This window comes from Ranitomeya imitator, chromosome 3 (genome assembly GCF_032444005.1).
Source record: "Ranitomeya imitator isolate aRanImi1 chromosome 3, aRanImi1.pri, whole genome shotgun sequence".
NCBI classification, from domain to species: domain Eukaryota; kingdom Metazoa; phylum Chordata; class Amphibia; order Anura; family Dendrobatidae; genus Ranitomeya; species Ranitomeya imitator.
Genome location: NC_091284.1, coordinates 8,690,419 through 8,760,865, shown reverse-complemented (window position 1 = coordinate 8,760,865; position 70,447 = coordinate 8,690,419). Strand labels below are relative to the sequence as shown.

The 70,447-nt window shown below is 48.9% G+C and overlaps 1 protein-coding gene across 1 annotated transcript; it reads right to left on the bottom strand.

Annotated features, from left to right (window-relative positions):
• Positions 1 to 30,456: 30,456 nt before the first annotated feature.
• On the bottom strand, positions 30,457 to 46,210 carry MAN1A2 (mannosidase alpha class 1A member 2). Its single transcript, XM_069760446.1, has 13 exons — positions 45,371 to 46,210; positions 37,828 to 38,083; positions 37,529 to 37,625; positions 37,117 to 37,235; positions 36,211 to 36,291; positions 35,438 to 35,532; positions 35,227 to 35,350; positions 34,597 to 34,690; positions 34,389 to 34,504; positions 33,065 to 33,284; positions 32,821 to 32,993; positions 32,499 to 32,614; positions 30,457 to 31,220 (listed from the first exon to the last, which is right to left on the bottom strand). The coding sequence occupies exons 1-13, from the start codon at positions 45,676 to 45,678 to the stop codon at positions 31,088 to 31,090; spliced, it is 1,932 nt and encodes a 643-aa protein (XP_069616547.1). The 5' UTR covers positions 45,679 to 46,210; the 3' UTR covers positions 30,457 to 31,087.
• Positions 46,211 to 70,447: the final 24,237 nt, after the last annotated feature.

Here is a 70,447-nt window from a genome sequence, read left to right as displayed (position 1 = left end):
GTCGCCATTTACGGACTCAAAAGGTCGGCTCAGGAAGGAAAAGCAGAATACGGAGCAGATGTCAGACAATTCATAGAAAAGGACTTTTATGTCGACGACTGTCTAAAAGCCATGCCTTCAAATGAGACTGCCATCAGTCTTCTCAGGAGAGCTCAGGACATGCTTGCCTGCTCGAACCTTAGGCTTCATAAAATAGCCTCAAACAGCCAAGAACTCATGGAAGCGTTACCTTCTCAAGACCTATGTAATGGTCTCAGAGACCTGGACCTGGGGTCAGACCCCGCACCAATGCAACGCAGCCTCGGGCTTCTCTGGAATCTACAATCAGACACTTTCACCTTTCAGGTCAGCCAGGAAGAAAGGCCTTTCACACGTAGAGGCGTCCTGTCTACCATCAACAGTCTGTACGACCCCTTGGGTTTCGCAGCTCCTGTTACTATACAAGGCAAGGCCCTACTAAGAGACTTAACTAGGGAAACATCTGACTGGGATGCACCTCTGCCACCTGATAAGAGGATCCAATGGGAAGAGTGGAAGAACTCGTTATCGGCACTCTCCAACTTGCATATACCAAGACCATACACCCCTGTGCCATCTACTGAGATACAGAGCCAAAGACTGTACGTATTTGCAGATGCTTCTGTCAAAGCAATTGCCGCTGTTGCCTACCTCAAAACTGTAGACTCCAAATGTCAGTGCCACATTGGTTTCATTATGGGAAAGGCCAAACTCGCACGACAACCAGAGCACACTATACCCAGGTTAGAGCTTTGTGCCGCAGTCTTAGCCGTTGAGTTAGCGGAGTTCATCGCATCCGAAATGGATATCGACCTGACACAGGCCAAGTTCTACTCAGACAGCAAAGTAGTCCTGGGATATATCCACAACGAAACCAGGCGATTCTACGTTTATGTCAATAACAGAGTGCTACGAATCAGGAGATCAGTTCACCCACAGCAGTGGCATTACATACCCACAGACCAGAATCCCGCAGATCATGCAACTAGATCAGTTGACGCAAGTCGACTAGGAAGCACAACGTGGCTCTCTGGACCAAAACTATTGTACATTGAGGAATGTTTTCCAGACACCTTCGAACTTGTAGGAGAGGACTCAGATGCTGAAATCCGCCCTCAGGTGTCTACACTACATACAATGACCTCTGTTATCCAGCTTGGATCTTGCAGGTTCGACAGATTCTCAAGTTGGAAGTCACTTACTCGAGCCATTACCTGCCTGACTCATATAGCTCGCTCATTTGGGACCACCAGAACTCGTGACATGGAAAAATCTAAAGGAGCAGCGAGGCTTACCCACGAAAGCCTAATCACCTTCATGGCTGAAGCTGCAGCTATAATCAATGCAAGACCCCTGGTTCCAGTTCCTAACGACCCTGAGGAGCCCTTGTTATTGACTCCAGCTACTTTACTTACCCAGAAAACAGGACTGTCCAGTGCCCCTCCAGGAGGATTCGACGCGAAGGACCTCTACAAGCGCCAATGGAGACAGGTACAAAGTCTTGCAAATACTTTCTGGGACAGGTGGCGCAAACAATATTTGTCTACCCTGCAGCCACGGACGAAGTGGCAATCTACTAAACCTAATCTGAACATAGGTGACCTTGTTCTTGTGAAAGACTGTCAGATTCACCGAAACCAGTGGCCACTTGGTCTAGTTACCGCAACGTTCCCGAGCAAGGACGGCAACGTCCGCAAAGTTGAGCTAAGGATGACCAAAGGGAATGAACCTAAGACATTTTCCAGACCGGTATCTGAACTGGTCCTATTGTTGCCTTCGGAAGAAAGGAGTAGTGACATCCGTTGATGCCAGACGGGGAGTGTTCTGTCTCCGCCATCTAATATTGTTACCCTGATTATTTGCTTGCATAATTGCAGTTTCCTCAGTATACAGTATTGATATATTCATGCCTTTATTCATCTGTGATGCTTTGGCTCCCTCTAGCGGTCAGAGTTATGTTGGCAGTTCAATCTTGTTTTTGTATTATCCATGTCTGATTCTCCTCCTCCTTTGCAATGCATTATGGTAGCTCAGCCTCCATTTCCCTACATTTTTCCTTTCACTTTCTTCAGTTTGCCTTCAAGGAAAGACGCTTCACTTCATCCCCCTTGCGATTGCATTGCCGGTATGTCTTTATGCTTCCTATAGATATTCCTGTTCTATATTAGCTTAGTTTAACCAGTTGTACTCCCAGTTTAGTTACTAGCTTTCTAAATGTTATGCATAATGTATATCATGTGTATTATGTATCTGTTCTATGCCATGCACTGATTCTATGTATATCATTGTTCACAGTTTCACCGCATCAATATACCACTACGTTTAATAAAGCACAGACTCTACCACAGTCTCCTTATTGGACCCCGGTATAGCGGTTTAGCTGACTGTATAGCTACGTATGAGCCTGCCTCAGCTAGTGAGGACAGAACACAGATACAGAGGGCAGGCCAATAGAAAAGCGGCAGGCCAGACATACATTACAATAGCCGCAGGTGGCCGGAGCCTGCCAATATTTACTGTGGGAATTACAAAGGTGGGGGGTGGACAAAACGGGAATATCGTATCCCCTCTGCCCAGGGGCGCAGCCTGTGGGCTGATGCATTAGGGACATGCGTCTCACATGGAACCTATTATACATACATATAACTGCACAACATATCCTGGGTGCTGAGTGGTTCAGTAACATGTAACAAGAATTATGCACCTTTATTTGAAAATCACATATTTATTATATTGATGGGTGGAACTTACAGTACAAGCACTTTTTGTGCCTCCCCAGAAATCTTAGGGATTGGATGAAGTGTCTTAAATCATGATTTAGTTTAGTGTTGATTGTCTATTCAGTTTCAAACCTGGCCTTTTACTAAAACGCAGTTCACAAGATGGGGAATAGCATAGCAATAAATTAATTTTGCTGATCTTCTGGAACATGCTCTGGCCCCTACAACATTCTCAGGTTGGACAGAGATGCAAAAATAACGACTCCTCTCTATGAGACCGGATAGGAAGTCCTTTGCGAAGATGAGGGCAATCTAGTCATCAATATTTCCAATTAGGCCTCTTTCACATTTCCGTCGGTACGGGGCCTTCGCAAACCGTCGGCCCGACATACCGACGTACGTTGTGCAAATAGTGCACAACGTGGGCAAGTCTATGGAGAAAAAACGCATCCTGCGGGCAACTTTGCAAGATGCATTTTTTCTCCAAAACGACGCATTGCGACGTTGGCCAAACGACGGAAGTGTGAAAGAGGCCTAAGATGAAGCCTGGGATATATCTTCAGAGAGCGCACATGTCTATAAACCAACCACCTTCTCTGAGCATCATTGTATCATCAGGGGGGGCTCCAACCAACTTTCAGAAAAGATTATTATTATTATTATTATACATTTTTATAGCGCCATTTATTCCATGGCACTTTACATGTGAAAAAGGGGGCAAAGATAGACAAATACATTAAACATGAGCAAAAAACAAGGCACACAGCACGTGAGGGCTCACAGTCTGCAGGGAATGGGTGGGGATACAGTAGGTGAGGGTAAAGCTGGTCGTGCGGCGGTTCAGTAGGTTGAGGATCACTGAAGGTTGTAGGCTTGTCGGAAGAGGTAGGTCTTCAGGTTCTTTTTAAAGGTTTCAATGGTAGGCGAGAGTCTGATGTGTTGGGGTAGAGAGTTCCAGAGTAAGGGGGAAACACGGGAGAAGTCTTGGATGCAATTGTAGGAAGAAAAGATGAGAGGGGAGTAGAGAAGGAGATCTTGAGAGGATCGGAGGTTGCGTGTGGGTAAGTATCTGGAGACCATGTCACAGATGTATGGAGGAGACAGGTTGTGGATGGCTTTGTACGTCATTGTAATTAAAGCCATTCCATCCTACAATAAAATCCTTCCACAGAGGAAACTCCTGCTAATGAACACACACACATCTTATCTATCAAAAGATTACTTATTTTTCAGTTCTTTGGTGTAAGAACTGATGCCATCATGAACAATCTACCATCTGAAAAAAAGAAAGGAACACCCTCAAGCGCAACACTAATGTAATAAAGGCAGCCGGGGTCAGACGTAGGATGAATAAAGATCTACGAAAACGAAACTGTAGCCTAATTAAGGAGCTAAACTATCTACGTGTTCAATTCATCACGACTGTGGGAGAGAATCTGGACCTGAAACGACAGATCTGGGAAATAAAGGACAAGAGGGCTTCTCTGAGTCCTCCCATCCCTGACACCCAAGATGCAGTACTTAAAAATCCAAGAAAGCCACCAGGTAGACTAATTGTGTCTAGTACAAGGATGCCATTTTAACCACTGCCCAGATGCTTGATGGTCGATTATGACCGATTGTCCAAGCTGTAATGTCTGACCTTATCCACACTACCAACTGTCTAATTAGGATTTTGTGCACCTGAAAATCAGGGGTTTCTTAAAGTTTGCTGATTGTAGGAAGCCTCGTATCCCACCAACAAGGGTCTAGACTCAAGAGAACGCAGTTTCCCCAAACTGTTCTTACAAATCTGAAGTTACAATTGTCCACAATGTCTTGTGCTGATGATTTCCCATCACTGGAGCTGAGGGTCTGAGGCTGCCCACTGATTACAGCACATAGCATTATCCCCCCCCCACCATCTGTACAGGGGGCACAATGCAGTCAGGAGGTAACGTCCTCCTGGAATCACCAAACCCAGACTCCTCCATCAGAAGCAGAAATAGAACTGCGATCCATCACTGCACAGAACACGTCTCCTCCAGAGTCCAGTGATGTCACCTCTGATCTCTGGTGATGGATAGGAGACATTCTCAGTGATGTCACCTCTGATCTCTGGTGATGGATAGGAGACATTCTCAGTGATGTCACCGCTGATCTCTGGTGATGGATAGGAGACATTCTCAGTGATGTCACCTCTGATCTCTGGTGATGGATAGGAGGTATTCTCAGTGATGTCACCGCTGATCTCTGGTGATGGATAGGAGGCATTCTCAGTGATGTCACCGCTGATCTCTGGTGATGGATAGGAGACATTCTCAGTGATGTCACCGCTGATCTCTGGTGATGGATAGGAGACATTCTCAGTGATGTCACCTCTGATCTCTGGTGATGGATAGGAGACATTCTCAGTGATGTCACCGATGATCTCTGGTGATGGATAGGAGGCATTCTCAGTGATGTCACCTCTGATCTCTGGTGATGGATAGGAGACATTCTCAGTGATGTCACCTCTGATCTCTGGTGATGGATAGGAGGCATTCTCAGTGATGTCACCTCTGATCTCTGGTGATGGATAGGAGATATTCTCAGTGATGTCACCTCTGATCTCTGGTGATGGATAGGTGGCACTCTCAGTGATGTCACCGCTGATCTCTGGTGATGGATAGGAGACATTCTCAGTGATGTCACCTCTGATCTCTGGTGATGGATAGGAGACATTCTCAGTGATGTCACCGCTGATCTCTGGTGATGGATAGGAGACATTCTCAGTGATGTCACCTCTGATCTCTGGTGATGGATAGGAGGCATTCTCAGTGATATCACCTCTGATCTCTGGTGATGGATAGGAGGCATTCTCAGTGATGTCACCGCTGATCTCTGGTGATGGATAGGAGACATTCTCAGTGATGTCACCTCTGATCTCTGGTGATGGTTAGGAGACATTCTCAGTGAGGTCACCGCTGATCTCTGGTGATGGATAGGAGGCATTCTCAGTGAGGTCACCGCTGATCTCTGGTGATGGATAGGAGGCATTCTCAGTGATGTCACCGCTGATCTCTGGTGATGGATAGGAGACATTCTCAGTGATGTCACCTCTGATCTCTGGTGATGGATAGGAGACATTCTCAGTGATGTCACCTCTGATCTCTGGTGATGGATAGGAGGCATTCTCAGTGATGTCACCGCTGATCTCTGGTGATGGATAGGAGACATTCTCAGTGATGTCACCGCTGATCTCTGGTGATGGATAGGAGGCATTCTCAGTGATGTCACCTCTGATCTCTGGTGATGGATAGGTGGCACTCTCAGTGATGTCACCTCTGATCTCTGGTGATGGATAGGAGGCATTCTCAGTGATGTCACCTCTGATCTCTGGTGATGGATAGGAGGCATTCTCAGTGATGTCACCGCTGATCTCTGGTGATGGATAGGAGACATTCTCAGTGATGTCACCGCTGATCTCTGGTGATGGATAGGAGACATTCTCAGTGATGTCACCGCTGATCTCTGGTGATGGATAGGAGGCATTCTCAGTGATGTCACCGCTGATCTCTGGTGATGGATAGGAGACATTCTCAGTGATGTCACCGCTGATCTCTGGTGATGGATAGGAGGCATTCTCAGTGATGTCATCTCTGGTGATGGATAGGAGGCATTCTCAGTGATGTCACCTCTGATCTCTGGTGATGGATAGGAGGCATTCTCTGTGATGTCACCGCTGATCTCTGGTGATGGGTAGGAGGCATTCTCAGTGATGTCACCTCTGATCTCTGGTGATGGATAGGAGGCATTCTCAGTGATGTCACCTCTGATCTCTGGTGATGGATAGGAGACATTCTCAGTGATGTCACCGCTGATCTCTAGTGATGGATAGGAGGCATTCTCAGTGATGTCACCTCTGATCTCTGGTGATGGATAGGAGGCATTCTCAGTGATGTCACCGCTGATCTCTGGTGATGGATAGGAGGCATTCTCAGTGATGTCACCTCTGATCTCTGGTGATGGATAGGAGGCATTCTCAGTGATGTCACCTCTGATCTCTGGTGATGGATAGGAGGCATTCTCAGTGATGTCACCGCTGATCTCTGGTGATGGATAGGAGGCATTCTCAGTGATGTCACCACTGATCTCTAGTGATGGATAGTAGACATTCTCAGTGATGTCACCGCTGATCTCTGGTGATGGATAAGAGGCATTCTCAGTGATGCCACCGCTGATCTCTGGTGATGGATAGGAGGCATTCTCAGTGATGTCACCTCTGATCTCTGGTGATGGATAGGAGGCATTCTCAGTGATGTCACCGCTGATCTCTGGTGATGGATAGGAGACATTCTCAGTGATGTCACCGCTGACCTCTGGTGATGGATAGGAGACATTCTCAGTGATGTCACCTCTGATCTCTGGTGATGGATAGGAGACATTCTCAGTGATGTCACCTCTGATCTCTGGTGATGGGTAGGAGGCATTCTCAGTGATGTCACCGCTGATCTCTGGTGATGGATAGGAGGCATTCTCAGTGATGTCACCGCTGATCTCTGGTGATGGATAGGAGGCATTCTCAGTGATGTCACCTCTGATCTCTGGTGATGGATAGGAGACATTCTCAGTGATGTCACCTCTGATCTCTAGTGATGGATAGGAGGCATTCTCAGTGATGTCACCTCTGATCTCTGGTGATGGATAGGAGGCATTCTCAGTGATGTCACCTCTGATCTCTGGTGATGGATAGGAGGCATTCTCAGTGATGACACCTCTGATCTCTGGTGATGGATAGGAGGCATTCTCAGTGATGTCACCGCTGATCTCTGGTGATGGGTAGGAGGCATTCTCAGTGATGACACCTCTGATCTCTGGTGATGGATAGGAGACATTCTCAGTGATGTCACCTCTGATCTCCGGTGATGGATAGGAGACATTCTCAGTGATGTCACCTCTGATCTCCGGTGATGGATAGGAGACATTCTCAGTGATGTCACCTCTGATCTCTGGTGATGGATAAGAGGCATTCTCAGTGATGTCACCTCTGATCTCCGGTGATGGATAGGAGGCATTCTCAGTGATGTCACCGCTGATCTCTGGTGATGGATAGGAGGCATTCTCAGTGATGTCACCGCTGATCTCTGGTGATGGATAAGAGGCATTCTCAGTGATGTCACCGCTGATCTCTGGTGATGGATAGGAGGCTCTCAGTGATGCCACTGCTGATCTCTGGTGATGGATAGGAGGCATTCTCAGTGATGTCACCTCTGATCTCTGGTGATGGATAGGAGGCATTCTCAGTGATGTCACCGCTGATCTGTGGTGATGGATAGGAGGCATTCTCAGTGATGTCACCTCTGATCTCTAGTGATGGATAGGAGACATTCTCAGTGATGTCACCTCTGATCTCTGGTGATGGATAGGAGACATTCTCAGTGATGTCACCGCTGATCTCTGGTGATGGATAGGAGACATTCTCAGTGATGTCACCTCTGATCTCTGGTGATGGATAGGAGGTATTCTCAGTGATGTCACCGATGATCTCTGGTGATGGATAGGAGGCATTCTCAGTGATGTCACCTCTGATCTCTGGTGATGGATAGGAGACATTCTCAGTGATGTCACCGCTGATCTCTGGTGATGGATAGGAGACATTCTCAGTGATGTCACCGCTGATCTCTGGTGATGGATAGGAGGCATTCTCAGTGATGTCACCTCTGATCTCCGGTGATGGATAGGAGGCATTCTCAGTGATGTCACCGCTGATCTCTGGTGATGGATAGGAGATATTCTCAGTGATGTCACCGCTGATCTCTGATGATGGATAGGAGGCATTCTCAGTGATGTCACCGCTGATCTCTGGTGATGGATAGGAGACATTCTCAGTGATGTCACCGCTGATCTCTGGTGATGGATAGGAGACATTCTCAGTGATGTCACCGCTGATCTCTGGTGATGGATAGGAGACATTCTCAGTGATGTCACCTCTGATCTCTGGTGATAGATAGGAGGCATTCTCAGTGATGTCACCGCTGATCTCTGGTGATGGATAGGAGACATTCTCAGTCATGTTACCGCTGATCTCTAGTGATGGATAGGAGACATTCTTAGTGTCACTGCTAATCTCTGGTGATGGATAGCCGGCATTCTCAGCGATGTGACCGCTGATCTCTAGTGAGGTTTACCTATGATATCAGATCCTACAGTTTGTGTAAGGGTACCGTCACACAGTGGCATTTTGATCGCTACAACGGCACGATCCGTGACGCTCCAGCATCGTAACAATATCGCTCCAGCGTCGTAGACTGCTGTCACACTTTGCAATGTACGACGCTGGAGCGATAATTTCATGACGTATGTGCGATGTAGAATCTGTTGGTTACTATGCGCACATCGTATACAATATCGTGCACTCCTTTGTTACACCATGCGATCATGCCGCCACAGCGGGACACTAGACGACAAAAGAAAGTTTCAAACGATCTGCTACGACGTACAATTCTCAGCGGGGTCCCTGATCGCAGGAGCGTGTCAGACACAGCGAGATCGCTGGAACGTCACGGATATATCGCTGGAACGTCACAAATCGTGCCGTCGTAGCGATCAAAATGCCACTGTGTGACGGTACCCTTAGGGTACCGTCACACTATACGATTTACTTACGATCACGACCAGCGATATGACCTGGCCGTGATCGTAGGTAAATCGTAGTGTGGTCGCTGGGGAGCTGTCACACAGACAGCTCTCCAGCGACCAACGATGCCGAGGTCCCTGGGTAACCAGGGTAAACATCGGGTTACTAAGCGCAGGACCGCGCTTAGTTACCCGATGTTTACCCTGGTTACAAGCGTTAAACTAAAAAAAAACAAACAGCACATACTTACATCTGGTGTCCGTCAGGTCCCTTGCAGTCTGCTTCCCTCTGCTTCCCGCACTCACAGACTGCCGGCCGTCAAGTGAAAGTGAAAGCACAGCCGCTGTGCTCTGCTTTCACTTTACGGCCAGCAGTCACAGTGCGGGAAGCAGACGGCAAGGGACCTGACGGACACCAGAATGTAAGTATGTGCTGTTTTTTTTTTTTTAGTTTAACGCTTGTAACCAGGGTAAACATCGGGTAACTAAGCGCGGCCCTGCGCTTAGTTACCCGATGTTTACCCTGGTTACAAGCGAACGCATCGCTGGATCGCATCGCTAGATCGCTAGATCGGTGTCACACACACCGATCTAGCGATGACAGCGGGAGATCCAGCGATGAAAGAAAGTTCCATACGATCTGCTACGACTTACGATTCTCAGCAGGATCCCTGATCGCTGCTGCGTGTCAGACACAGCGATATCGTAACGATATCGCTGGAACGTCACGAATCGTACCGTCGTAGCGATCGAAATGTTATAGTGTGACGGTACCCTTACTATCTTTGGAGGACAGGGACGCAGGATTAATGAACAATCAGTGTTGGTTAATGTTTATTACCGATTATCTGTAAGTCCACGTAGCTTGTTGACCTGCAAACAGTGAAGGCCAAACTGTGCAGATTAATCAAATACTCAAACAATAAAAGTTAACCTAATCCCACCTTATCTCTGACCTGTGGATGATGGCCTGGAGCAGTATTCCCCAACTCTGGTCCTCAAGAGCCACCAACAGGTCATGTTTTCAGGATTTTCTTAGTATTGCACAGGAGATAATTGCATCACCTGGACAGGCAATAATTCCATCACCTGTGCAATACTAAGGAAATCCTGAAAACACCACCTGTTGGTGGCTCTTGAGGACCGGAATTAGGGAACACTGGCCTGGAGGATAGCTGTGGGTATAAAAATGCAGATCTGCTTCATTGACCATCACTGAACCCATGCAGACATTCGGAGAAGGCAGGTTCGTACCCTCCAGTGACCTGGCCCCATGGAGACATTCAGAGAAACCAGGTTGAGACCCTCAAGTCACCTGACCCCATGGAGATTTTCTTAGAAGCTTGGTTGGGACTTTTCTGTCATCTAGCCCCATGGAGACATTCTGAGAAGCCAGGTGTGGATACTTGGGGGGGTTACAGAGTGCGCCGGTCTGCTAGCTGAAACCGCTTGAACCAAGGATAATCCCACCGAACGTCTGCTCTCCTTTTACCATGGGCATAAAAGTACTCAGACAACCCAGGGTGAGGGTAAAACAGTTTGGCAATACTTAATTGAATCGCAAAAACAGTCAAATAGCACATAGAATAGTCCCAGAAAATACCCAAGATGGTGTAAATTACGGAGTCTCACTCTTCTACTGACTCGCTGGGATAAGAACAGCTGTGACTTCAAAGCTTCCAGGGCTGACTACCCCACCTGTGGCACTAAGAGAGGTGGTAATGACAAGCTTAGGAATATGACAGTCCATTGAGGTACAATGCCAGTTGACTGGAGGGTCACAACCTGGATTCTTCAAAGATTTCCATGGAGCCAGGCGACCGGTAGGTCCCATTCCTGACTACCCCAAATGTATCCATGGATTGGCGTTAGTCAGTGGAGCAAATCTGTATTTTTCCAACCGGGGCCATGGTCCCCGAAGCTGGCATCCTGTAGAATGACAAAGCTGTGTCCCTCGTGATGGAGTCATGATGTGTTGGCTGCTGTCCTGTAGAGAGTATATAGTTGTTTGGATGTCTGGTGGTATCTCTGTATATGGATGAATCTATCCTTTTTATAGTTAACAACTGTCCTTCAAACCACCATTCACAGGTAAAGGGGAAGAATGGTGATGACACCAAATCGCATTGATTATGTAATCTATTTGCATTGTTTTTCCTCCTTGTAAGTCAACAAACATGCTGATTACACATTGTCCAAGCCAGCTAATCAGCAAACATCATTGTTCAATGACCCTGTATCACTGCCTTTCAAAGATAGACAATATGTTGTAGGAGCTGATATAAGATACAAAACAGTAGCCATTTATCCATTTAGAAATATCAATTTAACCTATAAGAAGAGTCAACATTAGACTCTTGCCCAACAAGAAAGAAACACAAATTCAAAAGATTTATACAGATTCTAGTCTATTCCTTCTTGGCTTGCTGAAAATAGACTGCTGGTTAATTAAGATAAAATGCTGTGTCATCACACCAAGTTGGAACTCTAGGGTCACCTGACCCCATGAAGACATTCATAGAATCCAGGTTGAGACAATCGGGTCACCTGGCCCATACCTCAATGGACTGTCAGCTTCATAAGCTTGTTAACTCCTCTTTGTGGGTGACACCAAAAGCAGGGAGCCATTCGTGGGGGTAGTTGGCCCTGTAAGCCCTGAATTAACAACTGCTCTAATCCCGGTGAGCCAGCGGATGGGTGAGACTGTAATTTGCACCATCTTGGATATTTGCTGGGACTGTTATATATGTTATTGCCTGTTGGTGGTTTAATAAATTGCTACACTGTTTTACCCTCACCCTGTGTTGTCTGAGTAGTCTTCTGCCCACGAGAAAAGAGTGCGAGCGTTCAGTGGGATGAGCCCTGGTCCGCGTGGTCTTTAAGACAGCCAGGACAGCCGACAAGAGCAACCACTGACCCCCGTGTCTCCATAGACTCATATAAAGACTATTATTACTGAAGAAGCCAGAAAAACAATGAACAAGAGGCAGAAGAGACCCTAAAAAGATCATCGAAGAAAGACGACTGGCCAAAGGTAACAAGCAGGAAGCAGATAACACCAGTAAAAGACTAAAGAGAGCCATTTGATCATACCCAGCACTTTATTATCAAAAGATATGTACAAGAGATGGAAAGCGAACATCTGAGGGGCAAGACCAGGAAGGCGTACTAAAAGATCAAATTAACACAATGAAAGTTCGAACCAAGAGTGCCTCCTGAGGAAGTCAGAACGAAACGTGCGTTGGGGCGGCGGGGACCGGGTTTCACCTGCACATCAGCCTGTTTTATTGGTAAGATGCACCTTATCCCTTTTCATTACTAATTGCCATACTGCTTTACCTTCTTATATTTAAACCAACTTATGCACTCGCATTTTGGTATGGAAATCTAGTAGTATACTTTATCTATGGATTCATACAGTATATCCATCTGCCGTGTTTACTATGAGGATTTATACCTAATACCTTTTGTGGCAGATTATTAGGTTAGTTTATACCATTTTCATTTATGGCTTATATTGTGTAGGTGTGAGCCTGGTCCTCTTGACTTGGTGTCCTGTCATGTCTAGATTTTTTAGTGATTTTTGTAATTCACAATAAAGATATTTATTAATTTTTGGACTTTTTGTACCAGTTAGTTTGTGTTTAGCTTGCTTTGAGTTATAAGTCCTATATGTTATTTTGGGAGGAATTTGAGTGTTAATATGACATATGAACAAGCAGGATTCAGAAAAGGCAGAAGAACATGGGATGTGATTGCTAACAATAGATGGTTAAAGGGAACCTGTCACCCCCAAAATCGAAGATGAGCTAAGCCCACCGGCATCAGGGGCTTATCTCATTCTGTAATGCTGTAGATAAGCCCCCCGATGTATCCTGAAAGATGAGAAAAAGAGGTTATATTACACTCACCCAGGGGCGATCACGCTGCGGTCCAGTCCGATTGGCGTTGCTGTCCGAGGCCTCCCATCTTCTTACGATGACGTCCTCTTCTTGTATTCACGCTGCGGCTCCGGCGCAGGCATACTTTGTCTATCCTGTTGAGGGCAGAGCAAAGTACTGCAGTGCGCAGGCACCAGGAAAGGTCATAGAGGCTCGGCACCTGCGCACTGCAGTACTTTGCTCTGCCGTCAACAGGACAGTCAAAGTACGCCTGCGCTGGAGCCGCAGGGTGAAGACAAGAAGAGGACGTCATCCTATGAAGATAGGAGGCCCTGGATCGCGACGCCCATCGGATCAGACCGCCCACCCAGGTGAGTATAATCTAAACCTCTTTTTCTCATCTTTCAGGATACATCTGTGGCTTATCTACAGCATTTCAGAATTCTGTAGATAAGCCCATGATGCTGGTGGGCTTAGCTCATCTTCAATTTTGGGGGTGATAGGTTCCCTTTAATGAAAAAAGCCGAAGGATACAAGGAGATCCACTTTGATTTGATAGACTACAGCAAAGCCACGGCTATGTTGCTCACCAGAATTTTTGGCTACCATGAAAAATATGGCTGTGCCGAACCATCTGATCAGTCTCATTAATAACCTTTACATCAACCATGAAACAACAGTTCAAACCCAACACGGCATGGTTCAGAAGAGAGCGAAGCATCAAACAAGGCGATATTCTGGTACCATTGCTCTTCAATTTATATACAGAAGCTATTTTCAGGAAGTCTGGACTTGCCGAAAAAGAAGAATGGATCAAAATTGCTGGACCATTCATTTACAATCTTAAGAATGCAGATGATACAACATTGCTGGCAACAAGCGTAGATAGAGTGAAGGACTCATTACAGAGTGTCAAGATGGAAAACATGAGCATGGGACCGCTACTCAACACAAGGAAGACAAAGATATTGACTTCTGCCAGGTATGACTGGGACACATTTGAGATAGACAGCGACAAACTAGAAGTTGTTTAGGACTTCAACCTACTCAGATTAATGATCACTCAAGATGCAGTGGCAAAACTGGAAGTCAGTAGGAGAATAGCCATGGGCAAATCAACAAAGAAGTCAGAGGACAAGGTCTTCAAATTAAGAAACATTTTACTGGTGATGAAGACATGGCTCGTACATACTCTGGTCTTTTCTGTAGTATCTTATGGAAGCGAAGCCTGGATGCTAAAGAAACAAAACAGAAGAAGAATCAATGCCTTTGAAATGTGGTGCTGGAGAAGGATGTTATCAATACCATGGATGGCAAAAAAGACAAATCAAGCCAAACATGTCCCTTGGAGCAAGGATAATTACGTCTTTTGAACACATCATACGAAGAAAACAATCACTGGTGAAGGACATCATGGTCGGAAGACTAGAAGGAAGAAGGCAAAGAGGAAGATGGGCAACCCGATGGCTTGATACTATCAAGGCAAGAGCGAAAACCCTGGTTAGACCTATCTAGGCTTGCAAAAGATAAATCTTCCTACAGATCGTTCATCCGTCAAGCCACCATGGCTTGAGATCGAGACGAAGGTTGTTAACCAATAACATCGTAGCCTCCTCCGAAGATCTGATGGGCAGCAATGCGAGTCTTGAGGGATATTCACAAGGGCAGTGGTCCGGACATTATGGCAATCAGTGGAGATGGAGCAGAATGTTTCCCACCTGTTGATATATTCTCTGTGACTCCCTCACCTTAACCTTCTCCTGGGTATACGCTGCTGGCAGCGCCCTCACAGTTCCCATTATCGCTGGTACCAGTGATTCTCTACAGCTGGTGGTAAGCATGGGCTCTTTCCTGGCTGCCAGCGATCCCTATAGGTTGTTCTACTCGACTGTACTGATATCTACAGAATGGCGGTGGGTGAAAGGTGGGAAAAGTGTAAAGGGGCTGTGATGGTGTGATATGTTATGTGGGTATTATTTTGTGTATAGTCATAGCTTACTGATTTTCATAGTGTTCTCTTGTTGCCCTGTATCATTCCATGTATTCCCCATATTGTCTAGAGCAGGGGTGTCAAACTGCATTCCTCGAGGGCCGCAAACCATGGGTGTTTTCAAGATTTCCTTAGCATTGCACAAGGTGCTGCAATCATTATGTGTGTAGGTGATTAAATTATCACCTGTGCAGCACAAGGAAATCCTGAAAACATGACCTGGTTGCAGCCCTCCAGGAATGCAGTTTGACACCCCTGGTCTAGAGTCTCAATTACCTTCCAAAAGGCTGATAATTGGATTAGCTCACTGACAGTCTGCAGCCCGACTGTATCTATGCCTCTTGATGACCCCCTGTAGTGACCTAATCCCCAAGGCACCTTTGTCAGGTCTGTGAGGCCTGAAAACCACCCCAACCTGTCTGACTACCCCTGGACATAAGGAGGCAGCTGGGGAGGACAGTTCCTGTGTGGTGAGGATGGTGTGAACACAGCATGTCAGAGAGAAAGGGAAGCACATGGACCATTTTTATCCTCTGTCTGCTGGATTATTGGACTCTCATCTCCTTGGACATTTTATCCTGTTACTGAACTGCATTCGTGTTCTGGACTATTGTATCCTCAGTGTGGTGGATCGTATCTGGACCTTTTAGTTTTGCCTATAATAAAGGTCTTGGGATTGTTCACACTTCCCTCGCTCTGTTGATTGTGTGGTATCAGAGAAGGACCCCGTGACAGGGGCCCGGAATGGAGAGAGCCTGTGCCGCATTCGATGTAGCCCAGCGTAGAGGAATAACTCAGTACGGGGCGCTGTATGCCCACATTAACCCGTTTCCTTTATGGTTTAGATGTGCAGATTGCGCAGATACCGAAACACCAAACCCATGTGGGGACATCAACGATTTTGTCCTCCGCGCAATACAAACTCATGGGGAAAGAAAAGCTTATTTTCCTTCTCCACCGGTGCGGCCATGTTTGCATGTCTTTGTGGGATGGGTTGATTGGTGCCATTCTGGAGTACACACAAGTCATACATTTTTTTCTTTAGGCAAAGAAGGCAGCGTTTTGCACCATATCCTGGACATATCTGTGTGCAGTGCATTACTTCTCAGGCAAAACACAGACTCGGCCACACAAGTCCATGAGGATCTGTGTCTGTAGCTCAGTGATGACCTGGAATACAGATGTGACCTCCAGGGGACTTCTGACGGGCTGCTTCCTAAACCAACCACTTCAGTGAAAAAAAAAACAGATGCAACGCAAGGACACGAGAGAAAAAAAATGTTTCTTAGTGATGGCAATATCTGTATGGATTTCTGGCCTTATGGAGACAGCATGTCGCAGCCTTTATGGCAGCCTCCAGAGCTCCTCACTTCTGTGCCCGGCGGACCACCAGAGATATTCACAGCTGAGATTGGACAGTTTTGTGTCAAATATAGAATTTTTATGATAAGAAAAAAACGAACTTTTTTTTCTGAAGTAATGTTGGACTGAGTCTTTTTTGGGTCCGCACCTATATTGGTCCCAATTACTTGCTGAAGGGGGTTCTGCTGGACCTTCCCACTACTTGCCAGGGACATAACATGTTACCCATTTGTCATGAGTAGACTGTGTGACGTACAGCTGAGCGGCGTCCTCTGGGGTGGCGGCTGATGAGGTTCTCCGCTCTCATCGTGTCCTAGAATTGCAGAAAAGCACAAAAAGGAATAACGCCGGGGACAGGTCATGCGACTACTGGGTTCGCATACATGATGCGCTAAGGCTACGTTCACATTTGCGTTGTGCGGGGCTACGTCGGCAACGCAACGCACAACAAAAACGCATTGTTTTGTGATGCATGCATCCTTTTTTGGCATGATTTTGGACGCAAAAAAATGCAACTTGCTGCGTCCTCTGCGCCCTGATGCTTGCGCCAAAAAAGACGCATGCGTCACAAAACGCAAGACAACGCATGTCCAAGCGCCCCCATGTTAAATATAGGGGCGCATGATGCATGTGTCGCCGTGGCTGCCGCGGCTGCGCCCGACGCAGCCCCGCAAAACGCTAATGTGAACGTACCCTAACTCCTTATGGACACATGCGTGCACTTTCCCTCTGTCATTGTTTCCGGGATATAATGTAACATGACTTTATACAATGGGGAAAACAAGTATTTCATACTCTGATTGAGCAGTATTCCCACGGACAAAGAATGGAGAAGTCTGTAATTGTTATCGTAGGTACATGTCACCTGTGAGAGACAGAATCTAAAAACCAAACAAAAAAAGACAGAAAATCACATTGTATGATTGTAACATATTTCATGCAATAAAATGCAAATTAATTAAGTATTTGATCACCGACCAACCAGCGAGAATTCTGCTCTCATGGACCTGTTAGATTTTCTGTTAGGCTATGTGCACGCTGCGGATCCACAGCAGTTTTTCCATGAGGTGCACAGTACCATGTAAACTTATGGAAAACAAAATCCGCAGTGCACATGCTGCAGAAAAACCCCCGGAAACGCAGCTGTTCATTTTCCACAGCATGTCAATTCTTTGTGCGGATTCCACAGCGGTTTACACCTGCTCCACAATAGGAATCCGCAGGTGTAAAACTGCAGGTGGAATCCGCACAAAAACTGCGGAAAAACCGCTGTAAGGCCATGTTCACACTTTTCATTTTTTACTGCGGAACAGCGGCGATTTTGCAGCTGCAGGTCCGCTGCAGTTTCCATTGCGTTTACAGTAACATGTAAACCCTATGGAAACTGCAAACTGCTGTGCACACGCTGCGGGAAAAACCACGCGGGAACGCAGCGGTTTACAACCCGCAGCATGTCACTTGTGCAGAATCGCGGCGGTTCTGCACCCATAGGAATGCATTGATCCGCTTACTTCCCGCATGGGGCTGTGCCCACCATGCGGGAAGTAAGCGGATAATGTGCGGGTGGTACCCGGAGTGGAGGAGAGGAGACTCTCCTCCAGGCCTCGGGAACCATATTTGTGTAAAAAAAAAAAAAGAATTAAAATAAAAAATAATGCTATACTCACCTCTCAGTGCTGCATGCGGTCGTCCGGTCTCAGCTTTGGTATGCGAGCAGGACCTGCGGTGACTTCGCGGTCACATGACCGTGACGTCACGAAGGTCCTTCTCGCATAGCATCTCTGGAACCGGACCGCCGCCTGCAGCGCCGAGGAGATCGGGAAGTCAGAGGGTGAGTATATCATTATTTTTAACATTACTATTGATGCTGCATATGCAGCATCAATAGTAAAACAAGTGCAGGATTAAACCCGCAGCGGAACCCGCAACACAAACCGCGATAAATCTGCAGGGATAACCGCAGCGGGTTTGCCCTGCAGATTTATCAAATCCGCTGCGGGAAAACCCGCGGGAGAACCCACAGCCCCCTTCCCACGTGTGAACATAGCCTTAATCCGCAGTGCGGTTTACCTGCAGATTTACCAAAAACAGTGCAGAAAAATGGGCACACCTTTCTGCAATGTGTGCACATAGCCTAAGAAGCCTCCTACTCCACACTCATTAACTGTATTAATTGCACCTGTTTGGCCTCGTTACCTGTATAAGGGTATGTGTCCACGTTCAGGATTGCATCAGGATTTGGTCAGGATTTTATGTCAGTATTTGTAAGCCAAAACAAGGAGTGGAACAATTAGGCCATGTTCACACAGTGCGTTTTTTACTGCGGAACCGCAGCGTTTTTGCCGCTGCGGTTCCGCAGCAGTTTTCCATGCAGGGTACATAACAATGTAACCCTATGGAAAACAGTCACTGCTGTGCACATGGTCCGTAATTTCGTTTAAAAAGCCGCGCAGAATAGCTGCGGCAAAAAAGGAGCATGTCACTTCTTTTTCCTGAACCGCAGCGGTTCTGCACCCATAGACCTCCATTGTGAGGTCAAAATCGCAGTAAAACCCGCAGATCAAAAATATATCTGCGGGTTTTACTGCGATTTGATGTGCAGAACCGCTGCAGCAGGAAGTGCGGGGAGCGGGCGGAAGTGCGTGGGCGGAGTGTGGCTGCCCCCCCGTGCTCCGATCCCGCGCCCCCGTGCTCCGATGCCCCCCCCCAGTGCTCCGATGCCTCCCCCCGTGCCCTAATCTCCCCCCCTTATACTTACCCGGCGTCCCGGTGTCCGTCCGGCCGTCTTCTCCCTGGGCGCCGCCATCTTGCAAAATGGCGGGCGCATGCGCAGTGCGCCCGCCGAATCTGCCGGCCGGCAGATTCGCTCCAAAGTGCATTTTGATCACTGAGATATAACCTATCTCAGTGATCAAAATAAAAAAATAGTAAATGACACCCCCCCCACTGTCACCCCCATTGGTAGGGACAATAAAAAAATTAAGAATTTTTTTTTTTTTTTTTTTTACTAAGGTTAGAATAGGGGTAGGGGTAGGGTTAGGGGTAGGGTTAGGGTTAGGGGTAGGGTTAGGGGTAGGGTTAGGGTATTTTCAGCCATTTTAGCCCTAAAAAGCTTCCTAGGAAACACACAGTCTCTGCATAGAAAACTGCATAAAAAAAGGATAAAAAAACGCATAAAAAAAGGACAAAAAAAGGACCAAAAAAAGGACCTGCGTTTTCTGCCAAGAGCTGCAGTTTTTTAAAAAAACTGTCCTGAAAAAAAAAGGATGGAAATCCTGAACGTGTGAACATACCCTTAGAGGAAAAGTATAATAGAAACATCTGCACCACTGCTGCATTTATCACCCACTCCTGGTTTTGGCTTACAAATACTGATGTAAAATCCTGACCAAATCCTGATGAAATCCTGAATGTGGACACATACCCTAAGACACCTGTTCACACACAATCACACTCCAACCTCTCCGCCAAGACCAAAGAGCTGTCTAAGGACACCAGGGACAAAAGTGTTGACCTGCACAAGGCTGGGATAACCTACAGAACAATAGGCAAGCAGCTTGGTGAGAAGGGAACAACTATTAGTACAATTATTAGGCCGGCGTCACACACAGCGTATGAAAATACGGTCCGTATATTACGGCCGTAATACGCTGAAAAGTCCCGAAAATAGTGGTCTGTATCTCCTCCGTAGGCAGGGTGTGTCAGCGTTTTTTGCGCATGGCATCCTCCGTATGTAATCCGTTTGGCAGCCGTACTGCATGTTTTTATCGCAGGCTTGCAAAACCGACATACGGCTATACAAGGGATCCATGTGTTAAAAAAAACAAAAAAAAAAAACATATATACTGTCTCTCTCTCTATATATGTCAGGGAGACACATATATGTATATATATTATTACTTAATACAGCGCGAGATAGCAGAAAGCCGGTAATTCAATTACCGGCTTTTGCTTTCTCCTTCCTAAACCCGACATGATATGAGACCTGGTTTACATACAGTAAACCATCTCATATCCCCATTTTTTTTTTGCATTATTCCACACTACTAATGTTAGTAGTGTGTATATGCAAAATTTGGCCGTTCTAGCTATTAAATTAAAGGGTTAAATGACGGAAAAAATTGGCGTGGGCTCCCGCACAATTTTCTCCGCCAGAGTAGTAAAGCCAGTGACTGAGGGCAGATATTAATAGCCTGGAGAGGGTCCATGGTTATTGGCCCCCCCTGGCTAAAAACATCTGCCCCCAGCCACCCCAGAAAAGGCACATCTGGAAGATGCGCCTATTCTGGCACTTGGCCACTCTCTTCCCATTCCCGGGTAGCGGTGGGATATGGGGTAATAAAGGGTTAATGTCACCTTGCTATTGTAAGGTGACATTAAGCCAGATTAATAATGGAGAGGCGTCAATTATGACACCTATCCATTATTAATCCAATTGTAGTAAAGGGTTAAAAAAAAAACACACACAATTAAAAAATAATTTATTGAAAAAAATCACAAATGCTGTTGTATTAATTTATTCTACTCTCAATCCACTCACTGAAGACCCTCGATCTGTAAATTAAAAAAAAAAAATAAACCAACAATATACATACCTTCCGAGGATCTGTAAGGTCCAACGATGTAAATCCATCTGAAGGGGTTAAAATATTTTGCAGACACGAGCTTTGCTAATGCAGGATGCTCATTTCTGCAATACCCCAGCAAATGAAGGTAAAGTAGGTCAATGACCTATATTTAGCTTCATTTGCGGTGAGGCGCCCTCTGCTGGCTGTTCCTAGATCGTGGGAACTTTCCTAGAAAGCTCCCAGGCTCGAGTTCATAAAAGGCGCCCTCTGCTGGTTGTCCTCATATGAACTCTGCCCTCAGTCACTGGCTTTTCTACTCTGGCGGAGAAAATTGTGCGGGAGCCCACGCCAATTTTTTCCGCCATTTAACCCCTTATTTTACTAGCTAGAACGGCCAAATTTTGCATATACACACTACTGACAGTAGTGTGGAATATGCAAAAAAAATGGAGATATGAGATGGTTTACTGTATGTAGGTCTCATATCATGTCGGGTTTAGGAAGGAGAAAGCAAAAGCCGGTAATTGAATTACCGGCTTTTCTCTCTAACAGCGCTGCGTATTCCTCGCAAGTCACACTGCTGGTCCGTGTGTAATCCGTAATTTTGGGGCTTCCATTGACTTTCATTGACGTTTTATTTGCGCAATACGGTGACAAACGCAGCATGCTGCGATTTTCTACGGCCGTAGAAAGCCGTATAATACGGATCAGTTTAATACGGCAGATAGGAGCAGGGGCACAGAGAATAATTGTGCCGTATTTTTTGCGAGTTTTACGGAAGTAGTTTCTGCGCTCTTACGTCCGTAAAACTCGCAAGTGTGACGCTGGCCTTAGAGAATGGAAAAAGCAAGATGGCTGTCAATCTCCCTCGCTCTGGGGCTCCAAGGGAGGTCTCGCCCCATGGGGAAAGGATGATTCTGAGAAAGATCAAGAATCAGCCCAGAACTACACAGGAGGACCTGGTCAATGACCTGAAGAGAGCTAAGACCACAGTCTCAAACATTACCGTTAGTAACACACCACGCCATCATGGATTACAATCCTGCAGGGCACATAAGGTCCCCTGCTCACACCAGCACATGTCCAGGCCCATTTGAAGTTCACCAATGGCCATCTGGATGATCCAGAGGAGGTATGGGAGAAGGTCATGTGGTCATATGAGACCAAAATAGAACTTTTTGGTGTCATCTCCACTCACTGTGTTTGGAGGATAAAGGAGGATGAGTACAACCCCAAAAACACCATCCCAACTGTGAAGCATGGTGGGGGAAACATTGTACTTTTGGGGTGATTGTACCGCATTGAAGGGAGGATGGATGGGGTTGTGTATCACAAGATTTTGGTCAACAACCTCCTTCCCTCAGTAAGAGCATTGAACATGGGTTTGGGCTAGGTCTTCCAGCATGACATTGACCCGAAACACAAAGCCAGGGCAACTAAAGAGCGGATCCGTAAGAATGATTCCAAGGTCCTGGAGTGGCCTAGCCAGTCTCCAGCCCTGAACCCAATAGAAAATCTTTGGAGGAGCTGTAACTCAATGTTCCCAGCAACAGCACTGAAATCTGAAAGATCTGGAGATCTGTATGGAGGAGGGGGCCAAAATCCCTGCTGCAGTGTGTGCAAATATGGTCAAAAACTAAAGGAAACGACCGACCTCTGTAAGTACAAAAGTTTCTGCACCAAATATGTTCTGATTTTCTATTGTATCAAATACTTATATATTCATCAAGTACTTTTTGCACTGCGGATTTAATGAAATCCACTGTGGAAAATTCCGCAATGGAATCCGCAGCGTGAGCACATACCCTTACAGACCTGTCCATTCTCTGTAGGTGGATAAACCTGAAAAATTGGCAGTGTATCAAATACGTGTAATGATGCGACTTCTGGTCGTGACTCCACTCACTTTGCCATCAGGCCCCATAAATAAAGGGGATTAAAAGCCACCAACCAACCAAACCTGACAAAGCCGCTGGCGAAACGCCTCACTGTGTATTGGGGGATGAATCTTCATACACTCCTAGGTTTTCTAGACTTGGATTAATGTGCTGCTGACATTTGATGCTTTAGGCTTTTTGCCTTTGTAAGTCACTTTTTTCTCACTCTTATTTGGGTTAATTTCATGGTCTTTGATTATTTTTTTTCTAAGTCATTTTTCCTTTCAAAAGATGTTTTTATCCCCAATTTATGAAATTAAAGGAGGTATTCCCATCTCCAAGATCCTCTCTCAACATGCAGAAGGTATAATAATAATATTAAATACTTCTAATTAGAAATGTATAGTTTTTTTTATTCACTATGTCCCTTTACTCATGTGCAGGCATTGCAGGACCTTAGCTATCAATGATTACGACCACTAGCAACTAGCGATCTGTCACTATATCAGTAGACGTAACCATGGATTCCTAAGGGCCTGCAATGCTTGCACATGAGTAAAGAGACAAAGCGAATCAGAAAGTCTATACCACATTTCTAATTGGAGTGTGCTAGTGCAGCGCCCCAGAGACCTGGTCGTTGCAGTAATATCGCTCTGCCACTAAGGGGAGTGATGGTACGTCTGATGGCACTAAAAGAGTTCATCTGACCAGGTATCACCAGCACACATTACACTTCACACTCCGGCCACTAGGGGGAGCAAAAGGTTTTATTTATTAGGCCACTCCTCACACTGGTAAAACGAGGGGTTGGATAGGAAGTTAGTCAGAAGCTGACTGGGTTTTGTCCAGGCAACATCCCGTGGCAGGGGGTGTTGCAGGGAAGATTCACGGGGGGTCCCTGTCAGGCGTGGGAACCTGGCAGGTACCTAGCGACTAGAACAGAATGTTACAGAACCGCGCCTGCACCACCCGCGGCGGTATCCTAAGAAAGAGACACGAAGCGGACGATATTGTGGACAGTGAGAAACGAGATCAAGCACAAAGGAGATCCAGTAGGAGTCGTGCCCGGAGAACGGCAACATCCTACTGAGGCGCGTAGCCGGTGGCCGGAACACCGAGGAAGTAACTGACTATGCCTTACTTCAATCTCCGCAGGACAGTTAATTATAGGTTGGCTGTCTACCTTACATCACCTAAGCAGACATAGGGGGCAACGCGTGGAGAGGGGCGTCTCTAGGGTCCCGGAAGAACTCCGAGCCTACCCCTAGCCATAACATACCTGGGGGACGGAGAACTAGAAAAAACTGGAATGAATTAGAAAGAAACGAGAATAGAAGTTGTGAGGACTATCCCGAATGCTCATCAGGGAAGGACTACAACACACAGGCGCTATTGGTAGGCAACGATTTCCACCTGCAAAGGGAACTCTGGATGTGCCCTCGGACCGGCCGGTCTCAGACAACCCTGTTAACCGTGCTCTGGATTGAGGATCCTGAAGTCTTCAGTAAAGAGACTGCAACCTTGTGTCCTCGTTATTGACTGCACCTCACACCGCCATCCACCTTACTGGGAAGCCCTGGGGATATACTTCACCTGTGGGAAGGTATACCATCTAGCTGCCATCACATCACCCCAGTGGGCCCCAAGCAGCGTCGGTCACCCTGACCGAATACCACAGGTGGCGTCACGAACCCTTGACAAACTATCATCACCCCTTTTATTGGACGCCCCTTAGCAGGGTCACGGACCGGGTCCAGCCACCGTGACAACCCCAGAACGGAGACAGAAAGGATCGGTATTGAGTAACCTGTGGCCCTGTGTCTGGGGGCGCTCCACTAATACAACCCCTGGCAAAAATTATGGAATCACCGGCCTTGGAGTATGTTCATTCAGGTGTTTAGTTTTGTGCCATGTCTGTGATCTGCTTTTTTTCTACAAAATTAAAGTAATTTCCAATGGCAACTTTCTGGCTTTAAGAAACACTAAAAGAAATCAAGAACAAAAAATGTGGTAGTCAGTATTTTTTTTTTTTTTAACCAAGCATAGTGGAAAAATTATGGAATCACTCAAATCTGAGGAAAGATTATGGAATCATGAAAAACAAACAAACAAAAAACCCTCCAACCCATCATTATTTTGTTGCACCACCTCTGGCTTTTATAACAGCTTGCCGTCTCTGAGGCCTGGACTTATTTGTCACACAGGACTCATCAATCTGGCTCCAACTTTCTCTGATTGCTGTGGCCAGATCCGCTTTGCAGGTTGTCATGGACCATTTCTTCAACTTCCACCAAAGATTTTCAATTGAGATTTGCAGGCCATGACATTGACCTTATGTGTCTTTTTTCAAGGAATGTTTTCACAGTTTTTGCTCTATAGCAGGATGCATTATCATCTTGAAAAATGATTTCATCATCCCCAAACATCCTTTCAATTGATGGGATAAGAAAAGTGTCCAAAATATCAACATAAACTTGTGCATTTATTGAAGATGTAATGACAGCCATCTCCCCAGTGCCTTTACCTGACATGCAGCCCCATATCACCAATGACTGTGGAAATTTGCATGTTCTCTTCAGGCAGTCATCTCATTGGAACGGCACCAAACAAAAGTTCCAGCATCATCACCTTGCCCAATGCAGATTCGTGATTCATCACTGAATATGACTTTCATCCATTCATCCACAGGCCACGATTGCTTTTCCTCAGCCCATTGTAACCTTGTTTTTTTCTGTTTAGGGGTTAATGATGGCTTTCCTTTAGCTTTTCTGTATGTAAATCCCATTTCCTTTAGGCGGTTTCTTGCAGTTCGGTCACAGACGTTGACTCCAGTTTCCTCCCATTCGTTCTTCATTTGTTTTGTTGTGCGTTTCCTGTTTTGGAGACACATTGCTTTAAGTTTCTGGTCTTGACGCTTTGATGTCTTCCTTGGTCTGCCAGTATGTTTGCCTTTAACAACCTTCCCATGTTGTTTGTATTTGGTCCAGATTTTAGACACAGCTGACTGAACAACCAACATCTTTGCAACATTACCTAGGTTAATACGATTAATCCCCACAGTTTTAAGCGTACCCTAAAAACTCACTTGTTCAGACTGGCCTACCGCCTCAATGCATTAACCTAACGATCCCTGTGTGGCCTATTTATATAAAAAAAATAAAAAAAAAACAGGTTCCTCGCATCATGTTCTCATTCACTTTATGCAGTTAATAGCCCTCTGTGTCTGTACTGCTACATACTCAGGCTGATAACTGGTTCATGCAGCTTTACATGAACACCCGAGCCTTACACTATGGCCGGTCCGAATAACTAAAGCAATTGTTACCATCCACCTCTCGTGTCTCCCCTTTTCCCCATAGTTTGTAGCTTGCGAGCAGCAGGGCCCTCATTCCTCCTGGTATCTGTTTTGAACTGTATTTCTGTTATGCTGTAATGTCTATTGTCTGTACAAGTCCCCTCTATAATTTGTAAAGCGCTGCGGAATATGTTGGCGCTATATAAATAAAAATTATTATTATTATTATTAACATTGCATGATGATTTTCCCTCTTTTAAGAGTTTGATAATCCTTTCCTTTGTTACAATTATAATTTTTATTTATATAGCGCCAACATATTCCGCAGCACTTTACAATTGAGCGGGGACATGTACAGACAATAAATTCAGTACAAGTTCAGACAATGTAACCAGTGACATTAGGGGTGAGGTCCCTGCTCGCAAGCTTACAATCTACAAGGAAATGGGGGGACACAATAGGTGAAAAGTGCTCGTTATTTAGGTCTGGCAATTATAATAAATAGGGATTTTCATACAAAGCTGCATGATCCGGTCATCAGCCCGTGTGTTTAAGTGCAATAGTCAAGTATCAAGTGCAGTTATCGTGTGCATGGAGGGTGTGGAGACAGATGAGTAGTAGGGGGCAGATTCAGAATAATATTTGGAAGGAGGGAACAGGACAAAGTTAGTTTACTGAGTAGTTGATGTGGTAGGCTTGTTTGAAGAGATGGGTTTTCAGAGTGCGCTTGAATAGGTCGGGGCTAGGTATCAGCCTGATCGTCTGGGGAAGTGCATTCTAGAGAGCTGGCGCAGCACGAGAGACGTCTTGGAGACGGAGGTGCGAGGTTCGGATTACAGGGGAATGTTAGTCTTAGGTCATTTGTAGAATGGAGGGCACGTGTAGGGCGATAGACAGAGATGAGAGAGGAGATATAAGGCGGTGCAGAACTGTGGAGAGCTTTGTGGGTGAGAGATGAGTTTATACTGGACCCTGTAGCGAATGGGTGGCCAGTGTAATGACTGGCACAAGATGGAGGCATCAGTGAAGCGGCTGGACAGAAATATGACCCTGGCTGCCGCATTCAAGATGGATTGGAGAGGGGAAAGTTTGGAAAGAGGGAGACCGATCAGAAGAGAGTTGCAGTAGTCCAGACGAGAATGAATGAGAGCGACAGTAAGAGTCTTAGCAGTTTCAGAGGTGAGAAAAGGTCGGATTCTGGAGATGTTTTTAAGATGCAGGTGACAGGAGCGAGTGAGTGATCGGATATAGGGAGTAAAGGAAAGTTTGGTGTCTAATATGACCCCACAGCGGGCATGCTGCTTGGGAGTTATAGTTGAACCTTCCAGGGTAATTTCGATGTTGGGCAGAGTGAGGTTAGTAGAGGGGAGAAACACAAGAAGTTCAGTTTTTGAGAGATTTAGTTTCCGGTAGAGGGAGGACATGATGTTAGAGACAGCAGACAGACAATCCTTGGTATTTTGAATTAGGGTAGGGGTGATGTCGGGGGAAGAAGTGTATAATTGGGTGTCGTCAGCATAGAGATGGTACTGGAACCCAAATCTGCTGATTGTTTGTCCAATAGGGGCCGTGTATAGAGAGAAGAGGAGGGGGCCCAGGACTGAGCCCTGCGGAACCCCGATAGTAAGGGGACGAGGAGAGGAAGAGGAGCCGGCAAAAGATACAGTGAAGGAGCGGTCAGAGAGGTAGGAGGAGAACCAGGAGAGGGCTGTGTCCTTGAGGCCTATGGAGCAGAGCATAGTGAGGAGGAGCTGGTGATCCACAGTATCAAATGCGGCAGATAGATCCAGGAGAATCAGCAGACAGCAATGACCTTTGGATTTAGCTGTTATTAGATCATTAGAGACTTTAGTGAGGGCAGTTTCAGTGGAGTGTAAAGAGCGGAACCAGATTGTAAGGGGTCAAGAAGAGAGTTATCCGAGAGATAGCGGATTAGGTGGGAGTGGACCAAGCGTTCCAGGAGTTTAGAGATGAAGGAAAGGTTAGAGACAGGTCTGTAGTTAGCCGTGCAGTTCTGGTCCAGGGATGGCTTTTTAAGTAAAGGGGTAATGATTGCATGTTTAAATGAGGGAAAGATGCCTGAAGAAAGAGAGAGGTTAAATATTTTAGTCAGGTGAGTGGTGACCACTGGTGAGAGAGACTGCAGGAGAGGTGAAGGAATGGGGTCACTATTGCAGGTTGTAGGCCGGGCAGAAGCGAGGAGCTTGGAAACTTCTTCTTCTGAAACAGGCTCAAAGACGTCTAGTGAGCATGAAGTGCGGCAGGGAAGGGGATCCAGGCACTGAGGAGATTGCGCTGAGATATCCTGATGGATGTGGTTGATTTTTTCTAGGAAATAAGTGGCCAGATCCTCACCACTGAGATTGGTGATGGGGGTCTGTACTTTAGGTTTCAGGAGGGAGTTTAAGGTTTCAAAAAGTCGTTTTGGGTTGTTGGATAGTCAGGTGATGAGGGTGGTGAAGGAGGATTGTTTGGCCAGATGAAGGGCAGAGTTATAGGTTTTGAGCATGAACTTATAGTGGATGAAGTCTTCTGCTAAGAGAGATTTTCTCCACTGCCGCTCTGCACACCTGGAGCAACGCTGAAGAAAGTGTGTTTGCATAGTGCGCCAGGGCTGCCGCTGTCTGTGTTGGGTCTTTCTGTGTCAGGTTTCAATTGACATCTCTCGTGTTGGAGCCATGATTCATGTCAGTCCACTTGGTGCAACAGCTCTCCAAGGTGTGATCACTCCTTTTTAGATGCAGACTGGCGAGAAGATCTAATTTGATGCCGGTGTTATTTTTGGGCATGAAAATTTGCAGGGTGATTCCATAATTCTTTCCTCAGAATTGAGTGATTCCATAATTTTTCCCTATGCTTGGCTAAAAAAAAAAGTAACCATTATTGACTACCACAATACACAGGGGTTGTATTATGCCTACTACATATGATCTTGGAGATGGGAATACCCCTTTAATTTTGATATATATATATATATATATATATATATATATATATATACACACATATATACACACACACTCTTTTACAACCTTTCAGAGCAAAAAGTCTCAAGTTCTGTTCCAATGTCACACCAAAATGTCAGGTGCACATAATATTGCTCCAGTGGGAGGAAGGGACAGGAAGACATTTATGACAAAATTTGCAACTTTTCAAAACGCAAATATCTGGAAACTTTAAACCCCGGGAACAGCAGCGAATAATAAAACAAACAAAAAATATACGAATACATAAAAAAAGGGATAAAAAAGGCACAATCCGAAAGATGGATGAGGCCCAAACATAGAAAGAAGCGCAAATTAGAAAATACTCAACAGAAAAAGTTTCAAAACAACATTGAATGGAGCCCGTCTTGCCATGCACGCCTCTCCGGCCTCAATCTTCCATGCGCACACCGGTCCAAATGAGGCGCCTACCCATTATCACGCCTGGTTCACCTGCCTGCACAATTGTGGCGTTTCCTAGGTAAGATCTTTACATGGAGGAGCGTCGGTACCTGAACAGTGACGAGCCGCGCACCTGATCATCCATCACATGACCAGGACTGTAATGAATTGCACAAGGCCGTGGAGGAGGGGAGCTTGTATCATCTGGTATGTATACTGTTACAGTAAATATTAATGCTCCCAAAAAAAAAATAAATAAAAATAAAAAAGCGATAAATAGTATTTAAATAAAAAAGCTGCTGATGCATCTCCATGGCAACAGACTACAAACAAACCCTGCGTAGTCTGATCCTGCAGTCATCCCTGCATCTACGACCAGCAGGAGCGGCACACAGCTGCAGACCCCTCCAGGTTTATTGTTAGTCTCTAACCAGAGACACAGAGGCTGGTGGAGGAGCTGCAAACACAAAACGGGACTTTTACTTTTTTTTTTAAGCATTGGAGCAGAAAAAGAATGTTGGAAACGTACACACTCATCACTGCTGGTCAGGCCTGGGCCGCTCCCCACATTGTTGCCAACACCCCGGTTATGACATTCGCCCTTTTTCTTGCACGTTAATGATGCGGGGGATAGTTCTGCCTACACAACTACAATCAGCACATCAGCATCTATTCCACCTCCTTTTTGCAGAGAGGTACGCAGTCGCCCCACCTCCCCCCGGCACCAATGCCCCCGGTGACAGGAAGGACCCCGATGCAGTGTATGTACAATGTCTTTAATCTCCTGCTTGTTGTGTTGCTCATGCCGCTAAAACCCCCAAAAAGTGAAATTAAAAGTGGAGGTGGGAAAGTCCCGGGGTGCGGTGTCAGAGTTGAGGACCGCTTTACACAGACCCCCTACTAAAATTCCTGATGACTGTCGCTTACATGAAGACCCTTCCTTGGTTTTCAGAAGTCGTTCCAGTGCCCTCCAGCGGGGGGCGCTGCGGCTTCCTCTTCTCCACAGTCGCTGGGATAGAAGTAAACTTTGGCAATGGCGCAGGATAGAAACCAGACAGTGCAAATCTGCTGCAAAGTGCAGGTAATCATCTTGTCCTGAAACTCTCTCCGGACCCCCTATTTACCCTCATAAAAGCCCCAGCCCTGGATTTTGGCCCCATATTAATCCCCTGCAGTAGCAGCCTGGCCAAGCAGAGCAGTTTGGTCAGTGATCGCCTCCTTCCAATGCGCTGTTCTGCCGCTGGCAGCCAACGGAGGCGACAGAGAAAGAAATATGACAGAAAATGGAATTGTGCCGGGAACGACTTTTCGCCCCAGTCCTGTAAGAGGGGGGTCTCTGGGAATAGCACCCATATGCCTGCAAGTCTGAAGAAGTGGTCCCAGGATAATGGTCCTATCGTGCCACATGGTTTCCCGGCAGCGTGCTGTTGGCCGTGCGGATGACCGGTAACGGGTGCGCCTCCGTGTTAAACACCCAATTGTCTAATGGTAGAAGGTCGTCACTGGAGAAGAGTAGATAAAGGTACCTGGGGAAGAGAGGGTTAATAAGACATGTGATCAGTGAAAGGGTTAATAAGATGACTGATCAATACCGATGAGACACTACTGACCTTACTGCTCCACCCCGAACACTACAGACCTTATTGCTCCAGACACTACTGACCTTACTGCTCCGCTCACTGAGCTGTATGGTCAGTAGTGTCCGGAGCGGAGCAGTAAGGTCAGTAGTGCTGATCACAGGTATCAGTGTAATCAGTATAACAGCGCTGATCTGACACTGTCTGTAGTCACTGAGCACAATCCTGATCACAGGTATCAGTGTAATCAGTATAATGGCACCAACCTGACACTGTCTGTAGTCACTGAGCACAATCCTGATCACAGGTATCAGTGTAATCAGTATAATGGCACCAACCTGACACTGTCTGTAGTCACTGAGCACAATCCTGATCACAGGTATCAGTGTAATAAGTATAACGGCACCAACCTGACACTGTCTGATACCTGTGATCAGGATTGTGCTCAGTGACTACAGGCAGTGTCAGGTCGGTGCCATTATACTGATTACACTGATAGCTGCGATCAGGATTGGGCTCAGTGACTACAGTGTAATCAGTATAACGGCACCGACCAGACCCTGCCTGTAGTCACTGAGCACAATCCTGATCACAGGTACCAGTGTAATCAGTATAACGGCACCGACCTGACACTGTAGTCACTGAGCACAATCCTGATCACAACTATTGTGAGAATCTTGTGGAAGGAGATCCCAAATGTCTAACCCAAGTCATTCAGTGTAAGGGCAATGGTACCAAATACTAATGAACTTATGCGTGTGTATGAGCTCTGGGCATACGCGTGTGCACGTGCACGTACTCTGTTTGTGTATACACATGTATGTGCTCGGTTTGTGTGTATGCTCTGTGTATACACGCGTGTGCTATGAGTGACTATATACACACGTCTGTCCCATACGGTGTGGATGAAGCACCTACATGTATAAATCCGAGCAGTGCAGACGAGAGTGGAAACATGTCAGCAATTGTCTAATGAACGAGCAAAATGCTGCCTATTCATCGGGTGACTGGATTTTTTATGGAGGAACAGAGATCATTGTTCTCGGCAGCACATCACCAGTGTAAACAGCAGATCTTCCCAATCATTCTGCCTCAGCCGCTGTAACGTGACGGGGCAGCATGTGATGGGGCAGCACGTGACGGGGCAATATGTCAGCACTTAGGCCCCACTTTGTCTAAAACTGTCCTTGACTTATGGGGAAGTTGTAGACCACCGCAAATACTCACTTAAGAGTCTCGGCCAGGAAGAAGCTCTGCTGGACGTCATCGTACGTGGGGCCCGACGAGTACACGTCCTTCAGACCTGAGAAGCCGCCACTTACTCTGCAGTACTTATCAATAGCCTGTAGGGGGAGACAAAGCCACAGTGAATGAGCATGGAGAAGAGAGAAGGAGGGGCATGCCAGAGGAGGAGGAGCATCACAGGGGGTGGGGCATGAGCACTGGGAGAGAGGGGGTCGGCGTGCGGCAGGAGCGCGGGCGGGAGCATAGTTGGAGAGAGGGGGCAGGAGCGCAGGCTGAGGTGGAGGACGCACACCGGGGGGCGTACCTGAGCAGCTTCCCAGCCCCAGTTCCGGTATTTGGGGTCATGGGTGAAGCGCCACATGTACCAGTACGTCTCGATCACCTCCGGTCTCAGGATGTAATACTTCTCGTTCTGGCGGACGGCCACGGCTTCTGCGCCACCATCAAACTTAAAAGCTTCAGGACCCAACTTCAACACTGTGAGACAGAAAAATCAGCACCACTGCAGGACTGGCACCTACATGACGCCCCTGGAGGCCGGCACTGACCTGTCCGGTCGTAGGACTCGTGACACGTGTGAGCGATCTCCGCGCCCAGCTGAAGGTAGTGGCCAGCTTTGTCCCCCGGGGACCCGTCTGCTCCCAGTGCCAGCATGCCTCCTGCGAAGCAGGTCAGGTGCCCCATCTTCCTCTCCAGGTGGCCGTTCTTCCACTCGCCTATAAAGGTCAGACCGCCGTTTGACTTGCGGATGAGATGCTTCTCAATGGCCTGGAACAGAGAAAAGATGGTGAGAGGACAGAAGGACTACAACTCTCAGCACCTCAGGATGACCAGGAGGTGGCGCCAGAGGACAATGTGATACCAGATCCCACAGTAGCCTGCAAAAATATTCACCCCCTTGGCATTATGTTTCGCTACCTCACAACCTGAAATTTAACTGCCTTTTTTTTTTAGGGTGTGCACCAGTTCATGTAGAGAACATGCCGACAACTGTGAACATTTGGTTTTCTTTTTATTGTGACACTCAACAAATAGGACAAAATAACTGAAAACTTCTGTGTGCAAAACTGTTCATCCCCCTAAAGTCAGTACTTTAGCCTCCTTTTGCGGCAATCACAGCTGCTGTCACTTTCGATGAGTCTCTAACTTTTCCGCATCTGGCCACTGGGATTTTTGTTCAGTCCTCAAGGCAAAACTGCTCCAGCTCCTTCAGGTTAGATGTTTCTAACCATTTGTGCAGAGCAGACACATGCACATTTGTGGCCTGCTGGAGGTCATTTTGCAGGGCTCTGGCAGTGCTCCTCCTTGCACAAAGGCTGAGGTAGCGGTCCTGCTGCTGGGTTTTTGCCCTCCTACGGCCCCCTCCACGTCTCCTGGTGTACTGGCCTGCCTCCTGGTAGCGCCTCCAGCCTCTGGACACTACACTGACAGACACAGCAACCCTTCCTGCCACAGCTCGCATTGATGTGCCATCCTGGATGAGCTGCACTACCTGAGCCACTTGTGTGAAAGCACAACCAACATTCAAAAGTGACCAAAACATCAGCCAGAAAGCATTGGTACTGAGATGTGGTCTGTGGTCCCCACCTGCAGAACCGCTCCTTTATTGAGGGGGTCTTGATAATTACCAATAATTTCCATCTGTTGTCTATTCCATTTGCACCACAGCATGTGAAACTGATTGTCAATCAGTGTTGCTTCCTAAGTGGACAGTTTGATTTCACAGAAGTTTGATTTACTTGGAGTTCTATTCTGTTGTTTAAGTGTTCCCTTTAGGTTTTTGAGCAGTGTATATCTATATATCTCCTGCAGTATATACAGCCTCTGTGTATATAATATACACACACACCTCCTGTAGTAAACGGTACTCACTTCTATCGCGTTGTCGTAGATGCTCCGGGCCTCTGTGTCCGTCCGGTCTGACACCAGCCAGGCCTTCAGGAGGTACTCGTAAAAACTGTCCCCTAGTCCCCCCACTGACGTGTGGTCTGCAAGGACATGAAGGGTTAATTGTGCACGGCTCCGCCTCACACGTCCCTCTGTATGAGCGGATATTAGGAGTTGTTATTCTACCACTTACGTTGCCCCCAGCGGCCCGTCCTGGGATTCAGGTAGTTCGGGTAGAGCCCGTTGGGACGATCCATTTTCTGCAGGAGTTTTCTGATGTGCATGACCTAAAATCAGAGGATGTGAGTCTACAACGTGCGGGGGGGGAAGGGTACGTGTGGGGGTCCGGACCCCTAATATCTTCAAAATGGAAATGGCTGCCACTCCGTATGGAAGGAGGACAGAGCAGGAGAGAAGAATAATGGTCCCAGAAGACCCCGACAACCAATGACAAGAGTAGAGGAGACCCAGACAACACCCTGAGTAGGTCTAGGAGTCCCCAACACCCCCAGAGTAAACTGCAGGGGGCGCAGGAAACCCAGACACCCCCTGGGTAGGCTGCGGGGGGCCCAGGAGACCCAGACACCACCTGGGCAGGCTGCAGGGGCCCAGACACCACCTGGGTAGGCTGGGGGGGGGGGGGGGCCCAGAAGACCCAGACACCACCTGGGTAGGCTGCAGGGGCCCAGACACCCCCTGGGTAGGCTGCGGGGGGGCCCAGGAGACGCGGCCCCCCCCCCTAACCCCCCCCGGGTAGGCTGCGGAGGCCCAAGAGACCCAGACACCCCCTGGGTATGCTGATCCAGCACACTGAAGCTTTCACCTTGTTGTAGTACACGGGGTTCCCGGTCAGGTACGTCAGGTGCACAAACTCCAGGTGAAGGGTCCCAAATTCTGCCAGGATACTGCTGCCCGCAGACGCCCAGCCCCAGTTCCTGCCAACGCCACTAGAAAGAGAGAGAGAAGAGCGGGTGTCCGGTGCCGAGGGGCAAGGAGCGGGGCCCCTGATCCCGGACACCACCCCTGGCCCTCACCTCTTGAGATTCACCATGGCCCAGGGGATGCCGGTCGGGGTGTTAAATGCGGGGAGCAGCTTCTCCGCCAGCAGCACGGCCTTGTTCTTAAACACCTGGAGAGAGGACAAAGGGTTAATCATGTGAAGTTGAGGGAGCCCGGGGAATAAAGTACTACATCTCCCAGGAGGGGATGTGAAGGGTTAATCAGCGGTGGACGCTTTGCCTCTTAGTGAGTCAATCGACCACTTAGAGAGGAGGTCGGCGGCCGCCTCCTGAGCCATGAGGTGCTAAAAGCCTCTTAATATCCGCGTGCGGCTGGACCGCCATCACTGACACGGGAGGAGGGGGCAACGTCAGACCGACGGCCAAGAATTAACCCCGTCCTACTTCACAGCGGCCCTGAGGGGTGGGGGGTACTGTCAGCTGTTCACACCAAGTGCCAGGACGCAGGTAAGAATGTTCCTGGGTGGGGACTACCAGCGATTGTCCTCTGTTATCTGACATTTCAGGGCGTGGTGTGGCGGGAACTATAGGGTTAAAGCCATATACACCATACCCATTCCTGACGAGCACTACTACCCCCAACATCACCGGTGAGTGATATGTTTATGTAGATGATTAGTGTACATACTGACCGTAGAGACCCCCGGGGAGCGAGGACCACTCAGCGGCAGCTCCGCTCTGATTTACAGGAAGTGGCCGAGGTCGGAGAGACGCCAGACACTACATCAGAGCGTGTAGCAAAGCGGCGCAGCACCCAGCGCCCGCCGGAGGCACGGGGGGGGGCTCACCTCTTGTCCGGACAGGTAGTATGCCGCCAGCAGACCCCCGATGAAGCGGATATTCACCTCAAACACGGACACCTCCGAATTCTGGAAGATCATGAAACACATGGGAAAATGAGATGGAGGCACCAGGGCCACAACACTCCCGCCTGGGGCCCCGCCACACACTCCCGCCCGGGGGACCCGCCACACACTCCAGCCCGGGGGACCCGCCACACACTCCCGCCCGGGGGACCCGCCACACACTCCCGCCCGGGGGACCCGCCACACACTCCAGCCCGGGGGACCTGCCACACACTCCAGCCCGGGGGACCCGCCACACACTCCAGCCCGGGGGACCCGCCACACACTCCAGCCCGGGGGACCCGCCACACACTCCTCCTTCCCCCCTCAAGGCCTGGACACACATGGCCACACACTCTCGCCCGGGGGACCCGCCACACACTCCCGCCAGTGCCCCGCCACACACTCTCGCCCGGGGGACCCGCCACACACTCCCGCCCGGGGGACCCGCCACACACTCCCGCCCGGGGGACCCGCCACACACTCCTCCTTCCCCCCTCAAGGCCTGGACACACATGGCCACAACACTCCCGCCTGGGGCCCCGCCACACACTCCCGCCCGGGGGACCTGCCACACACTCCAGCCCGGGGGACCCGCCACACACTCCAGCCCGGGGGACCCGCCACACACTCCTCCTTCCCCCCTCAAGGCCTGGACACACATGGCCACACACTCCCGCCCGGGGGACCCGCCACACACTCCCGCCAGTGCCCCGCCACACACTCCTTCCCCCCTCAAGGCCTGGAGACACACGGCCACACACTCCCGCCCGGGGGACCCGCCACACACTCCCGCCCCTCCCCCGTGGGCCCAGACACCCCTCCAGGGGCCCGCTCCATGGCACTCACCACTCCGAAATCCAGGTTATTAGTCACCCACTCCTGCCCATCGCGGAACTCGTCCAGGAGCCCCATGATGTAGAGCGTGTCCAGAGCGTCCACGATGGTGGCACCCATCTGTGAGTTCCCTATGACAAGCAGATCAAGGGGTTAACAGATGCCCGGTGGTGCCAGAACCCGTTGTGATCACGAAGGTGACCCCAAGCCACCTGTCAGCATAGGGGGCAGTGTAGCCCCTACATACACTGCCACTCTTAAAGGGATGGTTCACTTCTGTAACGACGACTCCCTGATAAGCTGTGTGTGCCCTCACCTTTTATAAGATCTCTGTAGTGTCAGAGGTACACTACTCACCGTGTCGGTGACACTGATGCAATAGTCACAAGCCCTCAGCAGTGAGCAGGGCGCGGTCAGGACTCACCGAATATATTGGTGGAGTGCCCCTTCCGGGCGATGGGCTTCAGCTCGTTGTGTCCCCAGCCGTACTGTCTGTAGTTGTCCCAGGCATGCTTCATCATCTGCGGAGGACACGGGTCAGCGGAATAATCCCCCCAGCATCAAATAATGGAGTGTGACGGCAAAGATGCTGGTAATGGGGGGTACGGCACAGATGCCAGCGACCGGGTGGATAAGATGGCACAGATGCCAGCGACATTTTGGGTACGGCACAGATGCCAGCGACCAGGGAATAAGGCTGTAGAACTTGCCCCCTGATCTCACCTCCTTGATCTTGTCCCGCTTCTCTCGGATGTCGGGGTCCCCGGGGTCTCCATTCTTCAGCTCAGGCAGGTTGGGCACAGGGGCGAGGGGCACGGGAGGGTTCTCCTTCTTCTTCAGCTCCTCCAGCAGTTTGTTCTTCTCAGTCTGGATCTCGGCCCGGATCTCGTCCCGGGATTTCTTCAGCTTCTCCTTGGCCTCCTCCAGGGCTCGCTCGTGGTCCGCCCGGATCTTATTCCTCAGCTGCTCCTCATCCTCCCTGCAGAAAGATGGAGAACGTCAGAACGAGGAATGTGGAAACGAGGGGCAGCGGGAAACGAGGGGCAGCGGCAGTGTGACATTTCACCAGCTAAGGTCCCATCTGTACCCAGATATGATTCCTATTCACTGGCAGCAGCACAAGAATCAACCGCATCATCGCACAATGTGTCCGATCAGCAGCAGATTACAGAGCCCACATGTATGCTGCACACCGTCACCAGTGTACAGGCGGGGGCCACACACACACACGTCACCAGTGTACAAGCGGAGGCCACACACACACGTTACCAGTGTACAGGCGGGGGCCACACACACACACATCACCAGTGTACAAGCGGGGGCCACACACACACGTCACCAGTGTACAGGCGGAGGCCACACACACACACACACTGTCACCAGCGTACAGGCGGAGGCCACACACACACACACACTGTCACCAGCGTACAGGCGGAGGCCACACACACGTCACCAGCGTACAGGCGGAGGCCACACACACACACTGTCACCAGCGTACAGGCGGAGGCCACACACACACACTGTCACCAGCGTACAGGCGGAGGCCACACACACACACGTCACCAGTGTACAGGCGGAGGCCACACACACACACGTCACCAGTGTACAGGCGGAGGCCGCGTGCACACACACAGCTACACCGTCACCAGTGTGTCTGGGTGTCATTATACATACGGCACAGGGGTGTGCCCGAGCCCCATCTCCATTACATCTTGTACATCACGTTCTCTGCTTGTTGTCACTGAATGACTTGTACATGGACCATGGCACAAACCTAAAACTGCCGCAATGGGGACAACTGATCCAGTGACAATTCCAGCATCATGTCCAACTAGCCAGAGGGGCTCGCGTCCAGCGTCCTGTCCAACTAGCCAGAGGGGCTCGCGTCCAGCGTCCTGTCCAACTAGCCAGAGGGGCTCGCGTCCAGCGTCCTGTCCAACTAGCCAGAGGGGCTCGCGTCCAGCGTCCTGTCCAACTAGCCAGAGGGGCTCGCGTCCAGCGTCCTGTCCAACTAGCCAGAGGGGCTCGCGTCCAGCGTCCTGTCCAACTAGCCAGAGGGGCTCGCGTCCAGCGTCCTGTCCAACTAGCCAGAGGGGCTCGCGTCCAGCGTCCTGTCCAACTAGCCAGAGGGGCTCGCGTCCAGCGTCCTGTCCAACTAGCCAGAGGGGCTCGCGTCCAGCGTCCTGTCCAACTAGCCAGAGGGGCTCGCGTCCAGCGTCCTGTCCAACTAGCCAGAGGGGCTCGCGTCCAGCGTCCTGTCCAACTAGCCAGAGGGGCTCGCGTCCAGCGTCCTGTCCAACTAGCCAGAGGGGCTCGCGTCCAGCGTCCTGTCCAACTAGCCAGAGGGGCTCGCGTCCAGCGTCCTGTCCAACTAGCCAGAGGGGCTCGCGTCCAGCGTCCTGTCCAACTAGCCAGAGGGGCTCGCGTCCAGCGTCCTGTCCAACTAGCCAGAGGGGCTCGCGTCCAGCGTCCTGTCCAACTAGCCAGAGGGGCTCGCGTCCAGCGTCCTGTCCAACTAGCCAGAGGGGCTCGCGTCCAGCGTCCTGTCCAACTAGCCAGAGGGGCTCGCGTCCAGCGTCCTGTCCAACTAGCCAGAGGGGCTCGCGTCCAGCGTCCTGTCCAACTAGCCAGAGGGGCTCGCGTCCAGCGTCCTGTCCAACTAGCCAGAGGGGCTCGCGTCCAGCGTCCTGTCCAACTAGCCAGAGGGGCTCGCGTCCAGCGTCCTGTCCAACTAGCCAGAGGGGCTCGCGTCCAGCGTCCTGTCCAACTAGCCAGAGGGGCTCGCGTCCAGCGTCCTGTCCAACTAGCCAGAGGGGCTCAGGTCCAGCATCCTGTCCAACTAGCCAGAGGGGCTCGCGTCCAGCGTCCTGTCCAACTAGCCAGAGGGGCTCAGGTCCAGCATCCTGTCCAACTAGCCAGAGGGGCTCGCGTCCAGCGTCCTGTCCAACTAGCCAGAGGGGCTCGTGTCCAGCGTCCTGTCCAACTAGCCAGAGGGGCTCGCGTCCAGCGTCCTGTCCAACTAGCCAGAGGGGCTCAGGTTTAGTGTCCTCTGTGATCATCGGAGGCTGTGGACCCGCTCCCCTCTGGCAGACCCCATTACATGCTCACACTGCGGTCACGCCTGTTACATACATGAGTCCAGTGTGATGAACATTCCCATCTCCCTCCCACCTGTGTATCGTCTCCATTACTCCCCTCCCCCGCACAGCACAGATGGATCATTAATGGACTCTGATTAGGCAGATAATTGCAGTTATGGCACATTGCAGGGTGGGCAGCGATCCAGGACCCCCATATGCTGACTGCATCCAACCCCAACTATCAGAGACATGTCAGTCAGACGCTCACCTGAGCACTCTGCTGCTGTCATCAACTACAACTCCCAGCATGGACTGTGCTCATCGTCACAATCCCACAATGGATAACACGGAGGGTTTGGAGGGTCTGTGGAGGGGCAGCGCAGTCATCCAATGTCAGCAGTGAATCTGCCTCATGTGAGTGGGGCGTATGCAGCACCCGCGGCTGTGACTACAGGGGTGCGGGGGGAGATCACAAGGCCTCACCGGTATAGAGGACAGGTGTATACAGTGGAATGTAAAAGTTAGTGCACCCCTGGTTAAAATTATTGTGAACAAGTAAGCAAGCTCAATAAAAGATCCCTAAAATGCCTAAAGTTACAGATGACATTTCTCATGTACTTTAGACAAAAAATAAAATAAAATTATATAATTATTAAATAGGTTACGACAGTAAAAAAAGAAAGTGCAGATTAGCAGCTCAGATCCTGGACAGACCGGTTAGAGCAGTCTCCACATTACACACTGGGCGTCTCCTGATCAACACCCGGATTATTTACTGTTCTGGGTCATCGGAGGCCGCGGTCACACAAGATCCCCCCCACTATAAGGACGAAGACCGGACCACGGAGCGCGGAGCATCGAATACCACAAATATTACACCAAAACACACACAGCGAAAGCCTCCAGCCCTAGAGATAATTATATCCATACAGTACCCAGAGCTGCACTCACTATTCTGCTGGTGCAGTCACTGTGTACATACATTACATTACTGATCCTGAGTTACCTCCTGTATTATACCCCAGAGCTGCACTCACTATTCTGCTGGTGCAGTCACTGTGTACATACATTACATTACTGATCCTGAGTTACATCCTGTATTATACTCCAGAGCTGCACTCACTATTCTGCTGGTGCAGTCACTGTGTACATACATTACATTACTGATCCTGAGTTACATCCTGTATTATACTCCAGAGCTGCACTCACTATTCTTCTGGTGCAGTCACTGAGTACATACATTACATTACTGATCCTGAGTTACATCCTGTATTATACCCCAGAGCTGCACTCACTATTCTTCTGGTGCAGTCACTGTGTACATATATTACTTTACTGATCCTGAGTTACATCCTATATTATACCCCAGAGCTGCACTCACTATTCTGCTGGTGCAGTCACTGTGTACATACATTACATTACTGATCCTGAGTTACATCCTATATTATACCCCAGAGCTGCACTCACTATTCTGCTGGTGCAGTCACTGTGTACATACATTACATTACTGATCCTGAGTTACCTCCTGTATTATACCCCAGAGCTGCACTCACTATTCTGCTGGTGCAGTCACTGTGTACACACATTACATTACTGATCCTGAGTTACATCCTGTATTATACTCCAGAGCTGCACTCACTATTCTGCTGGTGCAGTCACTGTGTACATACATTACATTACTGATCCTGAGTTACATCCTGTATTATACTCCAGAGCTGCACTCACTATTCTGCTGGTGCAGTCACTGTGTACACACATTACATTACTGATCCTGAGTTACACCCTGTATTATACTCCAGAGCTGCACTCACTATTCTGCTGGTGCAGTCACTGTGTACATACATTACATTACTGATCCTGAGTTACATCCTGTATTATACCCCAGAGCTGCACTCACTATTCTGCTGGTGCAGTCACTGTGTACATACATTACTGATCCTGAGTTATCTCCTGTATTATACTCCAGAGCTGCACTCACTATTCTGCTGGTGCAGTCACTGTGTACATACATTACATTACTGATCCTGAGTTATCTCCTGTATTATACTCCAGAGCTGCACTCACTATTCTGCTGGTGCAGTCACTCTGTACATACATTACATTACTGATCCTGAGTTATCTCCTGTATTATCCTCCAGAGCTGCACTCACTATTCTGCTGGTGCAGTCACTGTGTACATACATTACATTACTGATCCTGAGTTACATCCTGTATTATACTCCAGAGCTGCACTCACTATTCTGCTGGTGCAGTCAATGTGTACATACATTACATTACTGATCCTGAGTTACCTCCTGTATTATACCCCAGAGCTGCACTCACTATTCTGCTGGTGCAGTCACTGTGTACATACATTACATCACTGATCCTGAGTTACATCCTGTATTATACCCCAGAGCTGCACTCACTATTCTGCTGGTGCAGTCACTGTGTACATTACATCACTGATCCTGAGTTACATCCTGTATACTCCAGAGCTGCACTCACTATTCTGCTGGTGCAGACACTGTGTACATACATTACATTACTGATCCTGAGTTACATCCTGTATTATACCCCAGAGCTGCACTCACTATTCTGCTGGTGCAGTCACTGTGTACATACATTACATTACTGATCCTGAGTTACATCCTGCATTATACTCCAGAGCTGCACTCACTATTCTGCTGGTGCAGTCACTGTGTACATACATTACATTACTGATCCTGAGTTACATCCTGTATTATACCCCAGAGCTGCACTCACTATTCTGCTGTCCTGTAAGTTTCGTATACACTTTGCAGTGCTCCTTGCTGACCATAAAGGACACATTTTGCGTTGATCCTTCGCCCTTGTGCTGCTCACAGGCGGGTTTTGCACCTACACTGTGACACTGTAACGCCCCCTCTGCTGAGGTCTCAGTGTCAGATTCTCCTACACCTCGGCACTGGGTGTAACCTGCACACACTTATCGGCCCCAGACCCTCCAATGCTTTGTCATGTGACTTACTTGGTGCACCTGATTGGCTGATCTATCCAGTGGTGACTACCCACAGACTTGTGACCACACAGATGGAGCGGACCCCACTATTACATGTTGTGGGGTCCCAGCAGGATAGGGGGCCTCGGATCTGTGCCCCCCATGCAGCATATCTGGGGGCAGTTTGGCATTGAAGATTTCAGCATCAATCTGCTTAGAGTTATCATCTGAGATGTGATGGGAAGTGATTAGTGATGGCTGAGGACCCCCGGGACCCCAACTACATTAACCTCTTCACTGCCAACATGCAACAAGTGATTCCTGGAGCTTCCCACAATACACAGACCGTCAGATCTACACCTGGACAAGGAAAGGGACATAGGGCGAGAACAGGAGAATGGGGCGAGGAGATCCGGAGACGTGTCAGGACAAAGAGCTCAAATATATCAGAGGAGGCCGCGCCGGCCACCCCGGGGCCAGAGGAGGAGGCCGCGCCGGCCACCCCGGGGCCAGAGGAGGAGACAGCGCCGGCGACCCCGGGGCCAGAGGAGGAGGCCGCGCCGGCCACCCCGGGGCCAGAGGAGGAGACAGCGCCGGCCACCCCGGGGCCAGAGGAGGAGACAGCGCCGGCGACCCCAGGGCGAGAGGAGGAGACAGCGCCGGCCACCCCGGGGCCAGAGGAGGAGACAGCGCCGGCCACCCCGGGGCCAGAGGAGGAGGCCGCGCCGGCCACCCCGGGGCCAGAGGAGGAGACAGCGCCGGCCACCCCGGGGCCAGAGGAGGAGGCCGCGCCGGCCACCCCGGGGCCAGAGGAGGAGACAGCGCCGGCCACCCCGGGGCCAGAGGAGGAGGCCGCGCCGGCCACCCCGGGGCCAGAGGAGGAGACAGCGCCGGCCACCCCGGGGCCAGAGGAGGAGGCCGCGCCGGCCACCCCGGGGCCAGAGGAGGAGGCCGCGCCGGCCACCCCGGGGCCAGAGGAGGAGACAGCGCCGGCAACCCCGGGGCCAGAGGAGGAGGAGGCCGCGCCGGCCACCCCGGGGCCAGAGGAGGAGGAGGCCGCGCCGGCCACCCCGGGGCCAGAGGAGGAGGAGGCCGCGCCGGCCACCCCGGGGCCAGAGGAGGAGGAGGCCGCGCCGGCCACCCCGGGGCCAGAGGAGGAGGAGGCCGCGCCGGCCACCCCGGGGCCAGAGGAGGAGGAGGCCGCGCCGGCCACCCCGGGGCCAGAGGAGGAGGAGGCCGCGCCGGCCACCCCAGGGCGACCGGAGACCAAGAGATGAGACCTCCACAAACTGTGGCGTGGGTTGAGAAGACCCGGGGAGGACATCCTTGCTGTAGGCATTCTGTGGCCCTGCAGTGGCACCTTGTGGCCCCGACCACCGTCACCCGCAGAGCTTCTCCCTCCAATGGATCTTTGATGGCAGAGACTCTGGATTAGATGCTGACGGCCGGTTCTCCACCAGACATGACTACTGCTCAGTTTCTGCTCCCTGCGGGCCCCCGTCCCTCCCTGCGGGCCCCCCGTCCCTCCCTGCGGGCCCCCGTCCCTCCCTGCGGGGCCCCCGTCTCTCCCTGCGGGCCCCCGTCTCTCCCTGCGGGCCCCCGTCTCTCCCTGCGGGCCCCCGTCTCTCCCTGCGGGCCCCCGTCCCTCCCTGCGGGCCCCCGTCTCTCCCTGCGGGCCCCCGTCCCTCCCTGCGGGGCCCCCGTCTCTCCCTGCGGGCCCCCGTCTCTCCCTGCGGGCCCCCGTCCCTCCCTGCGGGCCCCCGTCCCTCCCTGCGGGCCCCCGTCCCTCCCTGCGGGGCCCCCGTCCCTCCCTGCGGGCCCCCGTCCCTCCCTGCGGGCCCCCGTCCCTCCCTGCGGGCCCCCGTCCCTCCCTGCGGGCCCCCGTCCCTCCCTGCGGGCCCCCGTCCCTCCCTGCGGGCCCCCGTCCCTCCCTGCGGGCCCCCGTCTCTCCCTGCGGGCCCCCGTCCCTCCCTGCGGGCCCCCGTCCCTCCCTGCGGGCCCCCGTCCCTCCCTGCGGGGCCCCGTCCCTCCCTGCGGGCCCCCGTCCCTCCCTGCGGGCCCCCGTCCCTCCCTGCGGGCCCCCGTCCCTCCCTGCGGGGCCCCGTCCCTCCCTGCGGGCCCCCGTCCCTCCCTGCGGGCCCCCGTCCCTCCCTGCGGGCCCCCGTCTCTCCCTGCGGGCCCCCGTCTCTCGCTGCGGTGCCATGGGCTCCACCCGTGCTGCCCTCACCTGTGGCGGTGGTCGTCGTGGCCCAGGCTGTGGATCAGGAAGCCGCCCGTGTTCTTGTCGCCCTTGTTGCCCTCGATGTGGGGGATCAGCACGTCCTCCAGCCCCAGGTCGAAGCGCTTGTGCTTGGTGGAGTCCGGCAGGAAGAAGAAGGCCCCGAAGCACAGGGTGATGAAGGCGCTGAGGATGAGGAGCAGGATGAACTTCTCGGAGAGCCGGAGGGTGGCGCGGTGGTGAGGGATGGACGCCGTGCCCAGGCTGAGCGGGGGGATCCGGCGCCCGGACACTGGCAGCAGCGCTGGGGTGGTCATGGCGACAGCGGGATCAGGTGACGCCAAACGTGCAATGCATGGAGGGAACGCGGGCACCGCAGGGCGAGGCTGGCGGGGGAGCGCGGAGCCTGGGGCCCCTCACTGCCAGGAACCCCTCACCCCCTCAGCCTGGGGCCCCTCACTGCCAGGAACCCCTCACCCCCTCAGCCTGGGGCCCCTCACTGCCAGGAACCCCTCACCCCCTCAGCCTGGGGCCCCTCACTGTCAGCTGCTCCCGGCTGTGTCCGTCACTGACAGCCCCCAGGTACCGCTGCCGTCTGTCCCCCTGACTGTCAGCAGCGCCGTCCGCGCCACCTCACTCCTGGCTGCGCCCCGGCCTGTGCGGTCCCCGCTGAGGTGACGCGGTTCGGCCCCGGGCTCCTCGCTGCACACTGTGACCAGGCCGCTCCCTGACCGAGGACGGAAGGTGCCGCTCCGCGATCTCTCCTCGGCCGCTGCTCCCGGCGATCTCCCCGCAGCTCCTCCTCCGTCTCATACGCTAATCGGTCGCTTCGCCATCTTGGCCGGGTAGGCGGAGCGAGGAGGAGCTGCCATGGAGACGCCAAGTCCACAGCAGCCAATCACAGCGCCACATATACCAAATGATCCAGAGCGGGAAAGACGTCACATCCGGCGGGGTCAGTCACGTGATCGGCTACGTGTTCTACTGCCGCCATTATTATACAGGGCACAGGCGGTATCACACCACGGGATTAGATACACGGCTCAGCTGAGAGGATTAGATACACGGCTCAGCTGAGAGGATTAGATACACGGCTCAGCTGAGAGGATTAGAAACACGGCTCAGCTGAGAGGATTAGATACACGGCTCAGCTGAGAGGATTAGATACACGGCTCAGCTGAGAGGATTAGAAACACGGCTCAGCTGAGAGGATTAGATACACGGCTCAGCAGTCAGTATCACACAGGATAGGATTAGATACACGGCTCAGCAGACAGTATCATACAGGAGAGGATTAGATACACAGCTCAGCAGACAGTATAACAGGATAGGATTAGATACACAGCTCAGCAGACAGTATCACACAGGAGAGGATTAGATACACGGCTCAGCAGTCAGTATCACACAGGAGAGGATTAGATACACAGCTCAGCAGTCAGTATCACACAGGAGAGGATTAGATACACGGCTCAGCAGTCAGTATCACACAGGAGAGGATTAGATACATGGCTCAGCAGTCAGTATCACACAGGAGAGGATTAGATACACAGCTCAGCAGTCAGTATCACACAGGAGAGGATTAGATACACAGCTCAGCAGTCAGTATCACACAGGAGAGGATTAGATACACGGCTCAGCAGTCAGTATCATACAGGAGAGGATTAGATACACGGCTCAGCTGAGAGGATTAGATACACGGCTCAGCAGACAGTATCACACAGGATAGGATTAGATACACGGCTCAGCAGACAGTATCATACAGGAGAGGATTAGATACACAGCTCAGCAGACAGTATAACAGGATAGGATTAGATACACAGCTCAGCAGACAGTATCACACAGGAGAGGATTAGATACACAGCTCAGCAGTCAGTATCACACAGGAGAGGATTAGATACACGGCTCAGCAGTCAGTATCACACAGGAGAGGATTAGATACATGGCTCAGCAGTCAGTATCACACAGGAGAGGATTAGATACACAGCTCAGCAGTCAGTATCACACAGGAGAGGATTAGATACACAGCTCAGCAGTCAGTATCACACAGGAGAGGATTAGATACACGGCTCAGCAGTCAGTATCATACAGGAGAGGATTAGATACACGGCTCAGCTGAGAGGATTAGATACACGGCTCAGCAGACAGTATCACACAGGATAGGATTAGATACACGGCTCAGCAGTCAGTATCACACAGGAGAGGATTAGATACACGGCTCAGCAGTCAGTATCACACAGGATAGGATTAGATACACAGCTCAGCAGTCAGTATCACACAGGAGAGGATTAGATACACGGCTCAGCAGTCAGTATCACACAGGATAGGATTAGATACACAGCTCAGCAGTCAGTATCACACAGGAGAGGATTAGATACACGGCTCAGCAGTCAGTATCACACAGGATAGGATTAGATACACGGCTCAGCTGAGAGGATTAGAAACACGGCTCAGCTGAGAGGATTAGATACACGGCTCAGCAGTCAGTATCATACAGGAGAGGATTAGATACACGGCTCAGCAGTCAGTATCATACAGGAGAGGATTAGATACATGGCTCAGCAGTCAGTATCATACAGGAGAGGATTAGATACACGGCTCAGCAGTCAGTATCACACAGGATAGGATTAGATACACGGCTCAGCAGCCAGTATCATACAGGAGAGGATTAGATACACAGCTCAGCTGAGAGGATTAGAAACACGGCTCAGCTGAGAGGATTAGATACACGGCTCAGCAGACAGTATCACACAGGAGAGGATTAGATACACGGCTCAGCAGTCAGTATCACACAGGATAGGATTAGATACACGGCTCAGCAGTCAGTATCACACAGGAGAGGATTAGATACACGGCTCAGCAGTCAGTATCACACAGGAGAGGATTAGATACACGGCTCAGCAGTCAGTATCATACAGGAGAGGATTAGATACACGGCTCAGCAGACAGTATCACACAGGAGAGGATTAGATACACGGCTCAGCAGTCAGAATCACACAGAAGAGGATTAGATACACAGCTCAGCAGACAGTATCACACAGGAGAGGATTAGATACATGGCTCAGCAGTCAGTATCACACAGGAGAGGATTAGATACACAGCTCAGCAGTCAGTATCACACAGGAGAGGATTAGATACACGGCTCAGCAGTCAGTATCACACAGGAGAGGATTAGATACATGGCTCAGCAGTCAGTATCACACAGGAGAGGATTAGATACACAGCTCAGCAGTCAGTATCACACAGGAGAGGATTAGATACACGGCTCAGCAGTCAGTATCATACAGGAGAGGATTAGATACACGGCTCAGCAGTCAGTATCACACAGGAGAGGATTAGATACACGGCTCAGCAGTCAGTATCATACAGGAGAGGATTAGATACACGGCTCAGCTGAGAGGATTAGATACACAGCTCAGCTGAGAGGATTAGAAACACGGCTCAGCTGAGAGGATTAGATACACGGCTCAGCAGACAGTATCACACAGGATAGGATTAGATACACGGCTCAGCAGTCAGTATCACACAGGAGAGGATTAGATACACGGCTCAGCAGTCAGTATCACACAGGATAGGATTAGATACACAGCTCAGCAGTCAGTATCACACAGGAGAGGATTAGATACACGGCTCAGCAGTCAGTATCACACAGGATAGGATTAGATACACAGCTCAGCAGTCAGTATCACACAGGAGAGGATTAGATACACGGCTCAGCAGTCAGTATCACACAGGATAGGATTAGATACACGGCTCAGCTGAGAGGATTAGAAACACGGCTCAGCTGAGAGGATTAGATACACGGCTCAGCAGTCAGTATCATACAGGAGAGGATTAGATACACGGCTCAGCAGTCAGTATCATACAGGAGAGGATTAGATACATGGCTCAGCAGTCAGTATCATACAGGAGAGGATTAGATACACGGCTCAGCAGTCAGTATCACACAGGATAGGATTAGATACACGGCTCAGCAGCCAGTATCATACAGGAGAGGATTAGATACACAGCTCAGCTGAGAGGATTAGAAACACGGCTCAGCTGAGAGGATTAGATACACGGCTCAGCAGACAGTATCACACAGGATAGGATTAGATACACGGCTCAGCAGTCAGTATCATACAGGAGAGGATTAGATACACGGCTCAGCAGTCAGTATCACACAGGAGAGGATTAGATACACGGCTCAGCAGTCAGTATCATACAGGAGAGGATTAGATACACGGCTCAGCTGAGAGGATTAGATACACAGCTCAGCTGAGAGGATTAGAAACACGGCTCAGCTGAGAGGATTAGATACACGGCTCAGCAGACAGTATCACACAGGATAGGATTAGATACACGGCTCAGCAGTCAGTATCACACAGGAGAGGATTAGATACACGGCTCAGCAGTCAGTATCACCCAGGAGAGTATTAGATACACGGCTCAGCAGTCAGTATCACACAGGATAGGATTACATACACAGCTCAGCAGTCAGTATCACACAGGAGAGGATTAGATACACGGCTCAGCAGTCAGTATCACACAGGATAGGATTAGATACACAGCTCAGCAGTCAGTATCACACAGGAGAGGATTAGATACACGGCTCAGCAGTCAGTATCACACAGGATAGGATTAGATACACGGCTCAGCAGTCAGTATCACACAGGAGAGGATTAGATACACAGCTCAGCAGTCAGTATCACACAGGAGAGGATTAGATACACGGCTCAGCAGTCAGTATCACACAGGATAGGATTAGATACACAGCTCAGCAGTCAGTATCACACAGGATAGGATTAGATACACAGCTCAGCAGTCAGTATCACACAGGAGATGATTAGATACACGGCTCAGCACAGTATCACACAGGAGAGGATTAGATACACAGCTCAGCAGTCAGTATGACACAGGATAGGATTAGATACACGGCTCAGCAGACAGTATCACACAGGATAGGATTAGATACACGGCTCAGCAGACAGTATCACACAGGATAGGATTAGATACACGGCTCAGCAGTCAGTATCACACAGGATAGGATTAGATACACAGCTCAGCAGTCAGTATCACACAGGATAGGATTAGATACACAGCTCAGCAGTCAGTATCACACAGGAGAGGATTAGATACACGGCTCAGCAGTCAGTATCACACAGGATAGGATTAGATACACAGCTCAGCAGTCAGTATCACACAGGAGATGATTAGATACACGGCTCAGCACAGTATCACACAGGAGAGGATTAGATACACAGCTCAGCAGTCAGTATGACACAGGATAGGATTAGATACACGGCTCAGCAGACAGTATCACACAGGATAGGATTAGATACACGGCTCAGCAGTCAGTATCACACAGGATAGGATTAGATACATGGCTCAGCAGTCAGTATCACACAGGAGAGGATTAGATACACAGCTCAGCAGTCAGTATCACACAGGATAGGATTAGATACACAGCTCAGCAGACAGTATCACACAGGATAGGATTAGATACACGGCTCAGCAGTCAGTATCACACAGGATAGGATTAGATACACGGCTCAGCAGACAGTATCACACAGGAGAGGATTAGATACACGGTTCAGCAGTCAGTATCACACAGGAGAGGATTAGATACACGGCTCAGCAGTCAGTATCACACAGGAGAGGATTAGATACACGGTTCAGCAGACAGTATCACATAGGAGAGGATTAGATACACGGCTCAGCAGACAGTATCACACAGGAGAGGATTAGATACACGGCTCAGCAGACAGTATCACACAGGAGAGGATTAGATACACGGCTCAGCAGTCAGTATCACACAGGATAGGATTAGATACACGGCTCAGCAGTCAGTATCACACAGGAGAGGATTAGATACACGGTTCAGCAGTCAGTATCACACAGGAGAGGATTAGATACACGGCTCAGCAGTCAGTATCACACAGGAGAGGATTAGATACACAGCTCAGCAGACAGTATCACACAGGATAGGATTAGATACACGGTTCAGCAGTCAGTATCACACAGGAGAGGATTAGATACACGGCTCAGCAGTCAGTATCACACAGGAGAGGATTAGATACACGGTTCAGCAGACAGTATCACACAGGATAGGATTAGATACACAGCTCAGCAGACAGTATCACACAGGAGAGGATTAGATACACGTCTCAGCAGACAGTATCACACAGGAGAGGATTAGATACACAGCTCAGCAGACAGTATCACACAGGAGAGGATTAGATACACGGCTCAGCAGTCAGTATCACACAGGATAGGATTAGATACACGGCTCAGCAGTCAGTATCACACAGGAGAGGATTAGATACACGGTTCAGCAGTCAGTATCACACAGGAGAGGATTAGATACACGGCTCAGCAGACAGTATCACACAGGATAGGATTAGATACACAGCTCAGCAGACAGTATCACACAGGAGAGGATTAGATACACGTCTCAGCAGACAGTATCACACAGGAGAGGATTAGATACACAGCTCAGCAGACAGTATCACACAGGAGAGGATTAGATACACGGCTCAGCAGACAGTATCACACAGGATAGGATTAGATACACGGCTCAGCAGTCAGTATCACACAGGAGAGGATTAGATACACGGTTCAGCAGTCAGTATCACACAGGAGAGGATTAGATACACAGCTCAGCAGACAGTATCACACAGCATAGGATTAGATACACAGCTCAGCAGTCAGTATCACACATTAGAGGATTAGATACACTGTTCAGCAGACAGTATCACACAGGAGAGGATTAGATACACAGCTCAGCAGTCAGTATCACACAGGAGAGGATTAGATACACGGCTCAGCAGTCAGTATCACACAGGAGAGGATTAGATACACGGCTCAGCAGTCAGTATCACACAGGATAGGATTAGATACACGGCTCAGCAGTCAGTATCACACATTAGAGGATTAGATACACTGTTCAGCAGACAGTATCACACAGGAGAGGATTAGATACACAGCTCAGCAGTCAGTATCATACAGGAGAGGATTAGATACACAGCTCAGCTGAGAGGATTAGAAACACGGCTCAGCTGAGAGGATTAGATACACGGCTCAGCAGACAGTATCACACAGGATAGGATTAGATACACGGCTCAGCAGTCAGTATCACACAGGAGAGGATTAGATACACGGCTCAGCAGTCAGTATCACCCAGGAGAGTATTAGATACACGGCTCAGCAGTCAGTATCACACAGGATAGGATTAGATACACAGCTCAGCAGTCAGTATCACACAGGAGAGGATTAGATACACGGCTCAGCAGTCAGTATCACACAGGATAGGATTAGATACACAGCTCAGCAGTCAGTATCACACAGGAGAGGATTAGATACACGGCTCAGCAGTCAGTATCACACAGGATAGGATTAGATACACGGCTCAGCAGTCAGTATCACACAGGAGAGGATTAGATACACAGCTCAGCAGTCAGTATCACACAGGAGAGGATTAGATACACGGCTCAGCAGTCAGTATCACACAGGAGAGGATTAGATACACAGCTCAGCAGTCAGTATCACACAGGATAGGATTAGATACACAGCTCAGCAGTCAGTATCACACAGGAGATGATTAGATACACGGCTCAGCACAGTATCACACAGGAGAGGATTAGATACACAGCTCAGCAGTCAGTATGACACAGGATAGGATTAGATACACGGCTCAGCAGACAGTATCACACAGGATAGGATTAGATACACGGCTCAGCAGTCAGTATCACACAGGATAGGATTAGATACACAGCTCAGCAGTCAGTATCACACAGGATAGGATTAGATACACAGCTCAGCAGTCAGTATCACACAGGAGAGGATTAGATACACGGCTCAGCAGTCAGTATCACACAGGATAGGATTAGATACACAGCTCAGCAGTCAGTATCACACAGGAGATGATTAGATACACGGCTCAGCACAGTATCACACAGGAGAGGATTAGATACACAGCTCAGCAGTCAGTATGACACAGGATAGGATTAGATACACGGCTCAGCAGACAGTATCACACAGGATAGGATTAGATACACGGCTCAGCAGTCAGTATCACACAGGATAGGATTAGATACATGGCTCAGCAGTCAGTATCACACAGGAGAGGATTAGATACACAGCTCAGCAGTCAGTATCACACAGGATAGGGTTAGATACACAGCTCAGCAGACAGTATCACACAGGATAGGATTAGATACACGGCTCAGCAGTCAGTATCACACAGGATAGGATTAGATACACGGCTCAGCAGACAGTATCACACAGGAGAGGATTAGATACACGGTTCAGCAGTCAGTATCACACAGGAGAGGATTAGATACACGGCTCAGCAGTCAGTATCACACAGGAGAGGATTAGATACACGGTTCAGCAGACAGTATCACATAGGAGAGGATTAGATACACGGCTCAGCAGACAGTATCACACAGGAGAGGATTAGATACACGGCTCAGCAGACAGTATCACACAGGAGAGGATTAGATACACGGCTCAGCAGTCAGTATCACACAGGATAGGATTAGATACACGGCTCAGCAGTCAGTATCACACAGGAGAGGATTAGATACACGGTTCAGCAGTCAGTATCACACAGGAGAGGATTAGATACACGGCTCAGCAGTCAGTATCATACAGGAGAGGATTAGATACACAGCTCAGCAGACAGTATCACACAGGATAGGATTAGATACACGGTTCAGCAGTCAGTATCACACAGGAGAGGATTAGATACACGGCTCAGCAGTCAGTATCACACAGGAGAGGATTAGATACACGGTTCAGCAGACAGTATCACACAGGATAGGATTAGATACACGGTTCAGCAGACAGTATCACACAGGAGAGGATTAGATACACGTCTCAGCAGACAGTATCACACAGGAGAGGATTAGATACACAGCTCAGCAGACAGTATCACACAGGAGAGGATTAGATACACGGCTCAGCAGTCAGTATCACACAGGATAGGATTAGATACACGGCTCAGCAGTCAGTATCACACAGGAGAGGATTAGATACACGGTTCAGCAGTCAGTATCACACAGGAGAGGATTAGATACACGGCTCAGCAGACAGTATCACACAGGATAGGATTAGATACACAGCTCAGCAGACAGTATCACACAGGAGAGGATTAGATACACGTCTCAGCAGACAGTATCACACAGGAGAGGATTAGATACACAGCTCAGCAGACAGTATCACACAGGAGAGGATTAGATACACGGCTCAGCAGACAGTATCACACAGGATAGGATTAGATACACGGCTCAGCAGTCAGTATCACACAGGAGAGGATTAGATACACAGCTCAGCAGACAGTATCACACAGCATAGGATTAGATACACAGCTCAGCAGTCAGTATCACACATTAGAGGATTAGATACACTGTTCAGCAGACAGTATCACACAGGAGAGGATTAGATACACAGCTCAGCAGTCAGTATCACACAGGAGAGGATTAGATACACGGCTCAGCAGTCAGTATCACACAGGAGAGGATTAGATACACGGCTCAGCAGTCAGTATCACACAGGATAGGATTAGATACACGGCTCAGCAGCCAGTATCACACAGGATAGGATTAGATACACGGCTCAGCAGTCAGTATCACACATTAGAGGATTAGATACACTGTTCAGCAGACAGTATCACACAGGAGAGGATTAGATACACAGCTCAGCAGTCAGTATCACACAGGAGAGGATTAGATACACGGCTCAGCAGTCAGTATCACACAGGAGAGGATTAGATACACGGCTCAGCAGTCAGTATCACACAGGATAGGATTAGATACACGGCTCAGCAGCCAGTATCACACAGGATAGGATTAGATACACGGCTCAGCAGTCAGTATCATACAGGAGAGGATTAGATACACGGCTCAGCAGTCAGTATCACACAGGAGAGGATTAGATACACAGCTCAGCAGTCAGTATCACACAGATGGGATTAGATACATGGCTCAGCAGTCAGTATGACACAGGATAGGATTAGATACACAGCTCAGCAGTCAGTATCACACAGGAGAGGATTAGATACACAGCTCAGCAGTCAGTATCACACAGGATAGGATTAGATACACGGCTCAGCAGTCAGTATCACACAGGATAGGATTAGATACACGGCTCAGCAGTCAGTATCACACAGGATAGGATTAGATACACAGCTCAGCAGTCAGTATCACACAGGAGAGGATTAGATACACAGCTCAGCAGTCAGTATCACACAGGATAGGATTAGATACACAGCTCAGCAGACAGTATCACACAGGATAGGATTAGATACACGGCTCAGCAGTCAGTATCACACAGGATAGGATTAGATACACGGCTCAGCAGTCAGTATCACACAGGAGATGATTAGATACACAGCTCAGCAGTCAGTATCACACAGGATAGGATTAGATACACAGCTCAGCAGACAGTATCACACAGGATAGGATTAGATACACGGCTCAGCAGTCAGTATCACACAGGATAGGATTAGATACACGGCTCAGCAGACAGTATCACACAGGAGAGGATTAGATACACGGTTCAGCAGTCAGTATCACACAGGAGAGGATTAGATACACGGCTCAGCAGTCAGTATCACACAGGAGAGGATTAGATACACGGTTCAGCAGACAGTATCACATAGGAGAGGATTAGATACACGGCTCAGCAGACAGTATCACACAGGAGAGGATTAGATACACGGCTCAGCAGACAGTATCACACAGGAGAGGATTAGATACACGGCTCAGCAGTCAGTATCACACAGGATAGGATTAGATACACGGCTCAGCAGTCAGTATCACACAGGAGAGGATTAGATACACGGTTCAGCAGTCAGTATCACACAGGAGAGGATTAGATACACGGCTCAGCAGTCAGTATCACACAGGAGAGGATTAGATACACAGCTCAGCAGACAGTATCACACAGGATAGGATTAGATACACGGTTCAGCAGTCAGTATCACACAGGAGAGGATTAGATACACGGCTCAGCAGTCAGTATCACACAGGAGAGGATTAGATACACAGCTCAGCAGACAGTATCACACAGGATAGGATTAGATACACAGCTCAGCAGACAGTATCACACAGGAGAGGATTAGATACACGTCTCAGCAGACAGTATCACACAGGAGAGGATTAGATACACAGCTCAGCAGACAGTATCACACAGGAGAGGATTAGATACACGGCTCAGCAGTCAGTATCACACAGGATAGGATTAGATACACGGCTCAGCAGTCAGTATCACACAGGAGAGGATTAGATACACGGTTCAGCAGTCAGTATCACACAGGAGAGGATTAGATACACGGCTCAGCAGACAGTATCACACAGGATAGGATTAGATACACAGCTCAGCAGACAGTATCACACAGGAGAGGATTAGATACACGTCTCAGCAGACAGTATCACACAGGAGAGGATTAGATACACAGCTCAGCAGACAGTATCACACAGGAGAGGATTAGATACACGGCTCAGCAGACAGTATCACACAGGATAGGATTAGATACACGGCTCAGCAGTCAGTATCACACAGGAGAGGATTAGATACACGGTTCAGCAGTCAGTATCACACAGGAGAGGATTAGATACACGGCTCAGCAGTCAGTATCACACAGGAGAGGATTAGATACACAGCTCAGCAGACAGTATCACACAGCATAGGATTAGATACACAGCTCAGCAGTCAGTATCACACATTAGAGGATTAGATACACGGTTCAGCAGACAGTATCACACAGGAGAGGATTAGATACACAGCTCAGCAGTCAGTATCACACAGGAGAGGATTAGATACACGGCTCAGCAGTCAGTATCACACAGGAGAGGATTAGATACACGGCTCAGCAGTCAGTATCACACAGGATAGGATTAGATACACGGCTCAGCAGCCAGTATCACACAGGATAGGATTAGATACACGGCTCAGCAGTCAGTATCATACAGGAGAGGATTAGATACACGGCTCAGCAGACAGTATCACACAGGATAGGATTAGATACACGGTTCAGCAGTCAGTATCACACAGGAGAGGATTAGATACACGGCTCAGCAGTCAGTATCACACAGGAGAGGATTAGATACACGGCTCAGCAGTCAGTATCACACAGATGGGATTAGATACATGGCTCAGCAGTCAGTATGACACAGGATAGGATTAGATACACAGCTCAGCAGTCAGTATCACACAGGAGAGGATTAGATACACAGCTCAGCAGTCAGTATCACACAGGATAGGATTAGATACACGGCTCAGCAGTCAGTATCACACAGGATAGGATTAGATACACGGCTCAGCAGTCAGTATCACACAGGACAGGATTAGATACACAGCTCAGCAGTCAGTATCATACAGGAGAGGATTAGATACACAGCTCAGCAGTCAGTATCACACAGGATAGGATTAGATACACAGCTCAGCAGACAGTATCACACAGGATAGGATTAGATACACGGCTCAGCAGTCAGTATCACACAGGATAGGATTAGATACACGGCTCAGCAGTCAGTATCACACAGGAGAGGATTAGATACACAGCTCAGCAGTCAGTATCACACAGGATAGGATTAGATACACAGCTCAGCAGACAGTATCACACAGGATAGGATTAGATACACGGCTCAGCAGTCAGTATCACACAGGATAGGATTAGATACACGGCTCAGCAGACAGTATCACACAGGAGAGGATTAGATACACGGTTCAGCAGTCAGTATCACACAGGAGAGGATTAGATACACGGTTCAGCAGACAGTATCACATAGGAGAGGATTAGATACACGGCTCAGCAGACAGTATCACACAGGAGAGGATTAGATACACGGCTCAGCAGACAGTATCACACAGGAGAGGATTAGATACACGGCTCAGCAGTCAGTATCACACAGGATAGGATTAGATACACGGCTCAGCAGTCAGTATCACACAGGAGAGGATTAGATACACGGTTCAGCAGTCAGTATCACACAGGAGAGGATTAGATACACGGCTCAGCAGTCAGTATCACACAGGAGAGGATTAGATACACAGCTCAGCAGACAGTATCACACACGATAGGATTAGATACACGGTTCAGCAGTCAGTATCACACAGGAGAGGATTAGATACACGGCTCAGCAGTCAGTATCACACAGGAGGGGATTAGATACACGGTTCAGCAGACAGTATCACACAGGATAGGATTAGATACACAGCTCAGCAGACAGTATCACACAGGAGAGGATTAGATACACGTCTCAGCAGACAGTATCACACAGGAGAGGATTAGATACACAGCTCAGCAGACAGTATCACACAGGAGAGGATTAGATACACGGCTCAGCAGTCAGTATCACACAGGAGAGGATTAGATACACGGTTCAGCAGTCAGTATCACACAGGAGAGGATTAGATACACGGCTCAGCAGACAGTATCACACAGGATAGGATTAGATACACGGCTCAGCAGTCAGTATCACACAGGAGAGGATTAGATACACGGCTCAGCAGTCAGTATCACACAGGATAGGATTAGATACACGGCTCAGCAGCCAGTATCACACAGGATAGGATTAGATACACGGCTCAGCAGTCAGTATCACACATTAGAGGATTAGATACACTGTTCAGCAGACAGTATCACACAGGAGAGGATTAGATACACAGCTCAGCAGTCAGTATCACACAGGAGAGGATTAGATACACGGCTCAGCAGTCAGTATCACACAGGAGAGGATTAGATACACGGCTCAGCAGTCAGTATCACACAGGATAGGATTAGATACACGGCTCAGCAGCCAGTATCACACAGGATAGGATTAGATACACGGCTCAGCAGTCAGTATCATACAGGAGAGGATTAGATACACGGCTCAGCAGTCAGTATCACACAGGAGAGGATTAGATACACAGCTCAGCAGTCAGTATCACACAGATGGGATTAGATACATGGCTCAGCAGTCAGTATGACACAGGATAGGATTAGATACACAGCTCAGCAGTCAGTATCACACAGGAGAGGATTAGATACACAGCTCAGCAGTCAGTATCACACAGGATAGGATTAGATACACGGCTCAGCAGTCAGTATCACACAGGATAGGATTAGATACACGGCTCAGCAGTCAGTATCACACAGGATAGGATTAGATACACAGCTCAGCAGTCAGTATCACACAGGAGAGGATTAGATACACAGCTCAGCAGTCAGTATCACACAGGATAGGATTAGATACACAGCTCAGCAGACAGTATCACACAGGATAGGATTAGATACACGGCTCAGCAGTCAGTATCACACAGGATAGGATTAGATACACGGCTCAGCAGTCAGTATCACACAGGAGATGATTAGATACACAGCTCAGCAGTCAGTATCACACAGGATAGGATTAGATACACAGCTCAGCAGACAGTATCACACAGGATAGGATTAGATACACGGCTCAGCAGTCAGTATCACACAGGATAGGATTAGATACACGGCTCAGCAGACAGTATCACACAGGAGAGGATTAGATACACGGTTCAGCAGTCAGTATCACACAGGAGAGGATTAGATACACGGCTCAGCAGTCAGTATCACACAGGAGAGGATTAGATACACGGTTCAGCAGACAGTATCACATAGGAGAGGATTAGATACACGGCTCAGCAGACAGTATCACACAGGAGAGGATTAGATACACGGCTCAGCAGACAGTATCACACAGGAGAGGATTAGATACACGGCTCAGCAGTCAGTATCACACAGGATAGGATTAGATACACGGCTCAGCAGTCAGTATCACACAGGAGAGGATTAGATACACGGTTCAGCAGTCAGTATCACACAGGAGAGGATTAGATACACGGCTCAGCAGTCAGTATCACACAGGAGAGGATTAGATACACAGCTCAGCAGACAGTATCACACAGGATAGGATTAGATACACGGTTCAGCAGTCAGTATCACACAGGAGAGGATTAGATACACGGCTCAGCAGTCAGTATCACACAGGAGAGGATTAGATACACAGCTCAGCAGACAGTATCACACAGGATAGGATTAGATACACAGCTCAGCAGACAGTATCACACAGGAGAGGATTAGATACACGTCTCAGCAGACAGTATCACACAGGAGAGGATTAGATACACAGCTCAGCAGACAGTATCACACAGGAGAGGATTAGATACACGGCTCAGCAGTCAGTATCACACAGGATAGGATTAGATACACGGCTCAGCAGTCAGTATCACACAGGAGAGGATTAGATACACGGTTCAGCAGTCAGTATCACACAGGAGAGGATTAGATACACGGCTCAGCAGACAGTATCACACAGGATAGGATTAGATACACAGCTCAGCAGACAGTATCACACAGGAGAGGATTAGATACACGTCTCAGCAGACAGTATCACACAGGAGAGGATTAGATACACAGCTCAGCAGACAGTATCACACAGGAGAGGATTAGATACACGGCTCAGCAGACAGTATCACACAGGATAGGATTAGATACACGGCTCAGCAGTCAGTATCACACAGGAGAGGATTAGATACACGGTTCAGCAGTCAGTATCACACAGGAGAGGATTAGATACACGGCTCAGCAGTCAGTATCACACAGGAGAGGATTAGATACACAGCTCAGCAGACAGTATCACACAGCATAGGATTAGATACACAGCTCAGCAGTCAGTATCACACATTAGAGGATTAGATACACGGTTCAGCAGACAGTATCACACAGGAGAGGATTAGATACACAGCTCAGCAGTCAGTATCACACAGGAGAGGATTAGATACACGGCTCAGCAGTCAGTATCACACAGGAGAGGATTAGATACACGGCTCAGCAGTCAGTATCACACAGGATAGGATTAGATACACGGCTCAGCAGCCAGTATCACACAGGATAGGATTAGATACACGGCTCAGCAGTCAGTATCATACAGGAGAGGATTAGATACACGGCTCAGCAGACAGTATCACACAGGATAGGATTAGATACACGGTTCAGCAGTCAGTATCACACAGGAGAGGATTAGATACACGGCTCAGCAGTCAGTATCACACAGGAGAGGATTAGATACACGGCTCAGCAGTCAGTATCACACAGATGGGATTAGATACATGGCTCAGCAGTCAGTATGACACAGGATAGGATTAGATACACAGCTCAGCAGTCAGTATCACACAGGAGAGGATTAGATACACAGCTCAGCAGTCAGTATCACACAGGATAGGATTAGATACACGGCTCAGCAGTCAGTATCACACAGGATAGGATTAGATACACGGCTCAGCAGTCAGTATCACACAGGACAGGATTAGATACACAGCTCAGCAGTCAGTATCATACAGGAGAGGATTAGATACACAGCTCAGCAGTCAGTATCACACAGGATAGGATTAGATACACAGCTCAGCAGACAGTATCACACAGGATAGGATTAGATACACGGCTCAGCAGTCAGTATCACACAGGATAGGATTAGATACACGGCTCAGCAGTCAGTATCACACAGGAGAGGATTAGATACACAGCTCAGCAGTCAGTATCACACAGGATAGGATTAGATACACAGCTCAGCAGACAGTATCACACAGGATAGGATTAGATACACGGCTCAGCAGTCAGTATCACACAGGATAGGATTAGATACACGGCTCAGCAGACAGTATCACACAGGAGAGGATTAGATACACGGTTCAGCAGTCAGTATCACACAGGAGAGGATTAGATACACGGTTCAGCAGACAGTATCACATAGGAGAGGATTAGATACACGGCTCAGCAGACAGTATCACACAGGAGAGGATTAGATACACGGCTCAGCAGACAGTATCACACAGGAGAGGATTAGATACACGGCTCAGCAGTCAGTATCACACAGGATAGGATTAGATACACGGCTCAGCAGTCAGTATCACACAGGAGAGGATTAGATACACGGTTCAGCAGTCAGTATCACACAGGAGAGGATTAGATACACGGCTCAGCAGTCAGTATCACACAGGAGAGGATTAGATACACAGCTCAGCAGACAGTATCACACACGATAGGATTAGATACACGGTTCAGCAGTCAGTATCACACAGGAGAGGATTAGATACACGGCTCAGCAGTCAGTATCACACAGGAGGGGATTAGATACACGGTTCAGCAGACAGTATCACACAGGATAGGATTAGATACACAGCTCAGCAGACAGTATCACACAGGAGAGGATTAGATACACGTCTCAGCAGACAGTATCACACAGGAGAGGATTAGATACACAGCTCAGCAGACAGTATCACACAGGAGAGGATTAGATACACGGCTCAGCAGTCAGTATCACACAGGAGAGGATTAGATACACGGTTCAGCAGTCAGTATCACACAGGAGAGGATTAGATACACGGCTCAGCAGACAGTATCACACAGGATAGGATTAGATACACAGCTCAGCAGACAGTATCACACAGGAGAGGATTAGATACACGTCTCAGCAGACAGTGTCACACAGGAGAGGATTAGATACACAGCTCAGCAGACAGTATCACACAGGAGAGGATTAGATACACGGCTCAGCAGACAGTATCACACAGGATAGGATTAGATACACGGCTCAGCAGTCAGTATCACACAGGAGAGGATTAGATACACGGTTCAGCAGTCAGTATCACACAGGAGAGGATTAGATACACGGCTCAGCAGTCAGTATCACACAGGAGAGGATTAGATACACAGCTCAGCAGACAGTATCACACAGCATAGGATTAGATACACAGCTCAGCAGTCAGTATCACACAGAGGATTAGATACACGGTTCAGCAGACAGTATCACACAGGAGAGGATTAGATACACAGCTCAGCAGTCAGTATCACACAGGAGAGGATTAGATACACGGCTCAGCAGTCAGTATCACACAGGAGAGGATTAGATACACGGCTCAGCAGTCAGTATCACACAGGATAGGATTAGATACACGGCTCAGCAGCCAGTATCACACAGGATAGGATTAGATACACGGCTCAGCAGTCAGTATCACACAGAGGATTAGATACACGGCTCAGCAGTAAGTATCACACAGGAGAGGATTAGATACACAGCTCAGCAGTCAGTATCACACAGAGGATTAGATACACGGCTCTGCAGTCAGTATCACACAGGATAGGATTAGATACACGGCTCAGCAGTCAGTATCACACAGGAGAGGATTAGATACACAGCTCAGCAGTCAGTATCACACAGAGGATTAGATACACAGCTCAGCAGACAGTATCACACAGGAGAGGATTAGATACACGGCTCAGCAGTCAGTATCACACAGGATAGGATTAGATACATGGCTCAGCAGTCAGTATCACACAGGAGAGGATTAGATACACAGCTCAGCAGACAGTATCACACAGGAGAGGATTAGATACACGGCTCAGCAGTCAGTATCACACCGGATAGGATTAGATACACAGCTCAGCAGACAGTATCACACAGGAGAGGATTAGATACACGGTTCAGCAGTCAGTATCACACAGGAGAGGATTAGATACACGGTTCAGCAGTCAGTATCACACAGGAGAGGATTAGATACACGGCTCAGCAGTCAGTATCACACAGGAGAGGATTAGATACACAGCTCAGCAGACAGTATCACACAGGAGAGGATTAGATACACAGCTCAGCAGACAGTATCACACAGGAGAGGATTAGATACACGGCTCAGCAGTCAGTATCACACAGGAGAGGATTAGATACACGGCTCAGCAGTCAGTATCACACAGGAGAGGATTAGATACACAGCTCAGCAGTCAGTATCACACAGGAGAGGATTAGAAACACAGCTCAGCAGACAGTATCACACAGGAGAGGATTAGATACACGGCTCAGCAGTCAGTATCACACCGGATAGGATTAGATACACAGCTCAGCAGACAGTATCACACAGGAGAGGATTAGATACACGGTTCAGCAGTCAGTATCACACAGGAGAGGATTAGATACACGGTTCAGCAGTCAGTATCACACAGGAGAGGATTAGATACACGGCTCGGCAGACAGTATCACACAGGAGAGGATTATATACACGGCTCAGCAGACAGTATCACACAGGGGAGGATTAGATACACGGCTCAGCAGTCAGTATCACACAGGAGAGGATTAGATACACAGCTCAGCAGTCAGTATCACACAGGGGAGGATTAGATACACGGCTCAGCAGTCAGTATCACACAGGGGAGGATTAGATACACGGCTCAGCAGTCAGTATCACACAGGAAAGGATTAGATACACAGCTCAGCAGTCAGTATCACACAGGAGAGGATTAGATCCACAGCTCAGCAGACAGTATCACACAGGAGAGGATTAGATACACAGCTCAGCAGACAGTATCATACAGGAGAGGATTAGATACACAGCTCAGCAGACAGTATCACACAGGAGAGGATTAGATACACGTCTCAGCAGACAGTATCACACAGGAGAGGATTAGATACACGGCTCAGCAGTCAGTATCACACAGGAGAGGATTAGATACACAGCTCAGCATACAGTATCACACAGGAGAGGATTAGATACACGGCTCAGCATACAGTATCACACAGGAGAGGATTAGATACACAGCTCAGCAGACAGTATCACACAGCATAGGATTAGATACACAGCTCAGCAGTCAGTATCACACAGGAGAGGATTAGATACACGGTTCAGCAGTCAGTATCACACAGGAGAGGATTAGATACACAGCTCAGCAGTCAGTATCACACAGGAGAGGATTAGATACAGGGCTCAGCAGTCAGTATCACACAGGAGAGGATTAGATACACGTCTCAGCAGACAGTATCACACAGGAGAGGATTAGATACACGGCTCAGCAGTCAGTATCACACAGGAGAGGATTAGATACACAGCTCAGCAGACAGTATCACACAGGAGAGGATTAGATACACAGCTCAGCAGTCAGTATCACACAGGATAGGATTAGATACACGGCTCAACAGACAGTATCATACAGGATAGGATTAGATACACAGCTCAGCAGACAGTATCATACAGGAGAGGATTAGATACACGGCTGAGCAGACAGTATCACACAGGATAGGATTAGATACATGGCTCAGCAGTCAGTATCACACAGGAGAGGATTAGATACACAGCTCAGCAGACAGTATCTCACAGGAGAGGATTAGATACACGGTTCAGCAGTCAGTATCACACAGGAGAGGATTAGATACACAGCTCAGCAGACAGTATCACACAGGAGAGGATTAGATACACAGCTCAGCAGTCAGTATCACACAGGAGAGGATTAGATACACGGTTCAGCAGTCAGTATCACACAGGAGAGGATTAGATACACAGCTCAGCAGACAGTATCACACAGGAGAGGATTAGATACACAGCTCAGCAGACAGTATCACACAGGAGAGGATTAGATACACGGCTCAGCAGTCAGTATCACACAGGAGAGGATTAGATACACAGTTCAGCAGTCAGTATCACACAGGAGAGGATTAGATACACAGCTCAGCAGACAGTATCACACAGGAGAGGATTAGATACACAGCTCAGCAGTCAGTATCACACAGGATAGGATTAGATACACTGCTCAACAGACAGTATCATACAGGATAGGATTAGATACACAGCTCAGCAGACAGTATCATACAGGAGAGGATTAGATACACGGCTGAGCAGACAGTATCACACAGGATAGGATTAGATACATGGCTCAGCAGTCAGTATCACACAGGAGAGGATTAGATACACAGCTCAGCAGACAGTATCACACAGGAGAGGATTAGATACACAGCTCAGCAGACAGTATCATACAGGAGAGGATTAGATACACGGCTCAGCAGACAGTATCATACAGGAGAGGATTAGATACACAGCTCAGCAGACAGTATCATACAGGAGAGGATTAGATACACGGCTCAGCAGACAGTATCACACAGGAGAGGATTAGATACACGTCTCAGCAGACAGTATCACACAGGAGAGGATTAGATACACGGCTCAGCAGTCAGTATCACACAGGAGAGGATTAGATACACAGCTCAGCATACAGTATCACACAGGAGAGGATTAGATACACGGCTCAGCATACAGTATCACACAGGAGAGGATTAGATACACAGCTCAGCAGACAGTATCACACAGCATAGGATTAGATACACAGCTCAGCAGTCAGTATCACACAGGAGAGGATTAGATACACGGTTCAGCAGTCAGTATCACACAGGAGAGGATTAGATACACAGCTCAGCAGTCAGTATCACACAGGAGAGGATTAGATACAGGGCTCAGCAGTCAGTATCACACAGGAGAGGATTAGATACACGTCTCAGCAGACAGTATCACACAGGAGAGGATTAGATACATGGCTTAGCAGTCAGTATCACACAGGAGAGGATTAGATACACAGCTCAGCAGACAGTATCACACAGGAGAGGATTAGATACACAGCTCAGCAGTCAGTATCACACAGGATAGGATTAGATACACGGCTCAACAGACAGTATCATACAGGATAGGATTAGATACACAGCTCAGCAGACAGTATCATACAGGAGAGGATTAGATACACGGCTGAGCAGACAGTATCACACAGGATAGGATTAGATACATGGCTCAGCAGTCAGTATCACACAGGAGAGGATTAGATACACAGCTCAGCAGACAGTATCTCACAGGAGAGGATTAGATACACGGTTCAGCAGTCAGTATCACACAGGAGAGGATTAGATACACAGCTCAGCAGACAGTATCACACAGGAGAGGATTAGATACACAGCTCAGCAGTCAGTATCACACAGGAGAGGATTAGATACACGGTTCAGCAGTCAGTATCACACAGGAGAGGATTAGATACACAGCTCAGCAGACAGTATCACACAGGAGAGGATTAGATACACAGCTCAGCAGACAGTATCACACAGGAGAGGATTAGATACACGGCTCAGCAGTCAGTATCACACAGGAGAGGATTAGATACACAGTTCAGCAGTCAGTATCACACAGGAGAGGATTAGATACACAGCTCAGCAGACAGTATCACACAGGAGAGGATTAGATACACAGCTCAGCAGTCAGTATCACACAGGATAGGATTAGATACACTGCTCAACAGACAGTATCATACAGGATAGGATTAGATACACAGCTCAGCAGACAGTATCATACAGGAGAGGATTAGATACACGGCTGAGCAGACAGTATCACACAGGATAGGATTAGATACATGGCTCAGCAGTCAGTATCACACAGGAGAGGATTAGATACACAGCTCAGCAGACAGTATCACACAGGAGAGGATTAGATACACAGCTCAGCAGACAGTATCATACAGGAGAGGATTAGATACACGGCTCAGCAGACAGTATCATACAGGAGAGGATTAGATACACAGCTCAGCAGAAGGTATCACACAGGAGAGGATTAGATACACGGCTCAGCAGACAGTATCACACAGGATAGAATTAGATACACGGCTCAGCAGACAGTATCACACAGGAGAGGTTTAGATACACGGCTCAGCAGTCAGTATCACGCAGGAGAGGATTAGATACACGGCTCAGCAGTCAGTATCATACAAGAGAGGATTAGAGACACAGCTCAGCAGAAGGTATCACACAGGAGAGGATTAGATACACGGCTCAGCAGACAGTATCATACAGGAGAGGATTAGATACACAGCTCAGCAGAAGGTATCACACAGGAGAGGATTAGATACACGGCTCAGCAGTCAGTATCATACAGGAGAGGATTAGATACACAGCTCAGCAGAAGGTATCACACAGGAGAGGATTAGATACACGGCTCAGCAGACAGTATCACACAGGATAGAATTAGATACACGGCTCAGCAGACAGTATCACACAGGAGAGGTTTAGATACACGGCTCAGCAGTCAGTATCACGCAGGAGAGGATTAGATACACGGCTCAGCAGACAGTATCACACAGGATAGGATTAGATACACAGCTCAGCAGACAGTATCACAAAGGATAGGATTAGATACACGGCTCAGCAGTCAGTATCACACAGGATAGGATTAGATACACAGCTCAGCAGTCAGTATCACACAGGATAGGATTAGATACACAGCTCAGCAGACAGTATTACACAGGAGAGGATTAGATACACGGCTCAGCAGACGGTATCACACAGGAGAGGATTGGATACACGGCTCAGCATACAGTATCACACAGGAGAGGATTAGATACACGGCTCAGCATACAGTATCACACAGGAGAGGATTAGATACACAGCTCAGCAGTCAGTATCACACAGGATAGGATTAGATACACGGCTCAGCAGTCAGTATCACACAGGAGAGGATTAGATACACAGCTCAGCAGACAGTATCACACAGCATAGGATTAGATACACAGCTCAGCAGTCAGTATCACACAGGAGAGGATTAGATACACGGTTCAGCAGTCAGTATCACACAGGAGAGGATTAGATACACAGCTCAGCAGACAGTATCACACAGGAGAGGATTAGATACACGGCTCAGCAGACAGTATCACACAGGAGAGGATTAGATACACAGCTCAGCAGACAGTATCACACAGGAGAGGATTAGATACACGGCTCAGCAGACAATATCACACAGGAGAGGATTAGATACACAGCTCAGCAGACAGTATCACACAGGAGAGGATTAGATACACAGCTCAGCAGTCAGTATCACACAGGAGAGGATTAGATACACGGTTCAGCAGTCAGTATCACACAGGAGAGGATTAGATACACAGCTCAGCAGACAGTATCACACAGGAGAGGATTAGATACACGGCTCAGCAGTCAGTATCACACAGGATAGGATTAGATACACAGCTCAGCAGACAGTATCACACAGGAGAGGATTAGATACACAGCTCAGCAGACAGTATCACACAGGAGAGGATTAGATACACGGCTCAGCAGACAATATCACACAGGAGAGGATTAGATACACAGCTCAGCAGACAGTATCACACAGGAGAGGATTAGATACACAGCTCAGCAGTCAGTATCACACAGGAGAGGATTAGATACACGGTTCAGCAGTCAGTATCACACAGGAGAGGATTAGATACACAGCTCAGCAGACAGTATCACACAGGAGAGGATTAGATACACAGCTCAGCAGTCAGTATCACACAGGATAGGATTAGATACACGGCTCAGCAGACAGTATCACACAGGAGAGGATTAGATACACAGCTCAGCAGACAGTATCACACAGGAGAGGATTAGATACACAGCTCAGCAGTCAGTATCACACAGGAGAGGATTAGATACACAGCTCAGCAGACAGTATCACACAGGATAGGATTAGATACACGGCTCAGCAGACAGTATCATACAGGAAAGGATTAGATACACAGCTCAGCAGACAGTATCATACAGGAGAGGATTAGATACACGGCTCAGCAGACAGTATCACACAGGATAGGATTAGATACATGGCTCAGCAGTCAGTATCACACAGGAGAGGATTAGATACACAGCTCAGCAGACAGTATCACACAGGAGAGGATTAGATACACAGCTCAGCAGACAGTATCATACAGGAGAGGATTAGATACACGGCTCAGCAGACAGTATCATACAGGAGAGGATTGGATAAACAGCTCAGCAGAAGGTATCACACAGGAGAGGATTAGATACACGGCTCAGCAGACAGTATTATACAGGAGAGGATTAGATACACAGCTCAGCAGAAGGTATCACACAGGAGAGGATTAGATACACGGCTCAGCAGTCAGTATCATACAGGAGAGGATTAGATACACAGCTCAGCAGAAGGTATCACACAGGAGAGGATTAGATACACGGCTCAGCAGACAGTATCACACAGGATAGAATTAGATACATGGCTCAGCAGACAGTATCACACAGGAGAGGATTAGATACACGGCTCAGCAGTCAGTATCACGCAGGAGAGGATTAGATACACGGCTCAGCAGACAGTATCACACAGGATAGGATTAGATACACAGCTCAGCAGTCAGTATGACACAGGATAGGATTAGATACACAGCTCAGCAGTCAGTATCACACAGGATAGGATTAGATACACAGCTCAGCAGTCAGTATCACACAGGATAGGATTAGATACACAGCTCAGCAGACA

Coding starts and splice junctions, on each gene's coding strand:
- MAN1A2 (XM_069760446.1), bottom strand. CDS start 45,678: ATGACCACCCCAGCGCTGCTGCCAGTGTCCGGGCGCCGGATCCCCCCG. Junction 35,351..35,437: donor GCCATGGTGAATCTCAAGAG/GTGAGGGCCAGG, acceptor CTCTCTTTCTAG/TGGCGTTGGCAGGAACTGGG. Junction 32,615..32,820: donor GGGGCTGGGAAGCTGCTCAG/GTACGCCCCCCG, acceptor CTCCCCCTACAG/GCTATTGATAAGTACTGCAG.